General features: G+C 42.3%; 4 protein-coding genes across 4 annotated transcripts; all 4 read right to left on the bottom strand.

Annotated features, from left to right (window-relative positions):
• Positions 1 to 7,611: 7,611 nt before the first annotated feature.
• On the bottom strand, positions 7,612 to 8,553 carry LOC141102463 (olfactory receptor 5H18-like). The gene has a single exon (XM_073591407.1). The coding sequence runs from the start codon at positions 8,545 to 8,547 to the stop codon at positions 7,612 to 7,614; it is 936 nt and encodes a 311-aa protein (XP_073447508.1). The 5' UTR covers positions 8,548 to 8,553.
• A 9,082-nt stretch (positions 8,554 to 17,635) lies between these two features.
• Positions 17,636 to 18,589, bottom strand: LOC141102462 (olfactory receptor 5AR1-like). The gene has a single exon (XM_073591406.1). It carries the CDS (start codon positions 18,569 to 18,571, stop codon positions 17,636 to 17,638), a length of 936 nt encoding a protein of 311 aa, XP_073447507.1. The 5' UTR covers positions 18,572 to 18,589.
• A 12,148-nt stretch (positions 18,590 to 30,737) lies between these two features.
• Positions 30,738 to 31,676, bottom strand: LOC141102321 (olfactory receptor 1G1-like). The gene has a single exon (XM_073591279.1). The coding sequence runs from the start codon at positions 31,674 to 31,676 to the stop codon at positions 30,738 to 30,740; it is 939 nt and encodes a 312-aa protein (XP_073447380.1).
• A 29,252-nt stretch (positions 31,677 to 60,928) lies between these two features.
• On the bottom strand, positions 60,929 to 61,922 carry LOC141102319 (olfactory receptor 1G1-like). Its single transcript, XM_073591278.1, has one exon. It carries the CDS (start codon positions 61,868 to 61,870, stop codon positions 60,929 to 60,931), a length of 942 nt encoding a protein of 313 aa, XP_073447379.1. The 5' UTR covers positions 61,871 to 61,922.
• Positions 61,923 to 70,663: the final 8,741 nt, after the last annotated feature.

The raw sequence follows: 70,663 nt of genomic DNA, 5'->3' as shown, positions 1-70,663 counted from the left end.
GCTAAAATTACTGCCCTCGATCTGACCTTCGCGGTGATACCTCACATGCATGGTGCAATTGCTGTTTACGTTTGACGACAGACCGCCGCTTGCGTTCGCCTTAGCGCAAGAGCAGGGGGCGACAGGGGTGCTTTTTTTTTTTTTTTTTTTTTCTTTATTATTTTTTTGCTTTTTTATCTTATTTTTAAACTGTTCCTTTCATTTTTTTTTTTTTTTTATTATTTTTATTGTTATCTCGGGGAATGTAAATATCCCCTATGATAGCAATAGGTAGTGACAGGTACTCTTTTTTGAAAAAATTGGGGTCTATTAGACCCTAGATCTCTCCTCTGCCCTCAAAGCATCTGACCACACCAAGATCGGTGTGATAAAATGCTTCCCCAATTTCCCAATGGCGCTATTTACATCCGGCGAAATCTAAGTCATAAAATGCTCGTAGCTTCCGGTTTCTTAGGCCATAGAGATGTTTGGAGCCACTCTGGTCTCTGATCAGCTCTATGGTCAGCTGGCTGAATCACCGGCTGCATTCTCAGGTTCCCTGTTGAGACAGGAGAGCCAGAGAAAAACACGGAAGACGGTGGGGGGGGCATTCCCTCCCACGGCTTGTAAAGGCAGTCTAGAGGCTAATTAGCCGCTAGGATTGCTTTTACATGAAAGCCGACCGCTGGCTGAAAAGAATGATACCAAGATGATACCTAAACCTGCAGGCATCATTCTGGTATAACCACTCAAAGTCGTGAATGGCGTACCTGAAGACAAAAAAATGGTTAACAATAAAGCACAGTAAACGGTAAAGTATAAATAATTACATACCTGAAAAACAAACATGATAAAACATAATAACAATAAAACATTGCAGAATAGAATACAGTAAAAAAGAGCAGAACAATAGAGAGAGAGAATAGAGAGAGAGAACAATAAAACGACAACAATTTTTTTTTTATTTTATATATATTTTTTTTTTTACACTTTTTTTGTAACTAACTTTTATAACGGTAACCGGTTCCAGGTTCGGGTCTCTCAAAATGCGATGGCATCTTGGGAGACCCTGTGAAAGTGTGCCTAGTCTGTGCAATGCTCTACCCTACGCTAATACTCAACTAGTGAATGGTAGCGTTCAAAACATTCACCAATGCAAAGACCAGGATTGTCAGGACAGGAGGGACAATAATAGCGGGTGTCACGCCTATATCCGCGCTTGCTGCAGACACGACATCTTTTTTGGGGGGGTTCGTTGGGTAGGGGTACTCGGGAGGACATAAAGAAAATGCCTCTCATGCAGCCGACTGCATTTGGTTGGGGATGTGAATGGGGGAAGTACGGGCGCTGCAGAAGTGGTGGGTTCCCAATTAGGATTGGCGAATGCAGCAGGAAGGGCACTATGGGCACGACGGGCCTGTGTTTGTCTTCTTGGTGGCAGCGGGACACTACTTGTGCTTGCCACCTCACCAGCTTGATCTGCACTTATGGGACTCGCCACGTCACCAAGTGTTACTGCAGTGCTGGTTTGACTACGACCGGGGTGTACTAGGCCGCTGGTGCTTGCCAGTTCACCAAAACGCTACAAAAAAAACTGTTAGCGATCGCAGGGATCAGGCCTGACTCTGCGAACGCTGCAGTTATGCATTTAGTGTTTTGTAAGTGATAGTGATCGATCGATACTGCACTTGGGTGGGCTGGGATGGGCTGGGCTGGGCGGAGGGGCAAAACGCAGGTGCTAGCAGGTATCTGGGCTGATCCCGCTAACACTGCGTTTTTGGGAACCCTAAACTGCTGGAGACGCTAGTATAGATCTGATCGGATCAGATATTGATCCGATCAGATACTATACCACTAAGGGAGGTGTATGGTGTGTGCGTGGGTGTTAGCGGTACTGGCGCTAACCTGACGCTGCCTGGGGCTGGTGCTTGCTAGTTCACCAAAACGCTACCAAAAAAACTGTTAGCGATCGCAGGGATCAGGCCTGACTCTGCGAACGCTGCAGTTATGCATTTAGTGTTTTGTAAGTGACAGTGATCGATCGATACTGCACTTGGGTGGGCTGGGCCGGGCCGGGCGGAGGGGCAAAATGCAGGTGCTAGCAGGTATCTGGGCTGATCCCGCTAACACTGCGTTTTTGGGAACCCTAAACTGCTGGGGACGCCAGTATAGATCTGATCGGATCAGATATTGATCCGTTCAGATACTATACCACTAAGGGAGGTGTACGGTGCGTGCGTGGGTGTTAGCGGTACTGGCGCTAACCTGACGCTGCCTGGGGCTGGTGCTTGCCAGTTCACCAAAATGCTACCAAAAAAACTGTTAGCGATCGCAGGGATCAGGCCTGACTCTGCGAACGCTGCAGTTATGCGTTTAGTACCTTGTAAGTGACAGTGATCGATCGATACTGCACTTGGGTGGGCTGGGCGGAGGGGCAAAACGCAGGTGCTAGCAGGTATCTGGGCTGATCCCGCTAACACTGCGTTTTTGGGAACCCTAAACTGCTGGGGACGCTAGTATAGATCTGATCGGATCAGATATTGATCCGTTCAGATACTATACCACTAAGGGAGGTGCATGCTGCGTGCGTGGGTGTTAGCGGTACTGGCGCTAATCTGACGCTGCCTGGGGCGACGCATATCACCGCCGGGCGATCGGGGGGCTAAACCTTTATTCGGTAATAAACGGCGGGTGCCCTGACACTATAAAAAATAAACGAACTAACCAGCGTCACCCGTAACGGTTATACAGTGATCAGTGGTGAAAGGGTTAACTAGGGGGCAATCAAGGGGTTAAAACATTTATTAGATAGTATATGGGGGTCCCTGTCGCTATAAAATGCTGACGGCGAACCTAAATATTTACCTCACTAACTAGCGTCACCAGCGACACTAATACAGCGATCAGAAAAATGATCGCTTAGCAACACTGGTGACAGGGGGTGATCAAGGGGTTAAAACTTTATTAGGGGGGGTTAGGGGGGTATCCTAGACCTAAAGGGGGGTAATACTCACTGTTCCAACACTGTAACTGTCACAAACTGACACATGCAGTAATCAGAAAAAAAAAACAAAAAAAACAAAAAACTGCTGGTGTCAGTTTGTGACAGGGAGGGGGAGGTGATTGGGGGGGGATCGGAGGGCGATCGGGGGGGGGATCGGGGTGTTTTGTATGCCTGGCATGTTCTACTGTGTTGTGTAGTGTTGGTGCACTCACATTGATGTCTTCTCTCCTCGGCGCTGCAACGGAATACCGAGCCGAGGAGAGATGACATCATTTCCTTTGCTGCTGTTTAGCATACAGCAGCAAAGGAAGTGATCTGATTGGCCGGCGGCGATCGCGAGGGGGGCCACGAACGGATGGCCTCCCCCTCATCTCCGATCGCCGGGGGACCAAACGGGACCGCCTCGGGCGGCGGGGGGGGTCCGATCGGACCCCCCACCCGCGGGAGGCAAATCACGTACATGTACGTGATTTTGCCTGCCCGTGCCGCCTTGCCGACGTAAATCGGCGTGAGGTGGTCCTTAAGTGGTTAAAAACATATTGGACATTTTTGTAAACAAATGAAAATTTATATTGACAGCTTTTGGCCAAAGGAATGCTAAAAAATCAGTTTGCAATGTCTAGTACAGAAAACACTTTTGAGTTAGCTTTTAATTGCCACATGATATCTGGTGTTTCTGCTACAATAGGCGAACAACATGGTATGTATTTGTTTAGCATTCTTAAGTCAATCAAAAGTCTGTATGCACTAGGGCCGTCTCATTTAGCCACAACCCATAAAGGATTATTTGTCATAGAATTTGCTTTCCTGATGATACCCTGTTCCAAAAACTCTTGAATGATCATTGAGACAGGTTCATCAGAATCTGCTGGTAATTTGTATGGCTTCACAAATGGATGATCCTTGCCCTCAATGTTAACAACAATATCTTTAAATAGACCAACCTCGTTCTTTTTCTGACTCCAAAGTTTTTTGTGTTTTGTTTTAACTTCAAATTCTCTCCTGTATCAGGCCATTTGTAATCAGTGTCAACTTCTTTTGTCAAACAGATGCTTCCCACTTCTGAATAATCAGCTGGATCAATTACCACAGGCTTACAATTAGCTGAACCTTTCTACATTGCCTAAATCAATAATCCACCCTCTTTGAAACAAAATATCAGTTCCAATGATATTTTCAGATCCCTTATGGAACCACATGTCTATTTCAGTTTGCAAATAACCTGGGATTTCAAAAGAAACATTTTTATACATTTTAGCTTGAGAATCACCTGTTCCATTAAATCCAACAATTTTACAAATTGCTGCATAGGATAAACCAGGTAATTTCAAACCAGTGCCATTAATCTGGGCACCTGTGTCTAAAAGAGTTCTCACTTTTTGTCCATTAATTTTGGCTTTTAAATAAGGATGACCACTCTTGACTAGAAATATAGGAGCTACATAAACTAAAGAGTGGGAAACTATTTATTTTTCCTCTATCTGTCATGGGGAAGCCAATAATGGCTGTCTCCCACTTTAGTCACTGGTTGAATGTGCATTCATATTCAAACCAATCTCTCTTAGCTCTTTCCTCAGAGGAGCGTAAGGAGAAAATGTTTTAACTTCTTCTGCTGAAGGTGGGGCAAAAGGCTTAGTGGATATCAATTTTCTTTACCAATGTTTTTCAACTCAATATATTTAATATACTTCCTACACTGAGATTTCTAATGGCCAAGCTTTTGACAAAAAAAAACAAGTAATTGTCCTTTTATGATCAAATTGTCTTACCCTGTCGTTCCTGAAGGTAGCAGTATCACCTCCTTTAACATTAGTCTGAATATCTCTGTCAAAATTGCTATTCCGAATGACAGAAATTTTGGATTTTAAATTACTCCGCTTTAATTGTCTTCTTACAAGTTCTATGACTGAAGTTGCTTCATTCAGAGTTTCTTTTTGACTAGCTAATTCCATTGATGCAGGATTTAAAAATGTAAATTTTCGAACAAATGCCCTTATTAATGCAGAATTCTCATCTTCCACTGCATATATTTTGAATACCTTTGAAAATGTTTCACTGAAATGAAACAGATCATCATTTATTGAAACTCTTAAAGAGTCCAATATTTCATCTGTTGGAGTTTCTTCTCCCGTAATGCACAGTAATAACTGACGCAATCTTTCAGATACATCACTATGAACTTCAGATCCATGATTATCAAGATAGGCTGATTTGATTAAACATCTTGCTATATAACTAGGAACCCATAAACAGAAAATGTTATTCTTTTGCTCATCACTCAAGTTGAAACAATCACAAAAACTTTCAAAGACATCCCCGTTGTAAAAAGCATCTGCTCTTGAATCATAATGCGGGATATCTTTCAAAATTTTCATCAACTGATCATGTATTTGCAACTTAAGCTTAGACGCTTTATCTAATAACTTCTGCTCTCTCAAATCTGTTTCACTTGGTTCGTCCTCTTCAATTGAAATATCGAGAATATAAGACATCTTTGCTGCGTCTGACAATTTCTTACTATCTCTAGTTGTAATTACCGAAATATTTTTGTTTTTTGAAATTTTAACATTCTGCTGTTCCATTTCACTCTCTAAATGCTCAATATAGGTACAAAAAATGTCACAGTTTGAACAACTGGGTTCAATAGATACATTTGTTTGTGTAATTTCTTTTACACTTTGACTTCCTGACTTATTCACTACACAAATCATTTGTTTTTCTGGCATATCAAAAACCAGTGAATTAAAAACCGTATCTAACTTAATGACATTACTTATTTTTTTCTGTGTTTTAGCTAATGTGAATCTAACCTTACCAATTTCAGTATTTGCCTGAAAACATTGCTGAAACATAGATTTCCACAAACCAGCATCTGATACATGATTGGCTAAACCTTAAAACTCCAAATAACTTTAATTAGCTAAGCAATCTACAAAATCCATAGTTTTCTACTCACCGAATATAAAACTGTTTCCATTTTGCCCTGAACTCGATTAACAGTCAAGACTTCTGATTTCCTCTTGAAATTCTCAGGTCTTCACAATCATCAATCAATTTTTCCTCTAGGTTCATTCAATATTTGTGAAGTTAATTTCTGTTCATCACCTTCTCCTCTCTGATCAAAGGAAGGCAATGGGAAAAAAAAAACTTCCGCCAAGTTGATAATGGCTGGCTGGCCAATGTAAGAATAGGTTAATATTGCAAATGCTTTGAAATGATGATTGTGAGACAAATTTCTTAATTATGTCTGAGTCAGCTTAAATCAAACTGTGTGATTTATTGTACACACAAAAATAGGAAAATAAGTACAATGTAGTTGTACATTAATACAAAATAAATGTAGCTTCAGATAAGTTCAAAGATATGAAATAAAGTTGCTTCTAAGTAAAGTTAAATACATGTGCTTCTGCTCTTCTTGGATTTTAAAGATGGCCAATTAAACTTTTGTATGCTGAAGAGCAGCTGAAGAAAGTCTGTGTGCTTTTGAAGATGGATGAAAGGAGAAAGAGACTCCCTGGCTTCCAGCTAAAGCCTTTTATAAACTTTAGCATTCTTTGGTTGAAAAATGCGCCCAAAAATATACACTCTCTGAATACTCCTACTCCTCCCTTCCAAGGGTGGGGATCAAGAGAGTAGAAATATGAGACCAACATCTGGCTTAACTTTAAACACAGGAAACGGGTGAGGGGCAGCCAGACAGCCTTAGAATGCATCTTTCAGACAAAATATCAGTTACGTAGAAAAACGTTTTAAAAACATATATAAGATTTATAATCTCCATCAAATATGTCAACAGCTTCTAGAGATTGAGAACTTAGTTCGCCATCTTTAAACCATTGGCTCAATAGACTCACATTCAAACTAATAAAGGAGAACTCTGCAGAGATATATATATATATTTTTTAAAACCAAATTAAATTTTGAATGTTAAGAATATAACAGTCTCGCCTTTATCACCCAAAGTGTCTTTGAGGGAACTGTCTGTTAATGATGCCTTGCCTATGTATAAGCTGACCTACATAAATAGAAATTGAAAAAAAAAATGTGAAAAGATTTAGCTGCCTTGGATGGATCAGTAATGTGCCTACACATGACTCTCCTGGTAAATTGGAGTCTCCTTGTCTCCTTCTTCCCTCTTCCTACCCTGCCCCCTTCTTTCTTCCTTCTTCTTCTTGTCCCTTATTCCAACCTCCCTTATCTGCTGATTTATCTGGAATGAACCATCCAGATTGGCTTACTTGCTATCCGGGTTGCATCACAACTACTGTTTTTGTATACTTATAGCCATACCTTTAATATTGTTTGGTTGTTTATGTTACTTATGCCACATGTAATAATAAATAATTCCTTATGTATAAATAAAATTAAAAAATAACACACACAAAAAAGAAAAGGTGCTAAACTTTGGTGGATTTTTCCTCAGAAAACACAAGTTTTACATAAAGCCTTTCTAATCTAATGGTCTTCTTTGGCATTTAAATGGTCCTATGGATTTTGTAAATATGGTTTTCCTGTACTTGGGAGAAAAAGGAGAAAATAATTTGGTGAAAATATTTGAACAAGTATTATACATTGCTCATAAATCAAACTAAAACTGCATATTTTTTTTTTAGATTTTTCTCTATTATCTATTTCTGGATTAACTTTAAGTGATAATAAGACCTCATTAGTGTCTCCATAAGGTCCTTGTTCTTGAGGCTGTAGATCAGAGGATTCAGCAATGGGTTAATGAGGGAAGATATGACTGAAAACAGTTTGTTTAAATTGACCATATCACTAGAAGTGGGAACCAAGTAAATAAAAATTACAGATCCATAAAAGATGAAGACCACCGTAATATGTGATGAGCAGGTGTAGAATGCTTTCTTCTTTCCAGTCTTGCTACGGATTCTAAGGATGGTACTGAAAATAAAGACATAGGGAAGAAATGTCAAAAGAAAGACTCCCAATAAAATACTACCACTTAATAAGAATACGGCCATTATGTTTATGAAGGGGTCGGTACATGTAATTTGATATAGGTGTGGAAGGTCACAAAAGAAGTTATGGATGGAAGCTGTTCTGCAGAAGGACAACCTGAGCAAAAGTAAAGTATGAACAAAAGATATGGAATATCCTCCAACCCAGACCAGAGAGGCCATACGAGCACAGACTCTCCAAGACATAATTAGTTTGTAATTTAGAGGGTGGCAGATGGCAATGTATCGGTCGTAGGACATAACAGAGAGCAAGAAAAGTTCTGAGCAAGCAAAGGAGGAGTAGAAGAAGACTTGGGCTATACAGGCAGGAATGGTTATTGAACGTCTTTTTGTGACCAAATCAAAGAGCATCCTTGGTGCGGTCACTGATGAATAGGACATGTCCAGAAATGCCAAGTTGGCAAGAAAAAAATACATTGGGTTGTGCAGATGGTAGTCAGTGAGGACCAAGAAAAAAATAAGAAGGTTTGTGATAAGTGTCATCAGATAGATCAGAAGGAAGAGCATAAATAGTGCATTCATGGTCCTTGGATGGTCTGATAGACCCACAAGAGTGAAAAAGGAAATCTCTGTCACATTTCTCATATTATTCTTTTTTTTTTCTCTGTTTAAATGTATGGATAGATCTGAGGTTTAACATGAAAAACTGTACGGTGTACCTACACATTACACTCAGGTTTACATGTGGGCATTTTTACCAGTGAATGATTTTTTCTTATATAAAATGTTGGCATTCCCCTCAGGACAGTCTGTTGTGCTGTAATAACACAAAGCTGAAAGTCTCATAAAAGGTCTCCTAAGATGTCATTTATAACACCTTGGGAGTCCCTTTTCTATAATTGAGTACAGTCTTTAAAATTTGAATTTAGAATCCACTAAAAGTGTTTTTACCTTTTTGTCAACTATTTTATTTATTGGTTAGTGGACAGAGTCATATAAAACATTATAAAAGGAGCACTACTTTTATTTTTGCCTTCATCATTTTGTAGCTAAATTTTATAAGGGTTGTCGATTAAAAACTTAGTTGAATCCTACAGCTGATAGTCAGTAAGAAAAGTAAATAACAACATTACAATGATCAAAAACTGAAGCAGGGATGGCACTTCCAGATATATATTTATATTACCTGGCAGGGCAGTTAAAACAGCTACAGACATGGATAATACAGTAAAGAGGAGGAGGAGTGGAAAAGTACCTATTGGAAATACCCCAAGTAGAGGATTTAGTGGTAGGATTGGAGGCACAAACAGCATGGCTACCTAAAATTAACCATTTCAGCCCTGGAAGGATTTACCCCCTTAATGACCAGGCCATTTTTGCAATACAGCACTGCGTCACTTTAACTTACAATTACGCGGTCGTGCCGATGTACCCAAGTAAAATTGACATCCTTTTTTCCACACAAATAGAGCTTTCTTTTGGTGGTATTTGATCACCTCTAAAAATATATGTTTTTTTTTACTTTGCTATAATAAATATCGCCAAAAAAATGTAAAAAAAAAAAAATTCTTCTTCAGTTTAGGCCAAAATGGATTCTTCTACATATTCTTGGTAAAGAAAATCACAAGAGGCGAATATTGGTTGGTTTGTGCAAAAGTTATCACGTCTACAAAATAGGGGATAAATTTATGGCATTTTTATTATTATTTTCCTTTTACTAGTAATGCCAGTGATCAGTGATTTTAAGCGGGACTGCGACATTGCAGCAGACAGACCGGATACTTTTGACACTTTTTTGGGACCAGTGACATTTATACAGTGATCAGTGCTGTAAAAATGCACTGATTACTGTGTAAATGATGCTGGTAGGGAAGGGGTTAACATTAGGGGGCAATCAAGGGGTTAAATGTGTTCCCTAGGGAAGTGTTTCTAACTGTGGGGGAAGGGGAATGACTGGAGAAGGAGAGAGATCGCTGTTCCTAATCACTAGGAACAGCTGACCTCTCTCTCCTCCTCTGTCAGAACGGAGATCTGTTTGTTTACATTGACAGATCTCCATTCTGGCTCTCTGTGGAGCGATCATGGGTGGCCGGTGGAAATCGCGGCCGCCGGCCACGCGCATTGGCTGTGGCACCATGCCGCGGGATCTATTGCATGACGTACAGCTACGGCGATTCACGCAATAGAGCTGACCTGCCACCGTATAACTGCAGCGGCTGGTCGGCAAGTGGTTAAGACCCCCATGTTTACAGTGGAACAAGTGGTGTAGAGTGGTGTGGAAAGAAGCTAAGGGAATAGTAGGGTTTAGGGATATTCCCCAGGAAATTCCCATCTGGAATAATCCATCATTTGAACAGCTGAGAGAAAACCCAGATGGAAGCTTCGGGAAACAGAAAAGTGAGGTTGTATTAGAGCAGTTGTATGAACACGGAACTGTGCGAACATTTGAATACCGGAATAGACAACATGATTTATCACATAAACATTTTTATAAATAAGTAGAATCTTAAGATATCAAAATACCCCCTTATAGGAATTCTGAAGTCACAGGGGCCGAAGGGGCTGATATCAATATTGTACTAAATTCTATTACAAGCTAAAATAGGCAGACAACCATTGAGACTGGGTTCACACCATCGCCGTATGTGGCTCCCAGCAGGGATCTGGTGCATCCCCGTTCACCGTTTCAGGTCTGATTTCAGTCCAAATTTTTGGCTGAATTCAGACCTGAAATGGACCAAAAGACGCACAGGGCTCCTGTGCAAATTCGCACCGGAGCCACAGCGGAAATATGTGAACCGGCTCCATAGAGAGACGGTCAAAATCTCCTGCTATTGCAAATTGGATATAGGGAATCCCCATCCAATTCGCAATGGTTTGAACCCGGCCTCAAAGTAAGAGACAAATGGCCGGCTTTAATCCCAGAAATAACAGATAAGAAATGGGAGGAGATATGATCCTCGCACTTGTTGGTATCCCCAATAGATAATAACAAGATTACACAATTGTATATAATGCACCAGATATATCTTAGCCCCATTAGACTATATAAAATGGGTAGAAGGCCAACATCAGAATGTTTGCGATGTTATCAAGATGAAGCGGATTTCTGCCATTTGATTTGGCCATGTAGGGAGGTAATGGGATATTGGAGTCAAGTAATCAAAAAATTATCTGAAATGATTAAAAGACAGGTGCCTTGTACCCCTGAAGTATGTTTGTTGGGGGTGTTGAATGATGAAGAATGGTCAGGACATGAAAAAGATCTTTTTGCAATAAAAATTTTTTTTAGGCTCGAAAGCAAATTGCTAAAAGATGGATGCCAGTTATAACTCCTTCTATCGGAGAATGGATGAATGCAGCTAATCATATCATAGCATATGAAAAACTTATATATGAAAGTAGGGGAAACCTACAGAAATATCAGAAAATTTAGAGTAAATGCTGTAGTATGGAAGGGACTAGTGAGAGATAGAGTAGATGAACAGAATGATTAATGTAGAAAATTGTAAATGTCATTTTTATTATTATGTATGTTTTTGATATGTAATAAAGAGTATGAGAAAGTAAAAGAAAGAAAAAAAGAAGGAAAGTAAAAATTTTCCAGGATGAACACAGTTTGGAAGAAGCAACAACAGTCCAAAATTCAGAAACATAAGACGCAGGTAGTTGTCTTAGGGCTAGTTTACACTTGTTTCAAAACAAGGCTTCGGACAGGCTTTGTTAAAGCTCTCTGAATGCCAGTCAAAGATCCTGTCACTAAATAAAATGGTTAGCTTACAGTCCTGTTTACACCTTGCTTTTGCTTGGTGCTTCGGTGGGGCTTTGATGAGACTTCCAGAAGGCTTTGGTGGGGCTTCGATGGGGCTTCGACGAGGCTTTGGTGAGGCTTCGATGAGGCTTTGGTAGGGCTTTGATGAAACTTTGGTGAGGCTTCGTGGGGCTTCAATGAGGCTTCAGTGGGGCTCCATAGACTTTTATGGAGGCTTTAAAGATACTTTGAAGCACAACAAAAGCAACATGGGGTATAATTTTTGAAGCAAAGCCGAAGCAAAGCACAGCAAGGCAAAAGCAAGGTGTAAACAGGACTGTAAGCTAACCATTTTATTTAGCGACAGGAACTTTGAATGGCGTTCAGAGAGCTTTAACAAAGCCTGTCTGAAGCCTTGTTTTGAAGCAAGTGTAAACTAGCCATTAATGTGTATTGAAGCTGAAGCAAGTGTAAATGAGTCCTAACTGAAAATCATTAGAGATTCATTCCTTACATTGGGGTGGCTAATAATTGGTAAGTGGTCAATAAACGGAAGCACCAAGCCTAAAACTGGAGACATGACATCACAGAGAGGTGTCATTTTAAAAATAAATAGAGCTGCAGCCCTTAGGTATGGAGTGGTAAAAACTGTCCAGTGGCACCAAAGTTTGAAGGCTGCAACAACACCTCTAAAAGTGAAGCCAGAAACCTTCTTAAGAAAACTTTGTGCTGCAGCCCTTAGGTTTTGGTGTGGAAAATGAATACATCATTATAGTTAGAAGGCAGCACAATGGACCAAAATGCAGAGTCAGAAGTCACAATGAGAAGTCTTTGTAAACAATCCATAACTTCAGCCCTTCTAAACTTTATGGGTTTTTATTTGGTCAACAAGCTTTTGTTTTCAGATGTTTCACAAAAAATATAGAATAGAATCCATTAGAAGATTAATAATATTAATCACTGATGAAAGGACCTGTATTGTTACTTATAACTCTACTTCCACCTCACCTCTTCCTTTCTCTGTTGGGGTCCCCCAAGGTTTGGTTCTTGGACCTCTCCTGTTCTCGATCTACACCTCCTCCCTGGTCAGCCTCCCATGGCTTCCAATACCATCTCTATGCTGAGGATACCCACATTTATCTCTCTACCCCTCAGCTCACTCCTTCAGTCTTTTCACGCATCATTAATTTGCTAAAAGATATATTAGCCTGGATGTCGCACCACTTCCTCAAACTCAATCTATACAAAACCAAGCTCATCATTTTTCCTCCCCCATGTGCCCCTTCCTCTGATCTCTCTGTCAAGATCGATGGCACAACTATCAACCCATCCCCGCATGCCAAGAATCTAGGTGTAAACCTGGACTCTGAACTCTCCTTTCGGCCCCACGTCCAATCACTGTCCAAATCTTTCTGCCTCAACCTCCGCAACATCTCAAAATACGTCCCTTTCTAACCAATGACACATCAAAACTCCAAGTTCACTCCCTGGTCATCTCTCGCCTCAACTACTGCAACTCCCTCCTCATTGGCTTACCTTTAAATAGGATATCCCCCCTTCAGTCCATCATGAATGCTGCTGCCAGACTCATGCACCTTAACAACCACTCTTTGTCTACTACTCCTCTCTGTCAATCCCTCCACTGACTTCCGTCCACCCAACAGATGAGATTCAAAATATTAACAATAACTTACACTTACACACAACTCTGCCCCCAGCTAAATGGCTAGCCTAGTCTCAAAATAGCAACCTAATTATTCTCTTCTTTCCTCCCAAGACCTCCTGCTCTCAAGCTTCCATTTTTTTGGCTTTTTAAATGCAATGCAATGATGGGTGTCACACCTTCAGGTGTGTGATCGTCATTTCCAAACACTCTCTTCTTCCATGAGACTTTCTTTGATGGAATCCAGCTTTATATGAACTTTTTGTTTGCATAATTGCACTTTATTCACAAGTGATGTAATTTAGCATATGTGTCTTCAAACTTTATTCACAGTTATTATTGTTTATATACTGTCGATTATCTGCACATTCGTATATTTTGATATTGGTCTGTATTCGCACAAATGCACTTTATTGTTTAGCGCTACCCTCTTTTTACATATAAATGCAATTATTGCTGAAGCAGCTTCTATACACAGTACAGATGCGCCACTTTACAGGTGGACTAAGGGGACACCCCCCCTCCAGGCACTATATTGAAAGGAATTTTTTCATTTTTATTGTTCTTTCTCATTTTTATGGTTTCACTTTAAGCCTCATTAAGTCACAGCTCATTTAAAAATGAGTTTTTTTACAAACTTTTTTTTCATTGATACATGTCCCCCAGGGCAGTACCCGGACCCCCATAACCATTGTATGCCAAACTACTTGCATATAAGCCTTCAAAATGGGGTCCCATAGACTTCATTGGGGTTCGTTATTCGGTTCTGAACTTTTGCAATGTTCGAAAGTTCTGGTGCAAACCGAACAGGGGGTCGTTCAGCCCATTCCTACCAAACATCAGCCTTGAAACCTTAAAGACTTGGAGAGGATCTGCAAAGAGGAGTGGGACAAAATCCCTCCTGAGATGTGTGAAAACCTGGTGGCCAACTACAAGAAATGTCTGACCTCTGTGATTGTCAACAAGGGTTTTGCCATCAAGTACTAAGTCATGTTTTGCGAGGGGGTCAAATACTAATTTCACTCATTAAAATGCAAATCAATTTATACCTATTTTTGAAATGCGGTTTTCAGGATTTTTTTGCTATTTTGTCTCTCACTGTTAAAATAAACCGACCATTAAATTATAGACTGATTGTTTCTTTTTCAGTGGGCAAACGTACAAAATCAGCAGGGGATCAAATACCTTTTTTCCTCACTGTATACGTGGTATAAAAAAATAATTTAATCAAACTAAATAAATATATTAAAATCATTTAATCAAACTAAAACTGCATTTTTTTTAGATTTTTCTGTATTTGTCAGCTTCTAAAGAATCTCATCTGGGTATTTATAAAAACGCTGTTCTAATGAGTAGCCTTGTAGGTGCATAAACCCCTTTATGGATCAAGGCAGACCGTGACTGTAACCATGAAAGTAAGAGATGCTTGCTTTTTGGGAGGAAAGCAATGACAAACCTAGACAACATTATAAAAAGCAGAGAGACATCACCCTACTGGCAAAGTGCCGTACAGTCAAAGCTATGGCATTCCCAGTAGTAACCTATGGCTGTGAAAGTTGGATCAACAGGAAGGCTGAACGCCGAACAATTGGCGCTTTTGAACTATGGTGTTGGAGAAGACTCTTGAAAGTCCCTTGGGCAGGAAGAAGATCAAACCAGTCAATCCTGAAGGAAATCAACCCTGAATATTGACTGGAAGGACAGGTCCTTAAGCTGAAACTCAAATACTTTGGCCACCTAATGTGAAGAGATGTCTCACTGGAAAAGATCCTGATGCTGGGACGACAGAAAACAAGATGATAGATAGCATCATCGAAACAAGGAACATGAACATGAAGTTAAGCAATCTCTGGGAGGCAGTAGAGGACATGTCTGGCAACAACAAGGTAGATAAAAATGGTAGACAAATTAGTCACAGATGTATCCGATCAAAATGTGGTCACTTTTCCCTAAACTTAATGTAACAAAACTAAGTAAGTAGTATAGGCATGGGACTTTTGAGGCACAGGGTTACTGATTAAATTAAACCAAACCAAAACTGCGCTAAATAAAGTAAGTAGTAATAAAAAAGTAAAAACTCTATATAGGATTGTGAAAAACAAGTCAATAGGTTGACATGATTTCCATACAATTCTTAAGCTGTGAATAACTTTACCACAGAAAGTTGTGATAGTAGAAGAAGCAAAACCTCAACTTCATAAAATAGCTGCTTACCAGCTCCTGAGACCTCTTATTACAGGAGGTCTGAGACACCTTTGGCTCTAAACCCAGCCAGAGCCTTAGAACATCCAGGGGGATTGCGCTGTTTAGAAGCCTCCACCGCCCACAGGGAATCGATCAGCTCCTGAGACCTCTTGTTACAGGAGGTCTGAAACACTTGTGGCTCTGGATCCAGCCAGGGCCTTAATCATCCAGGGGATCACGCTGTTTCAAGCAATGCCACAGGATCATCAGTTGCCTCCTTCTGATATCCACTGGGCTTTCTTCAGTAAGGGAGACTCACAATACCACAGAACAGCTGGACACTTTTTTGCCCACCTTCCACCGGTTATCCTTTAATGAGCTCTCCAGACCGTAAGTAAATCCCAGGCCTTGGAAATAGGCTCTCCCGCTTAGACTACAGCTAGGCCCTCAATGGCTTTTAAGAAGTGTCTCCAGCAGACTGCCTTCAAAGGCACAGTGCCCTAGACAGGGGACTTCTTTTGCAGGACTGGACCCAAGACTCCTTGAATTTTTAATTTGAAATGTATTCAAATTTATATAAAATTAGACAATTTCAGTCCACATCATAACAAATTACAATAAAATACAATTGTGTAAAACCAATTGATTGATATTTGTAGTATTGTGTATAGTAGTCTTTACAGCTCAACGCGTTTCTTGGACAAGGTCCTCTTCATCAGGAGCTATCAATATAAACTTTCTATGAATGCCATCTAGATAGAATGACAAACTTTTAATAATTGTATCATGATACAACAAAATTTCATTTAACACTTTTATACAAAGATATTCACCTAGAGATGGAATCGCAGGGCTCAGATGCATATACATACCCACACACACATGTTTGCATATATATACAGACACACAGACAAATATATCCTTAGTGGTCACAGGGTCCCCCTCCTCCTCCAACCTCCAAATTAGTCCTATTTAATCATTTTTATTAGGATACATTTCTTCTTATTGTTACCAAATTTACTTTCTATTTATGAAAAAATAATAATTGAATAAATCCATTTACCTTTTCTAGAGTACAGGAAATAATTTATCAGTTTTATTGAGGGACGCTACCTCTCTTATTTGGAAAATAAATCATGATTTCTTTCAAATCCTATAGTAATAATCCGAAATTCAAAAGTCAAATTAATTCTATAGTACAGATAATGCCGCAATACATGTGCACTTGCATTTATAGCATTATAATTACCTTCTATAGGGCAGTATGTAGTATATTGTGAATGTTTACATCACTGCTAGTGTGATATAGATGGTCTAAGGGCAAGCGAACAAACGTAAAAATGCCCCCTTCTCTCTTCACACACAATTTAATCCAGATTCCCCCAGAAGAAGGAGTCTATAACAAATTGAAAATAACAATAGTGATTTCCAATTCAGTCCATTTAATAAAGATAGCACATTTATCATGTTAGACTCAAAAACATACCACATAGGAGGCAGTATCTACTGCAAGTTTAAAAGGATCAGCATACTTCAAGGAGGGCGATAAGCCTTTCCAATATAGGGGAATGTTGACACAGTCTGCAAGGTGAAATAAAGGGGGATATATTTGCAATCACTGATTAGCTGTCTCTATCCAGATCTATTAGAGTTGAAAACATTTTATCAGATTATTTCTACCTGTGCTTGCTGTGTCCCGCCAGACAATCAACCAGCCTGTTCCTGCACTGTAGAGGAGGAAGGGAGGGACCCAGGAACCCCCCCAGAAACATATATGTGGGTCTGATGACCACAAACTTGCTCCAGCGGTGGGTCCAGTGCCCAGGATGTAATATCCGGCCATCCGGACCTGTTCCAAGATGGCCACGGAGGCCTCAAGCGTCATCCAAGAGCACAGTGCGTCATCCAAGAGGGCGTCACAGATATTAGTCACAGATATTTTGAGGATAACCAAAAGTGTATTGAATATGCTACATTTGGTCTGTGGGTTACAATGACCCCCGGTCATGCAAGGGTAAGTACAAGTATGAGCACCCGACATGTTTACATTTTATAAAGGACAATAGTGAAATTTTTAAACAACTAAAAAAGGCACAGAAATGCAAAAAGTGTCATTGCTCTCAATGATATTTTAATCATACTTGTATTAACTTTAAGTGATAATAGGACCTCATAAGTGATTCTATAAGGTCCTTGTTCCTCAGGCTGTAGATCAGAGGATTCAGCAATGGGTTAAATAGGGCAGATATGACTGAAAACAGTTTGTTTAAATTGACCATATAGCTGGAGGTGGGAACCAAGTAAATAAAAATTAAGGAGCCATAAAAGATGAAGACCACGGTCAGGTGTGATGAGCAGGTGGAGAATGTTTTACTCTTTCCAATCTTGCTACGGATTCTGAGGATGGTCCTGAAAATATAGACATAGGGAAGAAAGGTCATAAGAAAGGCTCCTAATCCAAGACCACCACCTACTAAGAATACGACAACCATGTTTATGAAGGGGTCAGTACATGTAATTTGATATAAGTGTGGAAGGTCACAGAAAAAGTTATGGATGGAAGCTGCTCTGCAGAAGGACAACCTGAGCAAAAATAAAGTATAAACCAAAGCGTGAGAACATCCTGCAATCCAGACCAGAGAGGCCATACGAGTACAGACCCTCCAAGACATTATTTGTTTGTAATGTAGGGGGTGGCAGATGGCAATGTAGCGGTCGTAGGACATAGCTGAGAGCAAGAAAATTTCTGAGTCAGCAAAGGAGATGTAGAAAAAGACTTGGGCTATACAGGCAGGAATGGATATTAATCTGTGTTTTGTGACCAAATCAAAGAGCATCCTTGGTGCGGTCACTGATGAATAGCACATGTCCAGAAATGCCAAGTTGGCAAGAAAAAAATACATTGGGTTGTGCAGATGGTAGTCAGTGAGGACCAAGAAAAAAATAAGAAGGTTTATGATAACAGTCATCAGATAAATCAGAAGGAAGAACACAAAAAGTACATTCATGGTCAGAGGATGGTCTGATAGACCCACAAGAGTGAAAGAGGAAATCTCTGTCATATTCCTCATATTATTATTTTTTTTCTCTCTTAAAATGTATCAGTATAGATGAATAATAAAGTGATGGATCTGAGGATTAATAGGAAAACATGTACGGTGTACATACACATTATACTCAAGTTTACATGTATTCATTTCTAGCAGCTAATGATTTATTCTTATATAAAATGTTGGCACTCCCGTAGGACAGTCTGCTGTGCTGTAAGAACACAAAGCTGAAAGTCCCATAAAAGGTCTCCTAAGATTGAATTAATAACACCTTGGGAGCCCCTTTTCATTAGTTGAATACAGTCTTTAAAATTTAAATTTAGAATTCACTGAAAGTATCTTTTTGTCACCTATTTTACTTACTTATTGGTTAGTGCCAGTGGACAGATATAAAACACTATTAACCACTTGCCTACCGGGCCCTTTCACCCCCTCTGTCCTCACTCTAAAATTTCAGGGCAGGTCTTAAACAGAAAGGGGTGTGGCCTTGACATGAAGGGGTGCGTCATATTTAAATTAGGGGGTGCACGAGTTTAGTCAGGCCTAGGGCAGCACAAAACCTAAATACACTACTGACTCAGTCATGCAACACTGCACCCATATAAAATTTGTGTCCTTTTTTTCACACAAATAGATTTTTCTTTTGGTGGTATTTTATAACCACTGGGTTTTTATTTTTTGAGCTATAAATAAAAAAAGACCAAAAATTTTGTGAAAAAAAGCCTTTTTCTTTGTTTCTGTCATAAAATTTTGCAAATTATTACTTTTTTTTCATAAATTTTGGCCAAACGTTATACTGCTACATATCTTTGGTAAAAAATAAGCCAAATCAGTGTATATTATTTGGTCTCTGTGAAAGTTATAGAGTCTACAAGCTATAGTGCCAATCATTGAAAATTGATCACACCTGATATACTGAAGGGCGATCTCATTTCTTGAGGCCCTGAAATGTCAGGAAAGTACAAATACCCCCCAAGTGACCCCTTTTTGAAAAGTAGACACTCCAAGGTATGTAGTAAGTTGCATGGTGGGTTTTTTTAAGTTGTAATTTTTTCCCACAATTCTTTGCAAACTTGTCATATTAACAGGTTATTTCTCTCACACGGCATATGCATACTTGCAAGTACGCTCCAAAACACATTCTGCTACTCTTCCTGAGTACGGTGATATCACATGTGTGAGACTTTTACAAAGCCTGGTCACATACAGAGGCCCAACATTCAAGTAGCACCTTCAGGCGTTCTAGGAACATAAATTACACATCTCATTCCCTGACAACCTATTATTTTTGAAGGCCCTTAATATTTCTAACACATGGCATGTACATACCAAGAATTACACTCTAAAATAAATTATATTGAGGAAAGAGGAAAAAGTATCACCTGTGGTTTGAGTAGTATCCACAGAGAAGAGCATTGGTCCAGGCAGCAGGCAGGGATGTGCTTAGCGACAACAATAGTAATTATCCAGTCAGCAGGCAGGAATATAGTTAGTACAGGGATATTGTCAGCACAGCCAAAGCATTTTTCCATAGGAATTGTCTACGCAGGGACAGCCAGCACAGCCATAATATTGGTCCTGGTACACTGTTAACTGCAGACACTCATTATTGTACCGCTCTACAGCCCTTCATAAACATACTGCCTCTTGTTACACCTAATTATTTCCATAGTACAAGTAGCAGGCAGAGGTGTGGCCAATTCATGCGGCAAGCAGAGGCATGATGGCAGTAAGTCAGCAGCAGTCTGAGGGCCTCAGTCTGGTAAGACCTGGACACAGGGGCACAGGGGTAGAGGCTTTTCCCACCCAAATCTCTTTGAATTCTCCAGACCCTAATCCCGAAATTACAAAACCCGGAGAATACAAAAAAATTGTTTTCTCCATACGGAAAAACAATTCTGGAGCCCTTCACATATGTGAGACCCCTGTGTACTACAGTAGCAGGGCAACAGATCAGTCTAAGCGGTAAGCAGAAGCATAGTCGATAAAACAGGCCAGGGTCAGCTCACATGCAAGCAGTCCAAGCAGTAGGCAGAAGCGTAGTTGATAAAACAGGTCAGGGTCAGTTCACGTGGAAGCAGTCCAAACGGTAGGCAGAGGCATAGTCGAAAAACAGGCCAGGGTCAGTTCATGTGGAAGGCAGTGGCATGGTTATTTGATGAAGCATGGAAAACGGTCAGCACAGATAAAGAAAATGGGGAAATGGTTAAAAATATGGGCTAATATTTTAGGGATGTATGATAAAGTCAGAAGCCTTTACCAATGCAAAGGCTGCATTGGGAGGGGACAATGGTAGCTGGTATCCCTTCGAAATCCTCTTTTGCTGCATACACAACATCTTTTTTGGGTCTTCGGCCTGCTTCAGATTGTGGAATGTTGTCTGGGAAGTGGCACTCATGAAGTCGGCTAACAGCATCAGAGCGAAGGTTTTCTGGGGTTGGGGTCTTTGTTGATAGATGAGGGACGTGACAATTTCTTCAATTAATTTTAGGAAAGAGGTGGGACTTTCCGTGGATTTGGTGTAGATGATATATGCATTATAAATGGCCAAATTATAAATTAATTAAATAAATCGCTACTTTCTTGTACCAGAAACAGGGCTTCCTTGTTGCCAAATAGGGCCGAAGCATTTTATCATTGAAATCCACCCCCATGTAAAGATTATATTCTTGGCCACATGTTGGATTTTGAATGGGACCTCGTCTTCTGTGAACCTAAACTGTGGTGTCATTATGAATGGTGGACATCATGTACACATTCCTGCTATCCTTCCACCTCAAGACCAGCACTTCATTGCTTCTCAAAGTTGCTTTTTCCCCTTCGCAGTTTTTTGTTCACTATAGATCGTTGGAAGCCCTTCCTGTTCTTTCTGGAGCTTTCCTAGGCAAATCTTTGGGAACATTTTTTTATGAGTGAGTGAATTGTACAAAATTTGTCATAATTTGGATGATTTCAAGAGAGGGCTCTGGGTGTTGTTGAAGTGAAGGAAGCATACAATCATCTAATTTCACGACCTGGACATTACGGCAGAATAAATGGGCTGGCTGTGAACACACAGCCAGCTCTGAGGACTTCTAACAGTCCAGATCCATGTGTCAAAGGCACCCTCCAACAGGATCATCCCACAACTATTAATGCTAACAGCCCTGATGAAGGGGGAGTCTTTAGTCCCCTGAAACACGTTGGCCTATTTTTATTGCTGAAACTTCAAATTAAGTACAAATTACTTACCTCTTTGATCACCAGGCGCTCTTTTATCCTCTTTTCTTCTACATTACATGTGGAGGATGCACACCAAGGTAGCAGCCCAAGCCCCAACAGGGCTCATCACCCCCTTTTTCCAAACTGGGCATGGACCTCTGGAAACTAATTCTTTCCCTCTGTCCACACCCTACCAATCTACAACACTAATGCCGCGTACACACGGTCGGACTTTTCGTCTACAAAAGTCCAACGGACGCCGACGGACTAAAGCTGGCTGGTAATCCGATCGTGTGTGGGCTTCTCCGGACTTTCAGCAGACTTTTTCAGCCTCAAATCCGACGGACTTTAGATTTGAAACATGCTTCAAATCTTTACGTTGTAACTACGACGGACCCCGAAATCCGCTCGTCTGTGTGCTAGTCCGACGGACAAAAACCCATGCTAGGGCAGCTATTGGCTACTGGCTATGAACTTCCTTATTTTAGTCCGGTGTACGTCATCACGTACGAATCCGTCAGACTTTTGTGTGGTCGTGTGTAGGCAAGTCCGTTCGTTAGAAAGTCTGCTGCAAGTCCGCCGAAAGTCCGCCGGAAGTCTGTCGGACAGGCTGTCGGACTTTTGTAGACGAAAAGTCCGACCGTGTGTACGCGGCATAACTGGTAGAATCAGTCCAGCGCGATCTACACCCATTCTTCTCAACCAGGTGCACTTTATGGGCACTGATGGGTACTGATGTAGTGACTGTTGGGTGACAGACGCAATGGGGGGTAGGGGTGATGTGACAGGTTCTCTTTATTGTGCTTGGTGCAGTACAATAAAGACACAGATCGGTAACTCACTGATCCCTGGCTCTTCTCTCCTTACACTGGAAATGGTGTGTGAGAAGAAAAGAGCCGTTAACAGCCAGTTACCATATCATTTGCCCCCACCCTAATTTAGCTTACATAACGATTCTACCCAAACTGGGCAGTAATCCTAGTGATGTGAGTAACTATCAACCAATCTCTCTGATTAATAATGATTTAAAAAATGTAACTAAAACCTTAGCCAACAGACTGTCTGAATTGAATGCTTTGTATGTCCAGAAAGGTCAAGCAGGCTTCATTCCAGGCAGACATGGTCCCAATCAGATACGGAGACCAAATGACGTTATTTCCTTGCTTTGTTCGCAGTGGAATTGGGGAATTCCGCAAGAAGGCTTCCTGTTATCTATTGATCTACAGAAGGTCTTTGACATTGTGGCATGGCCATACCTTCTTAAAGTCCTGGAAAGATGGGGTTTTGGTCCTAATTTCCTGGGAACAATACATGCTCTGTACTCCAACCCTTGCACTCAGGTGAGACTGCAGGGCCACTACTCAGAACCTTTCAACATAACTAAAGGAACGAGACAAGGCTCCCTTCTCACACTCCTAATATTTGCTATTTCCATTGAGGCACTGACAATAGCTATCAGGAATCACCCTGACATTCGAGGGGTCCAGTGCAGCCCTCAAGAACATTAATGCGCATTGATTGTGGAGGACCTTCTCCTTTTCATATCCTTACCCCTTATCTCAACCCCAATATCTTTAAACTATTACAGGGATTTGGTTCAGATTCTGGTCTCCAGGTTAATATACAGTATATAAATCTAAGGCATTAAATGTTTCGGTCTCGTCTTCATTGGTCTAGTGTTTATAGAATCACTTCTCGTTCTCCTGAAGCTCCTGCTCCAGCCCTTATTTGGGTGTTAGTCTGGCCTCCGGTATTGGCCAATTGTATACGGTTAACTACCCTGCCCTTTATAAAAAGTTAGATGAGGTTCTTAAAAACTGGTCAAATCATGATTTATCCTGGCTAGGTTGGATCAATTCCATTAAAATGACCCTCTTACCACGCCTCCTTTATCTATTCCAAGAGAGCACATCTGAATAGTTTTCAGTCTAAAATTATACACTTCATCTGGGGAAATAAAGGCCATTGCTGCCCTAAATGTGTGCTCTTTAGATTGAGAACTCAAGGGGGACTTGCCCTTCCAAATTGATGGTGGTACTACCAAGCAGTTCAACTAGCACAGATCTCCATTGTATATTCACGGGGTCCCAAACCAGACTGGATTCTAATGGAAAGGCAAGCTGTCCCTCTCCATACTATTGATTTTCTACTGTGGTGTCCTTCCAAATTAAGGCCCCCTTGCACCTTCTCTCTTACACTCCCTAGCCATATGCAATATTTTACATAAACAATCCTCGTTAATCTCTGAACTTAGTCTCTTGGCTCACCTTTTCCATAACTCACAATGTCCTCCTGGAATTAACATTAAAGCTTTTCAATGGTGGCTAAAAGAAGGATTATTTTGGATAGGCCATTTTTCAACTCTATGGGGCCCCTTTTAGTTGGCTATTGTATTAGTAAGATAGAAATGCCCCAGAGAGATTAAGACTCTCTTAAATTTCACACATACACATTTTTTTTGCACTCCATTTGGGCTAATAAACCTACCCCCGAGGTTAACTACATATGAGCAGTGGTGTTTTAAGATCTTGGACCAGAGGGGAGGCATATCTATAATCTACTTTACACTGGCTGGGTCCTCAGAAAAACCTGTCTATGCACAGAGTTGGGAACTAGACCTGGAAGAGGACTAGGACCTTGATACTTGGCACCAGTGCTTCCATCATTCCTTTAAAGCGGAGTTCCATCCAAAAATGGAACTTTCGCTTTAAGCACTTATGACCCCCTGACATGCCATATTTGGCATGCCATTTTTTTTGGGGGGGGAGGGTATCTGGTTTTGAGAGGTACCCAGCTCCCACTTCTACTCCTGGTGCTGTGATGCCGAGCGGAAGTTCACCTCTCTCCCCTCCCTCCCTGCAATCTTCTGGGACACGTCACAGGTCCCAGAAGATTGCCCGGCCATTGAAGACAGCGCTGCACGCATGCGCAGTGCACACGTGGCTGTGAAGCCGTAAGCTGTCACAGCCGGGGCGCCCACACTTACAATGCCGGTGTCGTGGAGAGGAGGGGGAGAGGAGAGAGGCTTTGGGCGGCCGCATTGCTGGACAGTGGGACAGGTGGGTGTTTGTTTATTAAAAGTCAGCAGCTACACTTTTTCTAACTGCTGACTTTTAAATGGGTGGAACTCTGCTTTAAGGCAGTGATGGCGAACCTTGGCACTCCACATGTTTTGGAACTACATTTCCCATGATGCTCATGCACTCTGCATTGTAGTTGAGTATCATGGGAAATGTAGTTCCAAAACATCTGGGGTGCCAAGGTTCACCATTACTGCTTTAAGGGAATCGTGAATGTCTCATTGATTGAGGCCAATGTTAAATTTTTCACACGCTGGTACCCAGTTCCCACATGTCTAGCCAAAATATATCCTGACTTTTCTCCTGTGTGTTTTTGGGGCTGTGATCACATGGGTTCCCTATTTCACACATGGTGGTCCTGTCCCCGCAATCGAGGATTCTCGAACAAATTCTTCCAGATGCTATGCAAGGTCACGGGCATAGCTATCCTGAACCCCCCAAATTGCTCTTCTAAATCATATGCATATCATTTACATTTTTTACAGCAAGGCCAATTCTTGCTTTCATCAGGAGTACCTCAATAGGGTCACAGTGTGAAGGCACCATGGACACCCAAAGACCAATTTTTCCACACTTGTTTGACAGGTGCATATCATTTCAATTTTTGACAGCAAGGACAATTCTTGCTTTCATCAAGAGTACCTGCATAGGGTTACGGTGTGAAGGCACCTCCAACACTCAAAGACCAATTTTTCTGCACCTGTTACTTCTATCCAAATTCTGTGGAAGAGACACCAGAATTTATCCAAAAAATCTCTAATCTTGTTCCCAGTGCACTACATTGTGGCCTCATCATGCAGACTGGCTCCCCAAGCCATTGTTTACAAAATAAGGAAATCTTGCCGGGAAAATTTCATTTTTATGGCTTTATAAATGCAATGCAATGATGGGTTTCACAGCTTCAGGTGTCTGATCAAGATTTCCAAACACTTTCTTTGATGAAATCCAGTTTTATATGAACTTTTTGTTTGCACAATTGCACTTTATTCACATGTGATGTAATTTAGCATATGTGTCTTCAAACTTTATTCACAGCTATTATTGTTTATATACTGTTGATTATTTACTGTCTGTATTCGCACGAATGCACTTTATTGTTTAGCGCTGCGCTCTTTTTACATATAAATGCAATTATTGCTAAAGCAGCTTCTATACACAGTACAGATGCGCCACTTTACAGGTGGACTAAGGGGACCCCCCCCCGGCACTATATTGAAAGGAATTTTTCATTTTTATTGTTATTTCTCATTTTTATGGTTTCACTTTAAGCATCATTAAATCACAGTTAATTTTTTCATTGATACATGTCCCCTAGGGCAGTACCCGGACCCCCATAACCATTGTATGCCAAATTACTTGCACATAAGCCTTCAAAATGGGCACTTTTGATTTTTACAGTTCAGGTCCCATAGACTACCCATAGACTTCATTGGGGTTTGTTATTCGGTTCCGAACTTTTGCGATGTTCGAAAGTTCTGGTGCGAACCGAACATAGGGTCGTTCAGCCCATCTCTACCAAACATTAGCATTGAAACCTTAATGACTTGGAGAGGATCTGCAAAGAGGAGTGAGACAAAATCCCTCTTGAGATGTGTGAAAACTTGGTGGCCAACTACAAGAAACGTCTGACCTCTGTGATTGCCAACAAGGGTTTTGCCATCAAGTACTAAGTCATGTTTTGCGAAGGGGTCAAATACTCATTTCACTCATTAAAATGCAAATCAATTTATACCTTTTTTGAAATGCTTTTTCTGGATTTTTTTTTTTCGTTATGCTGTGTCTCACTATTAAAATAAACCGACCATTAAATTATAGACTGATCATTTCTTTATCAGTGGGCAAATGTACAAAATCAGCAGGGGATCAAATACTTTTTTTCCTCACAGTATACGTGGTATAAAAAGACAAACTTCAGTCTCAGCTTTTCAATAGGTCTGGCCCTATGTAGCTATAACCTCATAAATCAAACTAAAACTGCATTTTTCTGATTTTTCTATATTTGTCAGCTTTCAAAGAATCTGATCTGGGCATTTATAAAAACGCTGTTTTAATAAATAGCCTTGCAGGTGCAAAAACTCCTTTATGGATCATGGAAGACCGTGACTGTAGCCATGAAATTAAGAGACACTTGCTTTTTGGGAGGAAAGCAATGCAAACCTAGACAACATTATAAAAAGCAGAGAGACATCACCCTACTGACAAAGTGCCGTATAGTCAAAGCTATGATATTCCCAGTAGTAACCTATGGCTGTGAAAGTTGGACCATAAGGAAGGCTGAACGCTGAAGAATTGATGCTTTTGATCTATTTTGTTGGAGAAGACTCTTGAAAGTCCCTTGGGTGGGAAGAAGATCAAACAAGTCAATCCTGAAGGAAATTAACCCTGAATATTGACTGGAAGGACAGGTCCTTAAGCTGAAACTCAAATACTTTGGCTACCTAATGTGAAGACTCATTGGAAAAGACCCTGATGCTGGAAAACATGGAAGGAAAAAGGAGAAGAGGACAACAGAAAACAAGATGGATAGATAGCATCATCGAAACAATGAACATGAAGTTAAGCAACCTCTGGGAGGCAGTGGAGGACAGAAAAGTCTGGCAACAACAAGGTGCATAAAAATGGTAGACAAATTAGTCACAGATATAATCTGATCATAATTTGGTCACTTTCTGTGCCACATCCTGAAACTTAATGTAACAAAACTAAGTAATTAGTATAGGCATGGGACTATTTGAGGCACAGCGTTACTGATTAAATTAAACCAAACCAAAACTGCACTAAATAAAATAACTAGGTAATAAAATAGTGAAAAATCTATATAGGATTGTGAAAAACAAGTCAAGAGGTTGACATGATCTCCATACAATTCTAAAGCTGTGAATAACTTCACCACGGAAAGTTGTGATTGTAGAAAACGGAAACCTCAAACTCATAAAATGGCTGCTTACCAGCTCCTGAGACCTCTTATTACAGGAGGTCTGAGACACCTTTGGCTCTAAACCCAGCCAGAGCCTTAGAACATTCAGGGGGATCGCGCTGTTTTGAAGCCTCCACCACCCACAGGGAATCGATCAGCTCCTGAGACCTCTTGTTACAGGAGGTCTGAAACACTTGTGGCTCTGGGTCCAGCCAGGGCCTTGATCATCCAGGGGGATCACACTTTTTCAAGTAATGCCACAAGATCATCAGTTGCCTCCTTCTGATATCCACTGGGCTTTCTTCAGTAAGGGAGACTCACAATACAACAGAACAGCTGGACACTCTTTTGCCCACCTTCCACCAGTTATCCTTTAATGAGCTCTCCAGACCGTAAGTAAATCCCAGGCCTTGGAAATAGGCTCCCCCGCTTAGACTACAGCTAGGCCCTCAATGACTTTCAAGTAGCATCTCCAGCAGACTGCCTTAAAAGGCACAGTGCCCTAGACAGGGGACTCCTTTTGCAGGACTGGACTCAAGACTCCTTGAATTTTTAATTTGAAATGTGTTCAAATTTAGATAAAATTAGACAATTTCAGTCCACATCATAACAAATTACGATAAAATACAATTGTGTAAAACCAATTGATTGATATTTGTAGTATTGTGTATAGTAGTCTTTACAGCTCAACGCGTTTCTTGGACAAAGTCCTCTTCATCAGGAGATATCAAAATAAACTTTCTATGAATGCCATCTAGATAGAATGACAAACTTTTAATAATTGTATCATGATACAACAAAATTTCATTTAACACTTTTATACAAAGATGTTCACCTAGAGATGGAATCACATGGCTCAGATGTATATACATACCCACACACATGTATGCATATATATATATATATACAGACACACGCACACATATATCCCTAGTGGTCCCAGGGTCCCCCTCCTCCTCCAACCTCCAAATTACTCCTATTTAATAATTTCTATTAGTATACTTTTCTTCTTATTGTTATCAAATTTACTTTCTATTAACTCTATTTATGAAAAAATAATAATTGAATAAATCCATTTACCTTTTCTAGAGTACAGGAAATAAAGGCTGTTGTTTTATATCTTTATCTCGAAGGGTTAAAGTACGCTCTGGCAGTTTTATTGAGGGACGCTACCTCTCTTATTTGGAAAAGAAATCATAATTTCTTTCAAATCCTATAGTAATAATACGAAATTCAAAAATCAAATTACCCGTATTTATTGGCGTATAACACGTGTCGGTGTATAACACGCACCCCAAGTTTAGGTTAGGAGAGAATTTTAAGGAAAAAAACTTTTAGGAGGGAAGTTTAAGGAAAAAAACCTTACATTTAAATGCCCATCAATGCAGCCTTATCAGTGTCCATCTGTAGCCTTGTTAGTGTCATTGCAGCCTTTTCAGTGTCAGTGCAGCCTTGTCAGTGCAGCTTTGCCCCAGTGCAGTCTTGTCAGTGCAGCTTTGCCCCAGTGCAGTCTTGTCAGTGCAGCTTTGCCCCAGTGCAGTCTTGTCAGTGCAGCTTTGCCCCAGTGGTCAGTGCAGCCTTGCCCCCAGTGTCCATGCTTGATCGCCGCCGACATACACAGTACAGATCACCGCAGACAGTAATTTGTGTTTTAAATATGGCGCCACGGAGTTTGGAGGGACTCGGCGCCGGCGGAACTGAACGAACGCCGCCGAGATACACATAGTCGAGTGTATTCGGCTCTTTCCGGCGCCGCTCACAGTCCCGCCCTATGATGGACATAACACAGGTCCAATGGTGGGACTGGGCGTGACTGTGAGTGGTGCCGGAAAGAGCCGAATACACTCGACTATGTGTATCTCGGCTCTGTGATTTCGGCGGTGCTTGTTCAGCTCCGCCGAGTCCCTCCGAACTCCGCTGCGCCATATTTAAAACTACCCGCTATGTGAATGTCAGCGGCGATCGGCCTATAACACGCACCCACGATTTCCCCCTGATTTTAAGGGGAAAAAAGTGCGTGTTATACGCCGATAAATACGGTAATTCTATAGTACAGATAATGCCACAATACATGTGCACATGCATTTATAGCATTATAATTACCTTCTATAGGGCAGTATGTAGTATATTGTGAATGTTTACATCACTGCTAGTGTGATATAGATGGTCTAAAGGCAAGCGAACAAACTGAAAAACGCCCCCTTCTCTCTTCACACACAATTTAATCCAGATTCCCCCAGAAGAAGGAGTCTATAACAAATTGAAAATAACAATAGTGATTTCCAATTCAGTCCATTTAATAAAGATAGCACATTTATCATGTTGGACTCAAAAAGATACCACATAGGAGGCAGTATCTACTGCAAGTTTAAAAGGATCAGCATACTTCAAGGAGGGCGATAAGCCTTTCCAATATAGGGGAATGCTGACACAGTCTGCAAGGTGAAATAAAGGGGGATATATTTGCCATCACTGATTAGCTGTCTCTATCCAGATCTATTAGAGTTGAAAACATTTCATCAGATTATTTCTACCTGTGCTTGCTGTGTCCCGCCAGACAATCAACCAGCCTGTTCCTGCACTGTAGAGGAGGAAGGGAGGGACCCAGGAACCCCCCTAGAAACATATATGTGGGTCTGATGACCTCAAACTTTCTCCAGCTGTGGGTCCGGCGGCCAGGATGTAATATCCAGCCATCGAGACCTGTTCCAAGATGGCCACGGAGGCCTCAAGCGTAATCCAAGAGCACAGTGCGTCATCCAAGAGGGCGTCACAGATATTAGTCACAGATATTTTGAGGATAACCAAAGTGTATTGAATATACTACATTTGGTCCGTGGGTTACAACGTCCCCTGGTCTTGCCAAGGGAAAGTACAAGTATGAGCACCCGACATGTTTACATTTTATAAAGGACAATAGTGACATTTTTAGACAACTGAAAAAGGCACAGAAATGCAAAAAGTGTCATTGCTCTCAATTATATTTTAATCATGATATTTGTATTAACTTTAAATGATAATAAGACCTCATAAGTGCCTCCATAAGGTCCTTGTTCCTCAGGCTGTAGATCAGAGGATTCAGCAAGGGGTTAATGAGGGCAGATATGACTGTGAACAGTTTGTTTAAATTGACCATATTGCTGGAAGTGGGAACCAAGTAAAGAAAAATTAAGGAGCCATAAAAGATGGAGACCACGGTGAGGTGTGATGTGCAGGTGGAGAATGTTTTCCTCTTTCCAGTCTTGCTACGGATTCTGAGGATGGTCCTGAAAATATAGACATAGGGAATAAAGGTCAAAATAAAGACTCCCAGTGCAATACTACCACCTAATAAGAATACGGCCACCATGTTTATGAAGGGGTCAGTACATGTAATTTGATATAAGTGTGGAAGGTCACAAAAGAAGTTGTGGATGGAAGCTGTTCTGCAGAAGGACAACCTGAGCAAAAATAAAGTATAAACCAAAGAGTGAGAACATCCTGTAACCCAGACCAGAGAGGCCATACAAGTACAGACCCTCCAAGACATCATTAGTTTGTAATGTAGAGGGTGACAGATGGCAATGTAGCGGTCGTAGGACATAGCTGAGAGCAAGAAAACTTCTGAGTTAGCAAAGGAGAGGTAGAAAAATACTTGGGCTATACAGGCAGGAATGGATATTGATCGGCTCCTTATGACCAAATCAATGAGCATCCTTGGTGCGGTCACTGATGAATAGGACATGTCCAGAAATGCCAAGTTGGCAAGAAAAAAATACATTGGGTTGTGCAGATTGTAGTCAGTGAGGACCAAGAAAAAAATAAGAAGGTTTGTGATAAGAGTCATCAGATAGATCAGAAGGAAGAGCATAAATAATGCATTCATAGTCAATGGATGGTCTGATAGACCTACAAGAGTGAAAGAGGAAATCTCTGTCATATTCCTCATATTATTATTTTTTTTCTCTCTTAAAATGCATCAGTATAGATGAATAATAAAATGATGGATCTGAGAAATAATAGGAAAACATGTACGGTGTACGTACACATTATACTCAGGTTTACATGTATTCATTTCTATCAGCTAATGATTTATTCTTATATAAAATGTTGGCACTCCCGTAGGACAGTCTGCTGTGCTGTAAGAACACAAAGCTGAAAGTCCCATAAAAGGTCTCCTAAGATTTAATTTATAACACCTTAGGAGCCCCTTTTCATTAGTTGAATACAGTCTTTAAAATTTGAATTTAAAATCCACTGAAAGTATCTTTTTGTCACCTATTTTACTTACTTATTGGTTAGTGCCAGTGGACAGATATAAAACACTATTAACCACTTGCCTACCGGGCCCTTTCACCCCCTTCCTGCCCAGGCCAATTTTCAGCTTTCAGCGCTCTCACACTTTGAATAACAGTTACTCAGTCATGCAACACTGTACCCATATGAAATCTGTGTCCTTTTTTTCACACAGATAGATTTTTCTTTTGGTGGTATTTTATCATCACTGGGTTTTTATTTTTTGTGCTATAAATAAAAAAAGACTGAACATTTTGTGAAAGAAGCCTTTTTCTTTGTTTCTGTTGTAAAATTTTGCAATTTTTTCTTCATAAATTTTGGTCAAACGTTATACTGCTACATATCTTTGGTAAAAAAAATAACCCAAATCAGTGTATATTATTTGGTCTTTGTGAAAGTTATAGAGTCTACAAGCTATGGTGCCAATCGTTGAAAATTGATCACACCTGATGTACTGAAGACATATCTCATTTCTTGAGGCCCTGAAATGTCAGGAAAGTAGAAATACTACCCAAATTACCTCTTTTTGGAAAGTAGACACTCCAAGGTATGTAGTAAGTTGCATGGTGAGTTTTTTTAAGTTGTAATTTTTTCCCCACAATTCTTTGCAAACCTGTCATATTAACATGTTATTTCTCTCACACAGCATATGCATACTTGCAAGTACGCTCTAAAATACATTCTGCTACTCCTCCTGAGTATGGTGATACCACATGTGTGAGACTTTTACAAAGCCTGGCCACATACAGAGGCCCAACATTCAAGTAACACCTTCAGGCGTTCTAGGAACATACTACAAATTACACTCCAAAATAAATTCTATTAAGGAAAAAGTATCACCTGGTACACTGTTAACTGCAGTCACTCATTATTGTACCGCTCTCCAGCCCTTCATAAACATACTGCCTCTTGCTACAGCTAATTATTTCCATAGTACAAGTAGCAGGTAGAGGGGTGGTCAGTTCATGCCGCAAGCAGAGGCATGATGGCAGTAAGTCAGCAGCAGTCTGAGGGCCTCAGTCTGGTAAGACCTTGACACAGGGGCACAGGGGTAAAGGCTTCTCCCACCCAAATCTCTTTGAATTCTCCAGACTCTAATCAGGAAATTACGAAACCCGGAGAATACCAAAAAAATTTGCTTTCTCCATCCGGAAAAACAATTCTGGAGCTCCTCACATATGTGAGACCCCTGTGTACTACAGTAGCAGGGCAATAGATCAGTCCAAGCAGTAGGCAGAAGCATAGTTGATAAAACAGGTCAGGGTCAGTTCACGTGGAAGGCAGTGGCATGGTTATTTGAGGAAGCATGGAAAACGGTCAGCATAGATGATGAAAATGGGGAAATGGTTAAAAATATGGACTAACAGTTTGAGGATGTGTGATAAAGTCAGAAACATTCACCTTGTGGACACTGGTACACTTGTTCACATGCTGTGGAAATGCCCAAAATTGCATAGATATTGGGCGGAAGTGATTAGTACCATTAATAGTATCTGGAATCTTAGACTCACTACAGACCCTAAACTCTGTTTGCTGGGTTGGTTGGATGAGGAACAGTACACACCCCATACATATATTGCCATCCTCAGAACTTTATTCCTAGCTAGGAAACTCATCGCCAGAAAATGGCTATCTATAACGGCCCCCACACATACAGAATGGATTACATCCGTAAATGATTCTCTTATTAGAGAACAACTCACCTATAAGCATAGAGGTAGCCCACAAAAATTTGAATCTATCTGGGAACCCTGGTTAGACACCCCGGGACTGGCTCCATTGCGACTGGTTCAAAATAGAATCTTAGGCGGTAGACCGACATCAATAAATACACCAAGTTAGTTTATGACACTGAAGAAGAAAGTCTGCGATGGAGCAGTGATACAAGAGTGTTGGGACCTGCAAAGATTTAAAGGTTTATGTTGTGTTATACCCAATGGGTACTGTTTGTTATAGAGCATACTTACCGCCTCCCGCTGTTTAAGGGTTAGCGGTAACAAACTCCACTCAGAGGCCCCCCCTTTTTTTTTTTTTTTTGGGACCGAAAGTGGAGAGAAATAGTATCCTATTAAGAGGACATAAAGGTTGTTTTTGTTTTCCTTTTTTTAAAAAAAAAGGGGGGAAATAAAGAATAAAGTAAAAAGAATGAAGAAACACTACCACAAATGCCTTATTACACATATACATCTTTTATTTCTGATATGAAACTACAAAGCATGTTATTATATATGAGTGACACAATGTACAGATATTTGTGGTCAGATAAATATGCTTAATATATGTCCTTAAATACTACTGAAAAACCTTTGTATGGTTCTTTGATTTTTGTTTTTATTTTTTGTTTTTGATTTTCAATAAAAATTATCTGATTTAAAAAAAAGAAACATTCACCAATGCAAAGGCCGGGTTGGGGGGACACTAGGGAAAAATGGTAGCTGGTATCCCTTCGAAATCCTCTTTTGCTGCATACGCAAAATCTTTTTTGGGTCTTCGGCCTGCTTCAGATGGTGGAATGGTGTCTGGGAAGTGGCGCTCATGAAGTCGGCTAACAGCATCAGAGCAAAGGTTTTCTGGGGGGGGTGTCTTTGTTGATAGACGAGGGAACAATTTAATTAACTAATTTTAGGAAAGAGGTGGGGCTTTCTGTGGATTTGGTCTAGATGATATATGCATTACAAATGGCCAAATAATGAATTCATTAAATAAATCGCTACTTTCTTGTACCAGAAATGGGGCCTCCTTGTTGCCAAATAGGGCCGAAGCATTTTATCATTGAAATCCACCCCCCATGTAAAGATTATATTCTTTGACACATGTTGGCTTTTGAATGGGACCTAGTCTTCTGTGAACCTAAACTGTGGTGTCATTATGGATGATGGACATCATGTACACATTCCTGCTATCCTTCCACCTCAAGGCCAGCACTTCGTTGCTTCTCAAAGTTGCTCTTTCCCCCTTCATAGTTTTTTGTTCACTACAGATTGTGGGAAGCCCTTCCTGTTCTTTCTGGAGGTTCCACAGGCAAATCTTTGGGGAAAAAATGTATGCGTGGGCGAATTGTACATAATTTGTCATAATTTGGATGATTTTAGGAGATCACACTGGGTGTTGTTGAAGTGAAGGAAGCACATAATCATCTCATTTCAGGACCTGGACATTATGGCAGAATAAATGGGCTGACTGTGAACACACAGCCAGCGCTGAGGACTTCTAACAGTCCAGATCCATGTGCCAAAGGTACCCTCAAACAGGATCATCCCGCAACTATTAATGCTAGCAGCCCTGATGAAGGGGGAGTCTTTAGTCCCCTGAAACATGTTAGCCTCTTTTTATTGCTGAAACTTCAAATAAAATACAAATTACTTACCTCTTTGATCCTTTATCCTCTTTTCTTCTACCTTACACGCGGAGTCGACTGTAAGGACGCACACCTAGGTAGCAGCTCAGTCCCCAACAGGGCTCCTCACCACCTTTTTCCAAACTGGACACGGACCTCTGGAAACTAATACTTTCCCTCTGCCCACACCACATCAATCTACAACACTGACTGATAGAATCAGTCCAGCACGATCTACACCCATTCTTCTCAACCAGGTGCACTTTATGGGCACTGATGGGTGACAGGTGCACTTTATGGGCACTAATGGGTACTGATGTAGTGACTGTTGGGTGACAGGTGCAATGGGGGGTAGGGGTGATGTGACAGGTTCTCTTTATTGTGCTTGGTGCAGTACAATAAAGACACAGATTGGTAACTCACTGATCTCTGGCTCTTCTCTCCTCACACTGGAAATGGCGTGTGAGAAGAAATGAGCCGGTAACAGCCAGTTACCGGTCTGTGTTTACATTTGTGATCGGCTGTGAATGGATCATGGCTGATCACGTGGTAAACAGCCGCAGGTCATTGGCTGTTTACCATTGTCAGTGATGAGCTGTGTCCCTGGGAACACGCCACCACCAAAATCCCTGCGCAGCATGCTCCCGATTGTGACCATGCGCCATTTAGAAGGTGGAAGGACTATCTGTGATTGGATGTTACTGGATCACGGCCGATCACGTCGTAAACAGCCATGTCCATTTTCTGTTTACCCCTGTTGGTGACAAGCTGTGTTTTGGGGACACGCCGCCACCGTCAGTGCAGGGCTGCGTGCACCCGATCACGCACATGCCCTATTTGAATGTGCCGGCGTCATATGACGTCTGCCCAGAACGAGAGCTGAACCGCTTCTCCGTAATTTGACTGTGGGCGGGCAGCAAGTGGTTAAGCAATTGAATGAACATTTTCCAAGAGTGGTACATACTTTTTGCCAGGGGTTGTATTCCCAAAAAGATAGAATAGGGCCTAGGCTTGTGGCTAGACTGACTTCCAAATCCCGTTCTTTTTCCCTCCCTAAAATTTGCTCTAGCTCAGCTCTCTTACCCAAAATCCTCAATGAATGATGGTGACTTTACAAGACTTCTACGGTAAACTATACAAGGCTGACGACCCAAGTTCACATCTCAGATTAGCTGAATTCCTCTCCCTAAACTGGCCTAAAAATATTGATCCCACTTTGAAAAACTTATAACAGAAGTTGAGAACCTAGATGTTATCAAGGTCCTCAAGAAGGGCTCTGCCCTGGGCCCAGATGGCTTTTCAGTCTGTCACTACAAATCATTTGCCCCCACCCTAATTTAGCTTACATAATGATTCTACCCAAACTGGGCAGAAACCCAAGTGATGTAAGTAACTATCAACCAATCTCTCTGATTAATAATGATTTAAAAAATGTAACTAAACCCTTAACCGATAGACTGTCTGAATTTAATGCTTTGTATTTCCACAAAGGTCAAACAGGCTTAATTCCAGGCTGACCAACTGAAGTTATTTCCTTGCTTCGTTCGCAGTGGAATTGGGGAATTCCGCAAGAAGGCTTCCTGTTATCTATTGATCTACAGAAGGTCTTTGAGATCGTGGCATGGCAATACCTCTTCAAAGTCCTGGAAAGATGGGGTTTTGGTCCTAATTTCCTGGGAACAATACATGCTCTCTACTCCAACCCTTGCCCTCAGGTGAGACTGCAAGGCCACTACTCAAAACCTTTCAACATAACTAAAGGAACGAGACAAGGCTCCCTTCTCACACTCCTAATATTTGCTACTGCCATTGAGGCACTGGCAATAGCTATCAGGGATAACCCTGACATTTGAAGGGTCCACTGCGGCCCTAAAGAACATAAATGCGCATTGTTTTGTGGATGACCTTCTCCTTTTCATATCCTCACCCCTTATCTCAACCCCAATATCTTTAAACTATTACAGGGATTTGGTTTAGATTTTGGTCTCCAGGTTAATATACAGTATTTAAATCTAAGGCATTAAATGTTTAGGTCTCGTCTTCATTGGTCTAGTGTTTACAGAATCACTTCTCGTTCTCCTGGAGCTCCTGCTCCATCCCTTATTTGGGTGTTAGTCTTGCCTCTGGTATTTGCCAATTGTATACGGTTAACTACCCTGCCCTTTATAAAAAGTTAGACGAGGTTCTTAAAAACTGGTCAAATCATGATTTATCCTTGCTAGGTTGGATCAATTCCATTAAAATGACCCTCTTACCACGCCTCCTTTATCTATTTCGGGCTTTACCTATTCCAAGAGAGCACATCTGAATAGTTTTCAGTCTAAAATTATATGCTTCATCTGGGGAAATAAAGGCCATTGCTGTCCTAAAAGTGTGCTCTTTAGATTGAGAACTCAAGGGGGACTTGACCTTCCAAATTGATGGTGGTACTACCAAGCAGCTCAACTAGCACAGATCTCTATTGTATATTCATGGGGTCTCAAACCAGACTGTATTCTAATGGAAAGGCAAGCTGTCCCTAGCCATACTATTGATTTTCTACTGTGGTATCCTTCCAAATTAAGGCCCCCTTTCACCTAATCTCTTACACTCCCTAGCTGTATGCAATATTTTACATAAACAATCCTTGTTAATCTCTGAACTTCGTCTCTTGGCTCACCTTTTCCATAACTCACAATGTCTTTCCAGAATGAACATTATAGCTCTTCAATGGTGGCTAAAAGAAGGATTGTTTTGTATAGGCCATTTTTTCAACTCTATGGGGCCTCTTTTAGTTGGCTATTGTGTTAGTAAACTAGAAATGCCCCAGAGAGGTTCAGACTCTCTCAAACTTCACACTTTTTGCACTCCATTTGGGCTAATAAACCCGACCCCCCCAGGTTAATTACATATGAGCAGTGGTGTTTTAAGATCTTTGACCAGAGGGGAGGCATATCTATAATCTACTTTACACTGGCTGGGGCCTCAGAAAAACCTGCCTATGCACGGAGTTGGGAACTAGACCTGGAAGAGGACTAGGACTTTGACACTTGGCACCAGTGCTTTCATCATTCCTTTAAAGCGGAGTTCCACCCAAAAATGTAACTTCTGCTTTAAGCACTTGTGACCCCCTGACATGCCATATTTGGCATGTCATTTTTTTGGGGGAGGGGAGTGGGTACCTGGTTTTGAGAGGTACCCAGCTTCCACTTCCTCTCCCAGTGCCGCGGCGCTGAGTGGAAGTTCACCTCTCACCCCTGCCTCCCTGCAATCTTCTGGGACACGTCACAGGTCCCAGAAGATTTCCCAGCCATTCAAGACAGTGCAAATTGTGAATGTGCAGTGCAGGCGCCATGGAGAGGAGGGGGAGAGGAGTGAGGCTTCGGGCGGCCGCATCCCTGGACGGTGGGACAGGTGAGTGTCTGTTTATTAAAAGTCAGCAGCTACACTTTTTCTAACTGCTGACTTTTAATTGGGTGGAACTCTGCTTTAAGATCATTGGCACTCCACATGTTTTGAAACTACATTTCCCATGATGCTCATGCACTCTGTTGTGTAGTTGAGGATCATGGGAAATGTAGTTCCAAAACATCTAGGGTGCCAAGGTTTGCCATCACTGCTTTAAGGGAATCATAGTTACATAGTAGGTGAGGTCGAAAAAAGACACAAGTCCATCAAGTCTCATTGTCACGGAATGTCTCATTGATTGAGGCCAATGTTAAATTTTTCACACGCTGGTACCAAGTCCCCCACACGTCTAGCCAAAATTTATCCTGACTTTTCTCTGTGTTTTTGGGGCTGTAATCACATGGGTTCCTTATTTCACACGTGCAGGTCCTGTCCCCGCAATCGAGGATTCTGAAACAAAGTCTTCCAGATGCTATGCAAGGTCACAGGCAAAGCTATCCTGCAACCCCCCTCAAATTGCTCTTCTAAATCAAAGAGTAAAGCACACTCCTAAATACACTCATGCTCCTCTATTCTACATGTTCTTAGGAGCCCAAATCACAATAGCCCAAGACTGGAAACAGCCCTCTGTTTCCTAGGTAGCTGTAAAACAAAAGATATTCTGGATAATGATGCAGGAAAAACTCGTAAGCATCCTACAAGGACAAGGTTCTGAAATATGAACATATTTGGGAACCGTGGGCGGAATACCTAAACACCCCTCTCTATGACATGCCTTCCCATTTCATTAGTTTGCCTACTCCCTCAGTGACTGTCTTTTTTTTAACCTGCACTGCAGGCTCTTCTTTCTCTGGCCTATTGGACTTTTTCTCCTTTTCTTTCCTATGGGTTATACCTACCCTCAGGTACTTTATGACATGGGTTAGGGAGGGTCAAGGCCCTTATCCCTTATTACTGATGTAGGGCTTGGGGACATGCTGGGGTCCTATATCTCAGCTCTCTGATTCTTCCTGAGATGTCGGGGCCTTCTCCTGTCTCTGGTTTCTGTGGAAATCCATGGCTGACTCATTATACTATGCCACCGAGAATGCCCTTATATTCCCTGGGGAACAGGTATCTATCCGACCCCCTCCTATACATAGCCTTTATAAAAGTTTGGGACTCCCATTGAATTTTCTTTGAATAATCATTGTTTACACAATACTGGTTATACTTCAGACCCCTGAAAGACGATATCTGTCTTGTTCATATGTCTCACCTAGCAAGCAGGATCAACTGTGATCATTTCAACTTTAGCATGGTAATAGGGAGACAGTCATTACTTTCCTGCCCATACTTTTGCCCCACTTGGGGCGCATAGTCCATTCCTCAGGGGAGTAGAATACCCCCAGGGTATTTCCGATCATTGGATCACAAAAGTTAGAGCCTATGTTTAGGTCTCAAAGAATATACATTTACTGTTGTCTACCATGTTTGTTTCCTCCTTACATGCTCCATTGGGGGTTCTTTATTACTCACATTTTGTTATTATTGTACCCCATGTCTTTAATTGCTTTGTATGCAAATTCTTTACTGGATAATTTTTTTTATACTTACCAGAAACGCCCTGTTGCTATGTAGTGCTCCTAATCTGCCACTTCCTGGTCCGCAAAGCTCCTCATCACTTTCTCCCTCGCCTGTGCTCCTGCAAAATGTGAGTCATCATTTTCTAGGAGTCTGTGGGCAGTACTGTGAGCAGAAATCACGTTATTTCCCGACAGGAAATTACGCGATTTAAGGCAGTTGCCATAACAACGGCGCCAGACTGTCAGGGCTGGCTCAGCCATTCCTTCTCTGATCTGACCGCTCAGCTGTTGGCTAATTACCAACTCTCATCTCTCTCCACAGTTAACCAGCTGTTGTGGATCTGCTCGTCAGTCCCACCTACTTAAAGATCTCCAGCTCACTTCATTCCTGCCTTCGCCTTGGTCACATCACAAGAAACCATCTCCTGCGTTCCTGTTTAAAGACTGGCTTTGCTGACATCCCTTCTGGCTCCTTATCCTACTGTTCCTCTACTTGGATCCCTGACTTCTGGCCTGGCTGATAACCTGGTTACTGAACTCTGGTTTGGCTGACTGCCCGATCCGGTTACTGGACTCTGGCTATGCTTTGACTACGCTTACTCTATTTACCTTTTTATTTTTATTAATAAACAAATGTGATTTTACTGTACTTCTGTCTCAGTCTGGTTCATGGCTTCTGACACGGACCTTCCTCCGTTGCCACCCGTTGTTATGGCAACTTTCTAAACAATCGGGGCTACGGCCGCATCACGCCTGAGCGATATATCCAGGGGTGCATGCTGGTTACCCAGTATGCACCTCTCCATCGGTAATCCAGGAAGATATTGCGATTGGGCTTCACATGCCCACAATCATCATGGCAACGGTCAGAAGAAGATTTACTAAGTTGTGAGTATAAAATAAATATGTTATCAACATCCACTAGCAAACATATAATATCATTCTATATGTTAATAATGCATTATGCTCGGATACCTTTAAAAAAAAAAAAAAGTCCGAAACTCTGCAATGAGAAGACACGTGGCCACTCTAGGAAATTAGAGAAGCGGTTTAACCTTAAACTATGTAGGGGATTCTTTACTGTTAGAGCAGTAAGGATCAGTGGTGTCAGCGGGAAGTATCAATAGTTTAAAAAAAAACTCTTAGATGGGCATCTTAGTAAGTGCAATATATAGGAATTTGTGAAATTATATTGACATAAACAAACACATACACACACCCACACAGGTTAAACTGGATGGACTGGTGTCTTTATTCAACCTTACCAACTATGTAACTATGTAAATCATAGACACTGGTGCCCACAAGTCCTTACACCTACTAGAAAATCAGAAGCAGGAAGAGGACTTACCTCTTGCCTTGAGGAAGGTGCTGCACCCAGGATCCCAAGTTGTCTAGCTTACAGCCAAATGGGGCTATTTTGTAAATCTGTTAAAAAAACTAGACTCATTTTTGTCTTCTCGCATAAAACTATCCTTTATACAATTATTTTGGATCCTTTTTCAAAATGTGTTACAAGTAGGGACAAGCTTTGGGTTCGGACTGAAGTAGAATTCGATCCAAACCTTACCTGTTCGGTGTTCAGTTAACAGGTCAACTAGATAAGGGGTTTACCCTCCATCTGCAGCATGAAGTGATACATTTCGCAGCGGGAATACTACCACTGCTACATGTGACAGCAGCCCGTCCAGGCTGGTTGTTGGGAAGCCAATGGCTGCTGGCTTCCTAGTGACCAGTGATGCAGCCCCACCCAGCCCATTCAGCTGTCAGAGAGGATTATGACTGACATCTGAATGCAAATAAAGGGGTGAGGATGGTGGCTGCCATCACTGACTGAATATGGCGATGGCTATATTTGGCATATTGACCATAATGACCAATTATGGTCATGGTCATATTTAGTCAATTTCTTCAGACACCATCCCCACCCCCTTGTTTACAAGCCGGCTATCATTCAGAGAGGATTAGTGTCAGGACAGGACATGTCTTTTCTTTCTGCAGGTCTGTGGGCATCGTTCATTGTGAGTGATGACATACATGACAATGGATTTACATCATGGGACTTCTCTTTTTTCAAATTTACTCTTTATTTTTGTATGAATTAAAAAGGTTACTATGTACCCCCCTACTAATTCACACAGGGGGGCAAAAGAAGTCTTCCAGACTCCAATATACCTTCACCTGCAGTTCCCTCACAACCAATATCCGAGGAAGTGCAGAGAATGCTTGAGCTCAATGTCACTGAGGAGTCGCAGAGTGAGTGGTGGATCCCAATCCTGTTGGTACCAAAGCCCAACAGCACCCTGCAATTCTGCAAAGACTTTAGGAATCTTAATGAATTTTACAAGTTTGACACCTATCTGATGCCCCAGGTAGATGAGTTAACAGAGAGATTAGGACTCGCCTGATATATGTCTATGTTAGACCTCACTAAAGGGTATTTGCAGATACCTCCAACTAAGGAAGCCAGGGACAAAACGGCTTTTTCCACACTGGAAGGCCACTTTCAATATAGAGGATTCTATTTGGCTTACACTCTGCTACACTAACCTTTCAAAGGGTAATGAATAAGACACAACGCCCTCATAGACAATTCACCTTGGTCTACCTGGGTAACATTGTCATTTTTAGTGCCCATTGGGAATCCCATCTTTCCAGAGTTCAAGCTGTCTTACATTCTTTGACGAAAGCCAGATTTTTGGTTAATTCTGAGTAATGTTCAATTGGGATGGAGGAAACCAAGTACCTAGGGAATATTGTGAGTAGGAGGCTAAAAAACCCTAAATGAACAAAGTAGAGGCCAAACAAGATTAACCCCACTCACTAACAAAGAAAAAGGTCAGAGCATTTCTGGGCATAGTTGGCTTCTACCCATGGTTTGTCCCAGACTTTACCATCATTGCTGCACCATTGACTGACTTGACAAAAAGCAGGTAGTCAATAATAATACAGTGAAAGCTTTTCTGAAGCTTAGAGTTTGCATTGTGCCAGCATCTAGTGCTCGTGGGTCCTGAATATTCTAAGGAATTCTAAGGAATTTGTGATGCAAACAGATGCCTTGCATGAGGGCTTAGGAGTGGTCTTGCCTCAACTGGTCAATGAGCAAGAGAAAAACTATGCTGGGGCAGAGCGAGTGTCTCACCATAAAGTGGGCAATGGACATTCTGCTATACTACTAGGCAGGAGATTCCTCCTGGTTTCGGACTATGCCCCATTGACCTGGCTGGGACAAAACAAGTAGGTCAATGCCAGGGTGGCCAGGTGGTTCCAACCATATGATTCGTATCGCTCAAGAATTCAATTTTGTGGTAGAACACAGACCTGAGAGACAGCATCTCTTGGGTACATTGTATGGTGTCAAATCCATCACCTCTGCATTTTGGTAGGTGGGATATGTACAGGATGCCAAAGATGGGTCCTGGACAGGCACTGTTTCAACACTATTTTGTTTGTGGTCCCCTTAAGGGGGATGATTTGTGTTCAGTTGGTGTACTCAGGGGTTCTCACTCATGTAAGATAAAGGTGTTCTGGGATGGTCCAATCAGAGAGAGGGAATGACTGATTTAAAATCCTCTCTGGGTTGATAATGCCCTATTTGGAACATGGAATTTGGAGAGTCAGAGAAATAGTCGGGTGGGAAAGAACCTTCACCTCAGATTACGGGGACTCTGGTCCCAGCACTTAAAGACACAAAGCTCGTAGAGCAGGTGTGGAGTAGGAAGCAGTTTTGAGAGGAGACAAGTCTCTGAAGGGCTCCATGTCTCCTGGAAGCAGCTGCAAAGGGCTTGGATTGGACATTTCTTTCTGTGGGACATCATAAAACATTTAATGTAAAAATGGCTTAATGTAGCTTAATGTGTACTAAACCTCAATCAATCTTTTCACAAACCACCTTACCAAACCTACCCGGGAAGTTTCATGGATTTTTGTCTCCAACCAGGCAAATTAGTGACATTAAGCTTTTTTGGGAAACTTAATGTACAAAAAAGATGTTAGATTGTTTGGTAAAACATAACAAAAAATATTCACATTAACCACTAGCCAATCAACTGTGGCAAGTTGGCTCGGCTGGGCAAATCACTGTAGCTGTACGTCGCTCCTTTATGACGACACAGCAGGCGCGTGCACGTGCCTGCCCCATGTCCCCGGAGCCGATGTGCGTGTGTGTGTGTGAACACATAAATCCCGGTTCTCTCGGGGGAGAGGAGACAGATCATGTGTTCATACTAAGTATAAACAGCGCTCTCTCTCATCCACTAGTCGGTCCCATCCCCCCACAGTTAGAACACACACAGGGAACACAGTTAGCCCCATGATCGCCCCCTAGTGTTAACCCCTTCCCTTCCAGTGTCATTTATACAGAAATCAATGGCTATTTTTAGCTCTGATCGCTGTATAAATGTCAATGGTCCCAAAATAGTGTCAATAGTGACCGATCTGTCCGCCGCAATGTCGCAGTCCTGATAAGAATCACAGATCGTCGCCATTACTAGTAAAAAAAATAATAATAAACATGACATAAATCTATCCCCTATTTTGTAGATGCTATATCTTTTGCGCAAACCAGTCAATATACGCTTATTGTGATTTTTTTTACTAAAAATATGTAGAAGAATACATATCGGCCTAAACTGAGGAAAATTATTTTTTTTAAAAATTGGGATATTTATTATAGCAAAAACTACAAAATATTGTACAAAATATTTTTTGCAAAATTGTTGCTTTTTTTTTGTTTATAGCGCAAAAAATAAAAACCGCAGAGGTGATCAAATACCACCAAAAGAAAGCTCTATTTGTGGGGAAAAAAAAGCAATCAATTTTGTTTGGGTACAACGTCGCACGACTGCGCAATTGTCAGTTAAAGTGATGCAGTGCCGTATCGCAAAAAATGGCTTGGTCAGAAAGGGGGCAAATTCTTCCAGGGCACAGAGCCCCAGCCCGGCCCCACCCCCTCTCTCACCTGATTGGCTAGCTGACTTTGATTGACAGCAGTGGGAGCCAATGGCGCTGCTGCTGTGTTTCAGCCAATCAGGAAAGAGAATCTCGGATGGGTTAAGACACTCGTGGACATCGCTGGACAGAGAGGGACCTCAGGTAAGCGTTAGGGGGGCTGCTGCACACAGAAGGTTTTTTATCTTAATGCATAGAATGCACCTTCTGCCTTTACAACCACTTTAATGCAGCTTAATGTGCAAAAAATAACTTCTATGTAAACTAATTTTCACCAAACTTTACACAATAGAAGAATCTATCTATGCCAACATATTATAACATATTTTTTCATAATCCCAAAACATGTGGCTTAATGTAACAGGAGCTTAATGTTACATTAAGCCAAATGTTTTAGGATTGTTGGTAAATGTGAATAAGTTTTGTTATGTTTTAACAATTGACTTGGATTTATGATGTTGGCATAGATACAGTGCCTTGCAAAAGTATTCAGCCCTCTTGGCATTTTTTGCATTGTTGCCTCACAACCTGGAATTACCATGGATTGTTTGAGGATTTGCATCATTTAATTTACAGAACACGCCCACAACTTTGAACATTTTTTATTTATTTTTTTATTGTGAAGCAAACAACAAAAAGGACAAAATAACAGAAGAAGTCAATGTGCATAACTATTCACTCCCTAAAGTCAATACTTTGTAGAGCCACCTTTTGCGGCTATCACAGCTCCATTATCCAGAGACTTGGATAAGTCTCTATGAGCTTGCCACATCTTACCACTGGGATTTTTGCCCATTCCTCCTTGCAAAACTGCACCAGCTCCTTCAAGTCGGATGGTTTGCACTTGTGAACAGCGATCTTTAAGTCTGACCACAGATTTTCTATTGAATTGAGGTCTGGGCTTTGACTAGGCCATTCCAACAAATTTACATGTTTCCACTTAAACCATTCAAGTGTTGCTTTAGCAGTGTGTGTGGGGTCATTGTCCTGCTGGAAGGTGAACCTCCATCCTAGCCTCAAATCACACACAGAGTGGTACAGGTTTTGCTCAAGAATATCCCTGTATTTTATTTAGCAGCATCCATCTTTCAACTCTGACCAGTTTCCCAGTCCCGACTGCTGAAAAACATCCCCACAGCATGATGCTGCCACCACCATGTTTCACAGTGGGGATGGTGTTCTTTGGGAGATGTGATGGGTTTGCGCCAGACATAGCGTTTTCTTTGATGGCCAAAAAGTTCAGTTTTAGTCTCATCAGACCAGAGCACCTTCCTCCATACATTTTGGGAGTCTCCCAAATGTCTTTTCGCAAACTCAAAATGTGCCATTTTGTATTTTCCTGAAAGTAATGGCTTTCTTCTGGCCACTCTGCCATAAAGCCCAACTCTATGGAGCGAACGGCTTATTGTCGTCCTATGTACAGATACTCCAGTCTCTGCTGTGGAACTCTGTAGCTCCTCCAGGGTTACCTTAGGTCTCTGTGCTCCTCTCTGATTAATGTCCTCCTTGCCCGGTCTGTGAGTTTTAGTGAGCGGCCGTCTCTTGGCAGGTTTGCTGTTGTGCCATGTTCTTTCCATTTGGTTATGATAGATTTGATGGGGCTCCTAGGGATCGTTAAAGATTTGGATATTTTTTTATAACCTAACCCCGACTTGTACTTCTCAACAACATTGTCCTTTACTTGTTTGGAGAGTTTCTTGGTCTTCATGGCAGTGTTTGGTTAGTGGTGCCTCTTGCTTAGGTGTTGCAGCCTCTGGCGCCTTTCAAAAAGGTGTGTATATGTAGATAATGTGACACTTAGATTGCACACAGGTGGACATCATTTCACTAATTATGTGACTTCTGAAGGTAATTGGTGGCACCAGAGCTTTCTATGGGCTTCATAACAAAGGGGGTGAATACATACGCACATGCCAATTATCAGTTTTTTATTTCTGAAAAATATGTATGTATATGTATATATATGATGTATATATTTTTCTAATTTTATTTCACCAACTTAGACTATTGTGTTCTGAATATCTAAGCTCACCCATGCCCACTGGCTGGTCTTAGACTCAGAAGGGAGAGGTATTGAAGTCGTGTGATAGGCACTGGATACTGCAAAATAAAGCTGGATTGCCCAATTTTTTCAACAATAATAGCTTTGTTTTTTTGGATGCCTTACCCAACTGAGCTTGTTGTGTTTTTCTTATTTCCTGCAATTTGGGGCATGGTCAATGCCATCTGTCAGACACAAACCAACTGTGAATATGCCTCACAGCTATCGAGATCTTTGACTTTGCAGGACGTTGCACAATAAGCATTTCTTCCCTCTCTTTATATTATTATACTCCATATCTTCCTGTGTGATTAATGTTTGGCGGAGTGATCCAAAGACTATTTCCAAGTGATTAAATACATTCTTGAAGAGAGATATGTTCCATACCCACAGTGAGGAGTGTGCTCACTAGGGATAGGCGAACGGTTTGGCTCGAGCATAAGTTCGGACCGAACCACGAACATCATGCGGTGTCCACAGCAAATTTGAAAGCCGCAGAACCCCGTTAAATTCTATGGGACACTAACATGAAAAACCAAAAGTGCTAATTTTTAAGGCTTATATGCAAGTTATTGTCATAAAAAGTGTTTGGGGACCCAGGTCCTGCCCCAGGGGACATGTATCCATGCAAAAAAAAAAGTTTTAAAATACGGCCATTTTTTTCAGGAGCAGTGATTTTAAGAATGCTTAAAGTGAAATAATAAAAATGAAATATTCCTTTAAATATCATGCCTGGGGGGTGTCTATTGTCTGCCTGTAAAGTAGTGCATCTTTCCCAGGTTTAGAACAGTACCACAGCAAAATTACATTTCTAAAGGAAAAAAAAACTTAAAACTGATTGCGGCTGTAATGTATTGTCGAGTCCAGGCAATATAGATAAAACTCATTGAAAAAAATGGCATGGGTTCTCCCCCAGTCCATTACCAGGCCATTTCCTTTGGGTATGAATATTAAAGGGAACCCTGAACCAAAATTTTTTTAAAAATTGTGTGTGGGTCCCCCCAAAATCCATACCAGGCCATTCGGGTCTGGTATGGATATTAAGGGGAACCCCGCACCAATTTTTTTTTTTAATGGTGTAGGGGTCCCCCTAAAATTCATACTAGACCTGGGTCTGGTATGGATTTTAAGGGGAACCCTGTGTCAAAATTTTTTTAAAAATGGCGTAGGGGTCCCTCCAAAATCTATACCAGACCCTTATCCGAGCACGCAACCTGTGAATTGGTAACGGGTACATTGTACCCCTACCATTTCACAAAAAAAGTGTCAAAAATAGTAAAAAAGACAGGAGACACTTTGGGACAAGTCCTTCATTAAAAAATAAATCTGACGCCACCAGACGAGCCAAAAAAATAAGAAAAAAAATACACACCAGCTCCGCCTCCCCCAGTCCATACCAGTCCTTCTGGTCTGGTATGGATATTAAGGGGAACTCTGTAAGGGGAATTTTGTAAAAAAAAGTTAGCGTGGGGTCACCCCTAAAATCAATACCAGACCCTTTTCTGAGCATGCAGCCTGGAAGTCAGGATGGGGGGGAACGTGCGACCGCCCCCCCTCCCTAATCATACCAGGCCGCAGCCCTCAACATGGGGGGTTGGGGGGACAAGAGCCTCTTCCTGACAACCCTGGGCTGTGGTTGTGGGGGTCTGCGGGCAGGGGGGCTTATCAGAATCTGAAAGATTCCGTCCCCCCATGTGAATGGGTATAGTCACCAAAAATTAAAAACTACAACAGTTTTTGACAATTCCTTTACTAAAAGAGAAAATAAAAAGTGTTCTGCAATGTAAATACTGTTGTACCAGGAGGATTTGGATTTTGTGGGAATTTCAGAGACTTGGTTCAACAGCTCTCATGATTGGCTGGCAACCAGTCAAGGGTATTCCCTTTATCGCAGGGATAAAGGGGGTAAAAAAGGGGGAGGGGTATGCCTAAATATAAAGAATAATTTACAAGTGAATGTGAGAGATGACATCACTAAGAAAGCTAGGGAGGAGGTGGAATCCTTATGGGTAGAGCTCCAAAGGGAAAGGGAAAATAATACTGGACGTATGCTTTAGGGGGAGACGGACTTCCTATCACAATTTGGATTAGCAGCAAGGATGGGAAGTGTTATCATAACAGGGGATTTTAACCACTTGCTGACTGTGTCACACAGATATACTGCGGCACAATGGCTCTCCTGGGCGAAATCCCGTACGGGTATGTTCTACCCATTTTCAACCATCAGAGGGCGCGCATGCACCCGCTGCATGGCTGGGGACCCAATTAACTTGGCCGGTGGTTGCGATCGCCAGCCATGCGCGATTGTGTGCATGAGCGCTTGCACAGGGATTTGTGTGTGTAAACATTTAGAAAAACGAACAAAAGTCCTGGATGGCTTAACTCCAATGTAAAATTGCATATAAAAGTAAAGGAGAAGGCCTTCAAAAAATACAAGGCTGAGGGATCATCATCAGCATTCAGACTTTATAAAGAATGCAACAAGAAATGTAATTAGGGTGCAATTAGGGCAGCTAAGATAGAACACGAAAGATACATAGCGGAGGAGAGCAAAAAAAAATTCCAAGAAATCAAGAAATTATTTAAGTATGTAAACAGTAAAAAAGGGAGGACAAATCATATTGGCCCCATAAAGAATGAGGACGGACATCTGGTTACAAAGGATGGGAAGATGGAGAAGGTATTGAATTTATTCTTCTCCTCAGTCTTCACGAGTGAATCGGGGGGCTTCAGTAACCAAAACTGCAGTGTTTATCCTCATGACACATCACAGGAAGCACCTCCATGGTTAACAGAGGACAGAATTAAAATTAGACTTGGGAAATGAATAAATCACCGGGACCAGATGGCTTGCATCTGAGGGTACTTAGGGAACTCAATCAAGTAATTGCCAGACCATTGTTCCTAATTTTTACTGATAGTCTACTGACTGGAATGGTACCAGCTGATTGGAGAAAAGCCAATGTAGCACCAATATTTAAAAAAGGGCCCAAAATACATCCCTGGAAATTACAGACCAGTTAGCCTAACATCAATAGTATGCAAACTCTTGGAGAGGATGATAAGGAACTATATACAAGATTTTAGTAATAAGAACGGTATAATTAGCAGTAATCAGCATGGATTCATGAAGAATCGTTCTTGCCAAACCAATCTATTAACCTTCTATGAGGAGGTGAGTTGCCATCGAGATAAAGGAAGGCCCGTAGATGTGGTGTATCTGGATTTTGCAAAAGCATTTGACACAGTTACCCATAAACGTTTACTGTACAAAGTAAGGTCTGTTGACATGGACCATAGGGTGAGTACATAGATTGAAAACTGGCTACAAGGGTGAGTTCAGAGGGTGTTGATAAATGGGGAGTACTCAGAATTGCCAGAGGTGGGTCGTGGGGTCCCCCAGGGTTCTGTGCTGGGACCAATCCTATTTAATTTGTTCATAAACGATCTGGAGGGTGGGGTAAACAGTTCAATCTCTGTATTTTCGAATGATACTAAGCTAAGCAGGGCAATAACTTCCCTGCATGATGTGGAAACCTTGCAAAAAGATCTGAACAAATTAATGGGGTGGGAAACTACATGGCAGATAAGGTTTAATGTAGAAAAATGTAAAATAATGCATTTGGGTGCCAAAAATATGAATGCAATCTATACACTGGGGGGAGAACCTCTGGGGGAATCTAGGATGGAAAAGGACCTGGGGGTCCTAGTAGATGACAGGCTCAGCAATGGCATGCAATGCCAAGCTGTTGCTAGCAAAGCAAACAGAATATTGGCATGCATTAAAAAGGGAATAAACTCCAGAGATAAAAGGATAATTCTCTCTAGATAGAGAAAAGTAGGGCCTGAAAAAAGAAAATGATTTTGAATGGATAGACTTCTTAACAGCTTTCACTCTACCCAAGAAAGATATATAAGGAGGCTACCCACAATTTAGTCATATCTCTGATTTTCACTAAAATGGGAAGAAATTGTGAGTTAGGGGTGATAAGTATTGCCGAATACCATAATGACTGCAGTGACCATGCAAATTGATGGCTATATTAACTGTGGAGAAAGGTCAATGGGCATTGCCACAGATTTGGTTAGGTTCAGCCCCAGACCCAAGAGAGTGTGAAACGTCTATAATATTGAAATGAGATATGGGAGAGAGGTCATGGACTGTGACAAAACCACTAAAACACCATCAGTACAGATGCTAAGTTTATACTTGGCTTTCTCTTTGGTATAACCTTTGATATTAACATAACTCACAATGGCCAAAGGTTCCTTGGTGAGCAAAAGTTCACAGCCTTGGCAGGTGCCTCCCCACACTGCTACTAGTTACAGTCCCCATTGAGCGCAAAATGAGAAAACCTTTTTATCTGCAGCAGGCATTTGTGGAACCCCAGCAATAACAGTAACCTGCTCTCTAGTGTTAACCAAAGTTTTTTGGGCCGTGTCCAACAACCTGGGACACGGATCCAAGTCAGGATGCACCAGACTAGAGGAAATTTCACCCATCATGACCTGTAGTGGAAAGGAATACTTCCACTCAGAGGTAAATATAGTCTTGAGACTTGGAACATGAGCACCAACAACAGCACACTATTATTCACATTGTCAAAATTATCAACATTAGTGGGGTTTGTTGTGGGCGACTCTGGACCGGACCCCTCATAATTGGGCCCTGAAAGAACCAGGGCCTGTAATTTTCTTGATTGTCTAGAAAGTCCATTCTGTACCTGTTCCCATAGTTCAAGAAACAATGGACAGTCCCATCCCACTATGATGTCATATATCAGATTGCTCACCACCCCAACCTCTTGTGTCAGAAAGATACAGCCATGGACAACGGAACTAGGGGGTACTCCCTGGTGTCCCCATGGATACTAGCTACCTACCCACACTTCACACTAAAACTGATCTTCAACCAGGTTGAGATGTGTGGTACATGCTCTCTGTACATAAAAAAATGCTTTCCTGCCAGCCTGGACCCAGTTCCAGGGTCTGGCAGGGCTTTCTTCATAGGTGTTATAGCTGGTTTTGCTGCCCTTGGTGCCAGTTCTTGACAGGGCAAAGCAGGTCCTCCACCACAGGTATACCTCTTGACCATCTAGACCAGCTGATCCATTGTTGTGGGGTCTCCATGACTCACCCAGGGCTGCAGGTCATCTGGTAGGGACCAGTCCTGCAGTCACCTATTCCATCATTTAAGGACCCATCAATTTCTCTGGTTTGCAGCTCTTTTTTGATCAGCTGAGGGGACCTTGGTGGCCAGTCAGGGTGGTATTTCCAGTAATGAATCTCTGGGCGCATACCACATTTAGTCACCCCAAGTTGGGCCAGGATCTCTGCCTTCAACCACTGATAATTCTGGAGGCCCTCCAGACTCAGGTCAAAGTTGGCCTTTTTTAGATCACCAGTAGGGATGAGCCGAACACCCCCCGGTTCGGTTCGCACCAGAACCCGCGAACGGACCGAAAGTTCGCACGAACGTTAGAACCCCATTGACGTCTATGGGACTCGAACGTTCGAAATCAAAAGTGCTCATTTTAAAGGCTAATTTGCATGGTATTGTCCTAAAAAGGGTTTGGGGACCCGGGTCCTACCCCAGGGGACATGTATCAATGCAAAAAAAACTTTTAAAAACGTCCGTTTTTTCGGGAGCAGTGATTTTAATGATGCTTAAAGTAAAAAAAAAAAAGTGAAATATTCCTTTAAATATCGTACCTGGGGGGTGTCTATAGTATGCCTGTAAAGTGACGCGTGTTTCCCATGTTTAGAACAGTCCCTGCACCAAATGTCATTTTTAAAGGAAAAAATCTCATTTAAAACTGCTTGCGGGTTTAATGTCATGTCGGGTCATGGCAATATGGATGAAAATCAGTGAGACAAACGGCATGGGTACCCCCCAGTCCATTACCAGTCCCTTTGGGTCTTGTATGGATATTAAGGGGAACCCCGCACCCAAATTAAAATAAGGAAAGGTGTGGGGCCACCAGGCCCTATATACTCTGAACAGCAGTATACAGGCGGTGCAAACAAGACAGGGACTGTAGGTTTGTTGTTAAGTAGAATCTGTTTGTAATTTTGAACATTTTTAACGTGTTTAGCTCCAGCCAAAAAATCTTTTCTAAGCTTTTTGGAAAACATAGGGAAGGGTTATCACCCCTGTGACATTTGTTTTGCTGTCTTTCCTCCTCTTCAGAAGATTTCACCTCACTTTTTTGTCCCAATGAAAAATGTTTTTTGAAAATTTGGGTTTTTTTGTGGAACAAGGATTGGAAAGCATCAGTGGAAAGGAGAACTTGTTTTCCCATATTAACTCTTACAGGAGAGAATTTCCCTTCCTAGGGGTAGATTTCATCTCACTTCCTGTTGTCTCCTTCCGTTTGCAAGTAGGACTCGTTTGTAAGTTAGATGTTTGAAAGTAGGGTCCTGCCCTATATACTCAGCAGAAATTTGGGCCTTAGGTGTTGCTGTGGCCACAACACTGTAAGCCCTCACAGGGCCCTGCTGTGAAATATTAGATCAAGAATTGTAATTACATGCCCCTGTTGAACAGGAGCTGAAAAATTAGGCCTTAGGCACTGGTGCTGGTGCCACAACACTGCAACCCCTCACAGACACTCTAGTTGGAACGCAGGAACGAGCCCTGCTGCAAATTATTGCTTCAAAAATTGTAATTACACGCCCCTGTTAGACAGGGGCAGAAAAATTGGGCCTTAGGCACTGGTGCTGGTGCCACAACACTGCAACCCCTCACAGACACTCTAGTTGGAACGCAGGAACGAGCCCTGCTGCAAAGTATTGCATCAAAAATTGTAATTACACGCCCCTGTTAGACAGGGGCAGAAAAATTGGGCCTTAGGCACTGGTGCTGGTGCCACAACACTGCAACCCCTCACAGACACTCTAGTTGGAACGCAGGAACGAGCCCTGCTGCAAAGTATTGCATCAAAAATTGTAATTACACGCCCCTGTTAGACAGGGGCAGAAAAATTGGGCCCTAGGCACTGGTGCTGGTGCCACAACACTGCAACCCCTCACAGACACTCTAGTTGGAATGCAGGAACGAGCCCTGCTGCAAAGTATTACATCAAAAATTGTAATTACACGCCCCTGTTAAACAGGGGCTGAAAAATTGTGCCTTAGGCACTGGTGGTGGCGCCCAGAACCAAAAATGTTCTTACAAGCTATCAGCGTGATGATTGAGGAGGAAGAGGATAATTACTCAGGGATAGTCACTCAGCATCAGCATAGGCAGTCTTTGAAGGGATCTGAGATTTCAAAAAAAATTATTCGGTTACATCAGCATCAGGTGCTTGGTAGCTGGTGGTGATCCAAGACTCATTCATTTTTATGAAGGTCAGCCGATCGACCGAGTCGGTGGACAGACGCACCCTGTGATCGGTTACCACGCCTCCAGCAGCACTGAATGTGCGTTCCGAAAGAACGCTGGATGCAGGACAGGCCAGTAGCTCAATTGCATACTGTGCAAGCTCTGGCCAGTGATCCATCCTCAAGACCCAGTAACCCAGAGGATTTTCGGTGGGAAAGGTGTCCAAGTCTGATCTTGCCCCTAGGTATTCCTGCACCATGTAAAACAGACGCTGGCGATGGTTGCTGGAACCGATCATACCTTGGGGCTGCGGACCAAAAAATTGTCTGAACGCATTGGTCAGACGGCCACCTTCTCCACCGCTCCTTCTTTGACTGACCGAAGCCTCAGCAACACGTTGTCCAGAAACAGGAGTTTGTAACCTCCCAGTCTCTGGGAACGCGTTGCACAGACCTTTCTGCAAGGCCTCCCGAAGATGTTTCATCCTCTGCTCCCTCTGCGATGGCAAGATAAGGTCCGCAACCTTACCCTTGTAACGTGGATCAAGGAGGGTTGCCAGCCAGTATTGGTCCTTCTCCTTGATACCACGAATACGAGGATCCTTACGCAGGCTTTGCAGGATCAGGGAGGCCATGCAGCGTAGGTTTGCTGAGGCATTCGGTCCGGAGTCCTCTGGGTCACTAAGAACGACATGGTCCGCAGCCACCTCCTCCCAGCCACGTACAAGTCCATGTGTTTCTTGGGACTGATCCCTTAAAGACTGCTGCTGATGCTGAGTGCCAGGCTCCACCTCCATACTGACACAATCTTCCTCCTCCTCCTCTTCCTCCTCGTCCTCTTCCTGTGTGATCGGCGGGCACGCAGGAACACTGTCTGGATAAAGGGGGCCTTGAGAGCTAAGGAAGTCCTCCTCTTCCTGCCTCTGCTCTGCCTCAAGTGCCCTGTCCATTATTCCACGCAGCGTGTGCTCCAACAGGTGGACAAGGGGGACAGTGTCACTGATGCATGCACTGTCACTGCTCACCATCCTCGTGGCCTCCTCGAATGGTGACAGGACAGTGCATGCATCCCTGATCATGGCCCACTGGCGTGGGGAAAAAAAACCAAGCTCCCCTGACCCTGTCCTGGTGCCATAGTCGCACAGGTACTCATTGATGGCCCTCTGCTGCGTGTGCAGCCGCTGCAGCATGGCCAACGTTGAGTTCCACCTGGTGGGCATGTCACAGATTAGGCGGTTCTTGGGCAGGTTAAACTCCTTTTGGAGGTCCGTCAGCCGAGCACTGGCATTATATGACCGGCGGAAATGCACACAGACTTTCCTGGCCTGCCTCAGGACATCCTGTAAGCCCGGGTACCTGCCCAAGAACCGCTGCACCACCAAGTTAAGGACGTGAGCCAAACAGGGCACATGGGTCATTTGTCCCTGTCGGAGGGCAGAGAGGAGGTTGGTGCCATTGTCGCAAACCACCATTCCTGCCTTAAGTTGGCGTGGCGTCAACCACCTCTGAACCTGCCCCTGCAGAGCTGACAGAACCTCTGCCCCAGTGTGGCTCCTGTCCCCCAAGCACACCAGCTCAAGCACCGCATGGCATCTTTTGGCCTGCGTACTTGCGTAGCCCCTTGAACGCCTACGGAGCACCGCTGGTTCCGAGGAAGAGGCCATGGAGGAAGAAGAAGAGGAGGGGGTGGAGGAGAGAGGTGTGTCACAATCAGCATTTTGGAGGCGTGGTGGCGGAACAACCTCCAACACTACTGCACCTTGTCCTGCATCCTTCCCAGCTGCCAGCAGAGTCACCCAATGCGCCGTGAAACTTAGGTAACGTCCCTGTCCATGCCTGCTGGACCATGAGTCAGCGGTAATATGCACCTTACCGCTGACCGCCCTGTCCAGCGAGGCATGGACATTGCCTTCCACATGCCGGTAGAGAGCCGGAATCGCCTTCCGTGAGAAAAAGTGGCGTTTGGGTACCTGCCACTGAGGAACCGCACATTCCACAAACTCACGGAAGGGGGCAGAGTCTACCAACTGAAAAGGCAGCAGTTGAAGTGCTAGCAATTTTGCCAAGCTAGCATTCAACCGCTGGGCATGTGGATGGCTGGGAGCAAACTTCTTTCGGCGGTGCAGCAGCTGGGGCAGGGAAATTTGCCTGGTACAATCTGACGTCGGTGTACCAAAAGCAGATTGCCCACAAGTACTTGGCTGTGACACACCTAATTCTACACCTTCATTCCTCTCACTGCAGGTCTCAGAGAGGACTGAAGGTCTAGTGGGGTTGGAAATCTCAGCTGATGAGGAGCAAGGAGAGATCCTCTTTGTTCTTTGGTGTGGGTCTTTTAGATACGCTTGCCAACGAACTGCATGGCAGGTCAACATATGTCTGGTCAAGCATGTGGTACCCAAGCGGGAGATATTTTGGCCACGCGAGATACGCTTGAGACATATGTTGCAAATAGCAGCGGTGCGATCTGATGCACTCGTCTCAAAAAAGGCCCACACCAAAGAACTTTTTGAATAACGCGCAGAGACTGCAGCGCCCTGCACATGTGGAGCTTTGGGGTGTGATGCAGTCAATGTGCTGCCCTTAGGCTGGCCCCTGGAGGGCATCCTGCCTCGTTGGTGATGTGCCGCCGCCTCCTCCTCCTCCTCCTCCTCCTCTCTCCTATCAGGCACCCACGTTGAGTCAGTGACCTCATCATCCCCTCCCTCCTCATCACTGGAGCAAACCTGGCAGTATGCTGCAGCAGGGGGAGCATGACTGCCAGATTGCTGTCCTTCTTGGGCACCCCCTCTGTCCGCGCTCATGTTACTGCCTTCATCGAGCTCAGTATCGTCATCAGAGCCTTCCAAACGCTGGGCATCCTCCTGGAGCATGTACCCAACACTGTGGTCAAACAGTTCGAGGGAATCCTCATGAGGACATGGTGGAGCTAGGGAAGGAGTCACTGATGACATTGAGCTGAGGGAAGAGGCCGCTGCTTTGCCAGACAAAGCACCCTGGGCATGGGTGAGAGAGGATGAGGAGGATGAGGACGGCTTGGTCATCCACTCGACCAAGTCTTCCGCATGTTGCGGCTCAACATGGCCAGCTGCCGAAAAAAAGGCCAAGCGTGTCCCATGGCCACGTGCTGATGAGGATGCACCGTCTCCACGACCAGCACTAGACACAGAGCCTGCTTGCCCTCTCTTATTGGCTTGTGACTGTCTGCCTCTCCTTCTTGGCCTTCCAGACATACTAATGGCCTGTAGCTGCACTAAGCTGGGATAGAACACCTGTAATTTTCTTCAAGTAGCTTTATATACTGTAACCAGACAAGCCTTCCTGTCAGTAGGAAGATAACAGGAACGGATCTAGCTGAACACTGTGAGCAGGACGCACTGTACTAAATGTAAATAGTCTAGCTGCCTGACCGTGGTACTAATAGGATCAAATAGAACACCTGTAATTTTCTTCAGGTAGCTTTATATACTGTAACCAGACAAGCCTGCCTGTCAGTAGGAAGATAACAGGAACGGATCTAGCTGTACACTGTGAGCAGGACGCACTGTACTAAATGTAAATAGTCTAGCTGCCTGACCGTGGTACTAATAGGATCAAATAGAACACCTGTAATTTTCTTCAGGTAGCTTTATATACTGTAACCAGACAAGCCTGCCTGTCAGTAGGAAGATAACAGGAACGGATCTAGCTGTACACTGTGAGCAGGACGCACTGTACTAAATGTAAATAGTCTAGCTGCCTGACCGTGGTACTAATAGGATCAAATAGAACACCTGTAATTTTCTTCAGGTAACTTTATATACTGTAACCAGACAAGCCTGCCTGTCAGTAGGAAGATAACAGGAACGGATCTAGCTGAACACTGTGAGCAGGACGCACTGTACTAAATGTAAATAGTCTAGCTGCCTGACCGTGGTACTAATAGGATCAAATAGAACACCTGTAATTTTCTTCAGGTAGCTTTATATACTGTAACCAGACAAGCCTGCCGGTCAGTAGGAATTTAACAGGAACGGATCTAGCTGAACACTGTGAGCAGGACGCACTGCACTAAATGTAAATAGCAGGAACGGATCTAGCTGAACACTGTGAGCAGGACGCACTGCACTAAATGTAAATAGTCTAGAAGATAACAGGAACGGATCTAGCTGAACACTGTGAGCAGGACGCACTGCACTAAATGTAAATAGTCTAGAAGATAACAGGAACGGATCTAGCTGAACACTGTGAGCAGGACGCACTGCACTAAATGTAAATAGCAGGAACGGCTCTAGCTGAACACTGTGCGCAGGACGCACTGCACTAAATGTAAATAGCAGGAACGGATCTAGCTGAACACTGTGAGCAGGACGCACTGCACTAAATGTAAATAGCAGGAACGGATCTAGCTGAACACTGTGAGCAGGACGCACTGCACTAAATGTAAATAGCAGGAACGGATCTAGCTGAACACTGTGAGCAGGACGCACTGCACTAAATGTAAATAGCAGGAACGGATCTAGCTGAACACTGTGAGCAGGACGCACTGCACTAAATGTAAATTGCAGGAACGGATCTAGCTGAACACTGTGAGCAGGACGCACTGCACTAAATGTAAATAGTCTAGAAGATAACAGGAACGGATCTAGCTGAACACTGTGAGCAGGACGCACTGCACTAAATGTAAATAGCAGGAACGGATCTAGCTGAACACTGTGAGCAGGACGCACTGCACTAAATGTAAATAGCAGGAACGGATCTAGCTGAACACTGTGAGCAGGACGCACTGCACTAAATGTAAATAGCAGGAACGGATCTAGCTGAACACTGTGAGCAGGACGCACTGCACTAAATGTAAATTGCAGGAACGGATCTAGCTGAACACTGTGAGCAGGACGCACTGCACTAAATGTAAATAGTCTAGAAGATAACAGGAACGGATCTAGCTGAACACTGTGAGCAGGACGCACTGCACTAAATGTAAATAGCAGGAACGGATCTAGCTGAACACTGTGAGCAGGACGCACTGCATTAAATGTAAATAGTCTAGATAGAAGATAACAGGAACGGATCTAGCTAAACTGAATACAGTGTATATATATATATGCAACACCTGGGATGCATATATATACACAATACACTGTAAGTGCAGCTAACTGACTGACTGTTCTGCCTAATCTATCTAACTCAAATCAAATGACACTGTCTCTCTCTCTCTCTATCTCTCAGCACACCGGAACACACACTACACAGGGCCGCCGTGCAGGCGGCCTTATATAGTGTGGGGTGTGTACTAAATCCCCTGAGCCATAATTGGCCAAAGCCACCCTGGCTTTGGCCAATTACAGCTCTCTCTACTGACAGCGCTGTGATTGGCCAAGCATGCGGGTCATAGTGCATGCTTGGCCAATCATCAGCCAGCAATGCACTGCGATGCCGCAGTGAATTATGGGCCGTGACGCGCCACACGAATTTAGCGCGAACGGCCCATAACGTTCGCAATTCGGCGATCGATCGAACAGCCGATGTTCGAGTCGAACATGGGTTCGACTCGAACACGAAGCTCATCCCTAATCACCAGTATGGAAAGGGGCAACAATGCCAGCCCATTGGCCTTGAGACCACTCCTTTCTCTCTCTCTTTCTGCTATCCTCTCAAAAGTGGTTATAAACACTTGTGCTTGGAAACACATAGCATAGCACATAGCATGACATTACATGACAAAACATGAGTTTTACATAAAGCTTTTCTAATGGTCTTCTTTGTCATCTAAAAAGTTCTATTGATTTAGTAAAAACTATTTTTCTTTATTTTTTTATACTGTAAGAGATGCTGTATAGAATGATCACCCATCCGCCCACTGAGTACAATATATTGCTTATCAATCATAAAGATCCAACATATATCAAAACCTACATCAGGGTTTCTGTACTTGGGAGAAAAAGGAGAAAATTATTTGGTGAAAATATTTGAAAAAGTATTATAGGTTGCTCATAAATCAAACTAAAACTGATTTTTTTTCAGATTTTTCTCTATTTGTTAGCTTTAACTGTATATAATCTGATCTGGGTATTTATAAAAACTTTGTTCTAATTAATAGCCCTGTAGGTGCATAAAAATGGTAAACAAATATTTTGAGGATAACCAAAGTGTATTGAAACTGCTACATTTGGTTTGTGGGGTACAATGACCCCTGGTCATGTAAGGGTAAGTACAACCACGTGCACCCAACATGTTTACATTTTATAAAGGACATTGCTGAATTTTTTAAACAACTGAAAATGGCACAGAAATAAAAAGTGTCAATGTTCACAATTACATTTTCACCATGATGCCTGGATTAATTTTAGGTGAAAATACGACTTCATAAGTGCCTCCATAAGGTCCTTGTTCCTCAGGCTGTAGATCAGAGGATTCAGCAAGGGGTTAATGAGGGAAGTTATGACTGTAAACAGTTTATTTAAATTGACTATATCATTGGAAGAGGGGACCAAGTAAATAAAAATGAAGCAGCCATAAAAGATGAAGACCACGGTGAGGTGTGATGTGCAGGTGGAGAATGCTTTCCTCTTTCCAGTCTTGCTATGGATTCTAAGGATGGTACTGAAAATATAGATATAGGGAAAAAAGGTCAAAAGAAAGGCTCCCAATCCTGTACTACCACCTAATACAAATATGACCATCATGTTTATGAAGGGGTCAGTACATGTAATTTGATATAAGTGTGGGACGTCACAAAAGAAGTTGTGGATGGAAGATGTTCTGCAGAAGGACAACCTGAGCAAAAATAAAGTATAAACCAAAGAGATGGAATATCCTGCAACCCAGATCAGAGAGGCCATTTGAATACAGACTCTCCAAGACATAATTAGTTTGTAATGTAGAGGGTGGCAGATGGCAATGTATCGGTCGTAGGACATTGCTGAGAGCAAGAAAAGTTCTGAGCAAACAAATGAGATGTAGAAAAAGACTTGGGTTATACAGGCAGGAATGGATATTGATCGGCTTTTTGTGACCAAATCAAAGAACATCCTTGGTGAGGTCACTGATGAATAGCACAAGTCCAGAAATGCCAAGTTGGCAAGAAAAAAATACATTGGGTTGTGCAGATGGTAGTCAGTGAGGACCAAGAAAAAAATAAGAAGGTTTGTGAAAAGAGTCATCAGATAGATCAGAAGGAAGAGCACAAAAAGTGCATTCATGGTCTGTGGATGGTCTGATAGACCCACAAGAGTGAAAGAGGAAATCTCTGTCAGATTTCTCATATTATTATTTTTTTCTCTGTTTAAATGTATCACTATAGAAGAATTATAAAATTATGAATCTGGGGATGAATTGGAAAACCTGTACGGTGTACCTTCACAGTGCATTAAGGTTTACATGTAGGCATTTCTAGCACTGAATGATTTATTATTTTATAAAATGTCGGCATTCCCGCAGGATAAAGCTTTGCGTTGTTAGAACACAAAGCTGAAAGTCTCATTATTGATCTCTAAAGATGTAATTTATAACACCTTGGGAACCCCTTTTCTATAATTGAGAACAGTCTTTAAAATTTGAATTTAGAATCCACAGAAAGTGTTTTTACCTTTTGGTCACCTATTTTATTATGTTGGCTAGTGGAGAAAGTGATCTAAAACACTATAAAAGGAGCATTGCTTTTCTTTTTGCTTCCATCATTTTGTAGCTACATTTTATAAGGGCTGCCAAAAAAAACTTAATTGAATCACACAGTTGATAGGCAGTAAGGAAAGTAAATATTGTCCAGGGTCAACACAGTTTGGTAGAAGCAACAACAGTCCAAAATGCAGAAACACAAGACACAGGTAGCTGTCTTACTGAAAATCATTAGGTCTGGCGCTACATGGTACAGAGGTGAGACAGCTTAGCTCCCACTAAGCCTGCTGAAATCAGCATATAAAACTGCTCCAGGAGCTCACCCGCAGCCGACTCACCTATCACCAGTGCTGGGCACATTAATGGACCGGTTCATTGAACGATCCTGCCCGCAAACACAGCACAGCCAGACTGACAGCTCAGAGCTGCCCGTTGCCAAGACCAGCATGGCGGGACCCGTAGCCATGGAGGATCTCCCTGAGTAGAACTCCCGGCTCCCTCTCAACTCTGAACCATTTCTCTCAGCAGCTCCGTGCGCCCCTGCAGTGACCGATCCTGCATATGCCCGAATTGCTGAAGCTGTGGCAGCCCTTCTCACCCCCACCATCTCTTCAGCAGTGGAGGCGGCTGTCACACAGGGCATGGCTCAGCTTCAGAAGGAGCTGGGAAAGCAGCTGCAGTGCATACAGGAAACAGAGCACCTCATTCATAGAGGATGAAATGCTTCAAGCATCCAACACTTTCCATGCGCATGATGAAGCTTTACAGGCTATCCAGGATAAGTTAGAAGACCTGGAAAACTGTTCCAGGCGGAGCAATTTGCATATTATTGGCATCCCAGAATCAGTCAAGGCTAACGAATTGGCAAAGCTGTGCTCCTCCGCCATCTCCAAGGCACTGGGGTTCGACACACAGTGCATAGTGGAAAGGGCGCATATGCTGGGTCCTCTTATTGAAAACAGATCATCTCCAAGGCCAGTCATCACCCGCTACCTGAATTATGCAGACAAACAGCTTATACTACAAAAGTTTAGGCAACAACGCACCCTGCAAGTTGATGGCCATAATCTCTTATTGTTTGCAGACTACTCTGCAGAGGTGTCCCGCAAATGCAAAGCTTTCGGCCAGGTCTGCTCTGTTCTTTTTCAACAACACCTCAAATTTTCCCTCGCCTACCCCGCCATCCTACTTCTCACGACATCAGATGGCCAGCACATGACATTTCACTCCCCTTTAGAGGGGGAGCAGTACCTCAGATCTTTAAATCTAAAGCCTTCAGAGAAAATGCCACCAGCCAGGAAGGAGTCCCTCTCTTGCAAGGATCAACGCAGCCCACGAAAAAATGCTCCCAAGAAGATTAAGTTTGGATATTTTTCTAGCCGCAGGCGATTATACTGACTCTCGGAGGGAGCCCAAGGTCAGCTCCTTGTGTTTTTTCTTTTTTTGACCCAGGTCTATCCACAGATCTGGTAACCTCCTGGCAATTCTGAGGTTGCATTTCTACTCACTGTAACGGACCTGATGATCCAACTAGAACCTGGTCTTCTGTTTCTTGGTTATATTGGTTACTTAAGTTTACTGTTACCTATATATTACCCTGTTTATGGCACTGGAAGGGATGCTCTACCTGAGGGTGCAGTCTATTTGTACTACCTATGCCTCACACCGCTCCTGTAGAGCATCTTCTCTACTTGCCAGTGGACTAGAGCTTTAGGGACCTAGAGCCTAGTGATACACAGTGTGGAAAAAAGTGAAGCCAGTGATACAGACATTTTATAGTTTTGTTGTTTATTCCCTTTTATTGACCTTTCTGAACCTCCTCCATCCTCTTCTGGATTTTCCCATCTGCCTACCTTTCCCCTCACTTTTTACGGGTAGCATCACACTCCTTTTCTGCCCATGGTTTTGGTCTTCTGGGAGTACCTATTCCACTAGCTAAAAACCCATTACCCCTCCCAATGGCCACCAAAAAAATATGTCAAAGGTCTTCGCTCCCCTATAAAACGCATGAAGGTACTACGTCACCTTAAACGCTTACGGGGTGACATTGCCCTACTCCAGGAAACCCATTTATCAGAAATAGACTTCTTCCATCTCAAAAAACTTTGGGTAGGGGAGGTGGTGGGGTCCCCAGCTGTAGGCCCAAAAGTAGGAGTTATCATACTGCTGCACAAAAGCCTTCCTTGTACTATTCAGTCAGTAATTTGTGATGACCTTGGTCGTAAAGTCTCCTTAGACCTTCAGTTTTCATCCCGTATTATCCAGATAACCAACATCTCTGCCCCAAACTCTCCCAGCTCATCCTTTTTCAAAGACACACCTGCGTAGATCATGCAACACCCACTGCCCCTTCACATTGTAGGAGGTGATTTTAATATGGTAATGCACCCAGATGAAGACCATAGATCACGTAAACCCCATAGGGCTAGGTCAGGAGCCACACTTACACATGCAGACTACCCACTATCTCATATGGTGTCCGCATTGAACATGCTAGACCCCTGGCACCTTAGTCACTCTACAGACAGAGAATTCACTTTCTACTGCGCTTCTCAAGACTCCCTGGCCAGACTAGATTACTTGTTCTGCTCCCCCTTCTTCTCCCATCCATCTGTAATTCTACTATACATGATATGGCCATTTCATATCACTCTGAGATATCTCTAACCATAGACATTCTTCAAACATTCAAGCGACCCCTAAAATTTGGAAATTACCCAATTACTTAGCACAAGATGAGGACTCCCTACATACCATACGTACGACATGGTCGGACTATGTCTCTCTTAACCAAGAGCATATGAGTGATCCTATTTTATTCTGGGAAGCAGGAAAGGTATTCCTTTGAGGCAAAATTATTGCCTATACTTCCTCTTTTAAGAAAGCCACATCGCAAAAATACAAACAGGCTAGTGAAACCCTCTGTCAAGCCCAATGTAATTTAGCAAGTTCTGACTCGCCAGAACACAAAACTGCTTGGCACAAGGCCACACACGCTCTTTGGATCTATGGGTAGATCAGCAAGAACGGTTAAAACAGTCCTTTCTAGATGTGCAACTTCATAAATTTGGCAATAAACCTGGCAAACTACTTTCTAGGCTCACCAAAGGCGCTTATAAACCAACACATATCATGGCACTTAAAGACAGCGCAGGCCAACTTACACAGTCCCCACAAGAAATTTCTACAATTCTAGAAGCCTATTATACGGCTATATATTCCAAAGATCCAGTAGACAAAGACACAGCCCACTCATTTCTAGATGGCATAGTACTTCCCAATGTCCCAGCTAAATGATCTCAATGCACCCATATACCCAGAGGAAATAACTTTCACAATTAAAATGTTGGCGAATAGCAAAGCCCCTGGTCCTGATGGGTATTCTGCCGAGTTCTTTAAGGCAATCAGTGAAGACATCCTCCTCAGCCTCCAATCCCTTTACAATGCAATGTGTAATGGAGACAGATATATGCCTACAGGTTCTCAGGCCTATATTAAAGTCCTTGCCAAGAGAGGGAAGGACCCCTCCCTTCCTGGTTCTTACCAGCCAATCTCCTTACTTAATCTGGATGCCAAAATACTGTCCAAAATTATTGCTTCCAGCCTAGCTCCTTTACTTCCTTCTTTAATTCACCCGGCTCAGGCTGGCTTTGTCACCAGCCACTCTGCAACCTCCAACATCTGCAAAGTTCTGGCAGCCCTTGAGTATGCCAAATCTCATCCATCAGAATATTATAACATTGGACAGCAATTATAAAACTGACGCAGAAAAGGCCTTTGACAATGTCAATCTCAACTGGTTTTTCACAGTCTTATTTAAATTTGGTTTCACGGGACGTGTCCTTGACTTCTTGCAGAACATATACTCCAACCCATCGGCCCAGATTATCACCTCCGGAGGCATCTCAGGTAATATTCCCCTCCATAAAGGCACAAGACAGGGGTGCCCCCTATCACCCCTTTTGCCCAGCTTGGCCTTGGAACCTCTTTCGAGATACCTGCTAACCTTCGCCCTCCTCTACGGTATCAAAATTGGTTCAAGGGAGTATGGCATTGTTTGCTGACAATATGTTGATCTTTACTTCAAACCCATACTCCGATCTTGATACCCTACGATCAGTTTTAGACATCTTTCGTACCTGCTCTGATCTACGGGTAAACTATGACAAGAGTGAAGTTCTGCCCCTTACTCAATCCGTCTCTTCGCGATGGGATGCATCTTCCCTGTTTCCACTAGCCCAATAATTTATTGTTTATTTAGATATCAGGCTAGGGAAAGAACCCTTTTCACTCTATCACCTCAACTTCCCCCCATTGTTCACTAAAATTATGAAAGAGCTGGAGGCCTGGATGACTCTACCTTTTTCGTGCTTCGGAAGATGCCACCTAGTTAAAATGGTGAGTTTTCCTCACCTTCTATACCCTCTACAAACTATCCCCCCCCTTGAAACATTAAGAAGTGCAAAAACTCAATAAGGCTATTACTTCCCTTCTATGGTGTAAGAAAAGACCTTGCATTGCTTTGTCTAAGCTGCATCCTCCCAAAGGCAAAGGAGGAGCTAACCTCCATGATATTAGAATGTATAACTTGACATGTTTGCTTAGGTATGGATTAGATTGGGTGTCTCAGTCTTCCATTTATGCCAATTATACTTTAGAATCTAGTCTAGCCTCTCCTTACCATCTCTCTGGTATTTTACATAGTAAAATACAACCCCTCCCAAAGGACTTACAAAATAACATTCTAATCCGCGACACGGTTATTGCCTGGTGGGAGATCAGGAAAAAGCTTCATCTGCCTCCGACATCTCTTGATCCAAGGCAATCCCATGTTTCCTCAAGCAATGAAATACAAGGTTATGACATTTGGCGCATTAAGGGCTTGGTAAAAACAACCTCTTTATTCCACCTGGATACAATGAAACCAAAACCCTTCTATGAGTTAATGATCGAGTTTCAACTTCCTTCAATGCACCTTCTATATCATAACCAGGAGCTTTCATACACAACTTACAGCTGCCAGGATGCTTCAAAAAGATTCCGTCTATCCATGATTGATCGTCTGCTTAACAAATGCACCTACCCTATCTCCGATATTTACAAATCATTACGTTCAGACATTAATACCAATACGGCCAAAGTACTCTTTAAGAACTGGCACAAGGGCCTTCCAGAGGTTTACTTGTGTGACAAATTTCTGGAAGGCTATCTGAAACTCTGTAAGTGCATCATTAATGAAACATGGAGAGAAACTCAGTTCAAATTAATCCATAGAGCCTTCATCCCGTTTCTTTCCTCAAATTCACCATCACACTTGGCAGCATATCCACAATGTGGATCCAAAAAACCCTCACTCTTCCACCGCTTTTGGCTCTGCCCTCCAATCTCCACCTTTTGGGACCATATCATCACCTTCATACATAGAATCACAGAATTACTCATTCCCAAGACACCTCAGCTATTGCTATTTAGTTACAGCTTACCCAAACATCCACACCCTGAAGAACTCAGGATATGTATATCTCAATGGACCCACCTCTGCCTCCTAGCGGCCCGTAAAAATATTTTTAAAGTATGGACTACCTCTCACCCACCTACCATTTCTGCAGTGTAGAAAGACCTCATGACACTGTCCTATCAAGAAAAACTTGACACTGTACTGCAAAACTATGCTCCCACTAAGCAATTCTATATAAGATGGCGTTCATTTATCAAGCATACTTTCTCACAGCCCGAGATTAGGACTTTATTGACTTCCTTCCAGTACACCGAATGGTATCTGAAGGCCAACATGACCGACTCCCTGGGCAAACTGAAACTTGCAAGCCAATAATGCCCGGTAATATACTTGACTGTCTATATTATTTCTGACTCCTAATGATCTACACTGTCTATTGTATTTTTTCTGTGAGTACTCTCAGTTTTGTTCTGCTAGAAGTCATCCAACCCTCCTGTTAACTCTCTCTCCATGTTCCATGCCAGAAAGTTTTACTATATAATAGTTAACACAATACAATTATTCTCTATATCGTTACACTTGTTATTGAACAAAATCCAGCTCAACTTATTATCTTTACCTTCTTATCTTTACCTATGCTTACCCGATTGTCATGATATACTGTTCATCTATTTAAACTACCACTGTATCTTTTATGCATTAAACTCTGAATAAACATTAATAAAAAACAAAAAACAACAAAAAAACCCCACATTGGTCATTGTACCACATACACTTGCGATATTTATCACGTAACAGCCCATGCACTAACATTTGGCGCCCGGACGATCAGAACAGTTTTTGTTACATGTTTTGTGTTTTGTGTTTGTGAGTCCTGTATGCACTGTGATTGACAGTGTTCATGTTTATCTGAGTGATCCTTTGAAGCTGGAAATTAAATTTTTTTTAGAATGCAACACTTTGCAATACAGTTATTACTGAAGTTTACATTTTTCCATTAAAAAAAAAAATAATCGTTAGAGGTTCATTCCTTACATTGGGGTGGCTAATAATTGGCCAGTGGTCAATGGACGGAAGCACCAACAAGCCTAAAACTGGAGACATGAGTCACAGGGAGGTGTCATTCTAAAAATAAATAGAGCTGCAGCCCTTAGGTATGGAGTGGTGAAAACTGGCCACCAAAGTTTGAAGGCCGCACCAAGTGAAGCCAGAAATCTTCTTAAACAAACTCATGCTGCAGCCCTTGGGTTTGGGTGGGAAACAAATTAACACAGCATACAGTACACCAGGGGCATGTAGTAGGGGGAAATCAAAGATGAAGGTTCCAAAATTAGTACATTAGTTGAGAAGTTGACCATGTGTCCCATTTGTTATGGAATTATTGAATGGTTTAATGGATAGAGGGATGAATTCTCTTTATAAGAATTAGCGAGTCTCTGTTATAGACTTCAGCTACGGAGGTTTATTGTGAATGGCAATGTAAGGTGATAACCTATTGTATCACACTGAACAGGAGATGTAAGAAGTTTCTCATGATGATAAGAGACAGGGGCGGAATAGGGGCAAACAATAAACATATAGGAAGAGTTAGCTTAATGGGTTGTACTGTCTACTAGGCAGCTAAAGCCATAACTAGCTGCAACAGTGTGCTTAGCATTGGACAGCTTCAAAAATGTTTTCAAAGAACCCAGCACTCTGAGATACTTCAGGAAAATCGTGTGAAGTTTTTGAGGGGTCATATACCATCTTCTGTGTCATTGTACTGCAATCTTGTGTATTTAAACCTCCATTCCCAGACGTTGCCTTTTACGGGGAAATGCTTCGGCAGGAGTCGAGAGCTGTGACGTTATTATGATCCAGAGCTGTTGGTGATTCCACGGTCGGATTATCCTTTCTCTACTGCTGGATTGTTTCTGTTTTGCTGTAAGTGCAAAATTCTAGCTTATTAAACATTCAAGTTTGACACATTACGTGATGAGTCTTCCTTCTGTTTGAATCCTATGCATGTACCGAGTGTAAGGTGCGGAGGGAATCTGGATCGGAGTGCACGGGGCTGAGACGCTGGTTTTTGGGCTTTTGGATCCATCTGCCACGGGGGGTTGGAACATCCACTGGATAAAGCTACATATGAGATATCCACACAACGAAAAACAAAACTGCCCATTGCTCTGTGCTTCTCCCGAAGAAGCAAGACTTTGCTAGCGAAACACATCGAGACCCAGCACAGCTGTCCTAGACTGTTGTCAGTCACTTTCATGACATATCCAGGTCTTACGGAAAGGTTTATTATATGAATGTAAAATCTACTAATATGTTGATGTCTATCATATATTTTTTGTTCTGTACTAAGTGTTGTTTTTAAATGTTTGTTAATAAATTGTTTACAAATTTTGCTCTGTGCGTTTGGTGTGTACTCTTTTAAAAGTCCCATGCGCAATTTTGTTTTTTGTTGTGTGCATACTATTGGGGACTGAGTGTCACCTCTACCCATCTCACACCAGCTCTTCTTTTCTTTGTAATATTCATATGAGATATCTACTCTATGCGTATCATGATCTCCTATAATTAAGAGATCCTATGGATCTGGTAAGAGGCACATTTAATCATTCCAGTGGTGATACACGGATTTATCGTTACTTGTTACTGGGAGCGGTGCACAGCACAATATCCTGTTGGAACATGATATGAACACATATTTTGGATGGATATATATGGATATTTAATTTATTTTATTTTTTTTATGGAGTTTTTCGTTGACATTAGGTATTAATATATTCAGGATTGGACATTATATAATTTTTGACACATTATATGAACATTTTTGATGGACACATATGGACACTTGTCTGAATTGACTTTATTGATTGTTATGCCGCGTACACACGGTCGGACTTTTCGTCTACAAAAGTCCAACGGACGCTGACGGACTAAAGCTGGCCGGTAATCCGATCGTGTGTGGGCTTCTCCGGACTTTCAACGGACT

The sequence above is a fragment of the Aquarana catesbeiana genome, linkage group LG07 (assembly GCF_042186555.1).
Source record: "Aquarana catesbeiana isolate 2022-GZ linkage group LG07, ASM4218655v1, whole genome shotgun sequence".
In the NCBI taxonomy this organism is placed as follows: domain Eukaryota; kingdom Metazoa; phylum Chordata; class Amphibia; order Anura; family Ranidae; genus Aquarana; species Aquarana catesbeiana.
This window is presented reverse-complemented; position numbering and strand designations above follow the sequence as displayed.

Excerpts from the sequence above, each read along its gene's own strand:
- LOC141102463 (XM_073591407.1), bottom strand. The coding sequence starts at position 8,547 with ATGAGAAATGTGACAGAGATTTCCTTTTTCACTCTTGTGGGTCTATCA.
- LOC141102462 (XM_073591406.1), bottom strand. The coding sequence starts at position 18,571 with ATGAGGAATATGACAGAGATTTCCTCTTTCACTCTTGTGGGTCTATCA.
- LOC141102321 (XM_073591279.1), bottom strand. The coding sequence starts at position 31,676 with ATGAGGAATATGACAGAGATTTCCTCTTTCACTCTTGTAGGTCTATCA.
- LOC141102319 (XM_073591278.1), bottom strand. The coding sequence starts at position 61,870 with ATGAGAAATCTGACAGAGATTTCCTCTTTCACTCTTGTGGGTCTATCA.